The sequence below is a fragment of the Lolium perenne genome, chromosome 4 (assembly GCF_019359855.2).
Source record: "Lolium perenne isolate Kyuss_39 chromosome 4, Kyuss_2.0, whole genome shotgun sequence".
Classification (NCBI taxonomy): Eukaryota; Viridiplantae; Streptophyta; class Magnoliopsida; order Poales; family Poaceae; genus Lolium; species Lolium perenne.
Genome location: NC_067247.2, coordinates 347,301,166 through 347,372,982, shown reverse-complemented (window position 1 = coordinate 347,372,982; position 71,817 = coordinate 347,301,166). Strand labels below are relative to the sequence as shown.

Sequence of the window (71,817 nt, the reverse complement as noted above, 5' to 3'; positions counted from 1 at the left end):
CTGGTCTTGAAGCCATGCTTAAAGAATTTATTAGTACACAAAATGCTTTTAACAAATCTGTTGAAGAAAAGCTTGATAAAATTGATATTCTTGCTTCTAAGGTTGATAGACTTGCCTCTGATGTTGATCTTTTAAAATTGAAAGTTATGCCTAATAAGGATATTGATAATAAAATTCTCACTACAGCAAATGCCATCCAAGTTCGAATTAATGAGAATATTAGATTAATGGCTGAATTGCATGCTAGGTGGGAAAGAGAAGAAAACGAAAAACTAGCTAAAGAGAATAATGTAGCTAAAGTTTGGACTATTACCACCACTAGTAATGATAATGCTTCACATGTTGCTACACCTCCTACTATCAATGGTAAAGGTGTTGGCAATGTTTCTACTCCTAGTGCAAAGCGTGCAAAATTGCCTGAAACTGCTGAAACTGTTTGTGATAAAACTGCTGAATTTTTTTAAAATGTTGGGGACAATGATCCCATTGCTGTAGGTCATAATGATTTATATTTTGATGATTGTCACATCTCTGAAGTTATAAAGTTCTTACAAAAACTTGATAAAAGTCCCAATGCTAGTGCTATAAATTTGGCCTTTACAAAACATATTACAAATGCTCTCATAAAAGCTAGAGAAGAGAAACTAAAACTTGAAACCTCTATTCCTAGGAAGTTAGAAGATGGTTGGGAGCCCATCATTAAGATGAGGGTCAATGATTTTGATTGTAATGCTTTATGTGATCTTGGTGCAAGTATTTCTGTTATGCCTAAGAAAATCTATGATATGCTTGACTTGCCACCATTGAAAAATTGTTATTTGGATGTTAATCTTGTTGATAATGCTATAAATAAACCTTTGGGGAGGATTGATAATGTTCGTATTATGGTTAACAATAACCTTGTCCCCGTTGATTTTGTTGTCTTGGATATTGAATGCAATGCATCTTGTCCCATTATATTGGGAAGACCTTTTCTTCGAACTGTTGGTGCCACCATTGATATGAAGGAAGGTAATATTAAATATCAATTTCCTCTTAAGAAAGGTATTGAACACTTTCCTAGAAAGAGAATGAAGTTACCATATGATTCTATTATTAGAACAAGTTATAATGTTGATGCTTCGTCTCTTGATAATACTTGATACACACTTTCTGCGCCTAGCTGAAAGGCGTTAAAGAAAAGCGCTTATGGGAGACAACCCATTATTTTACTTCTGCACTTTATTTTATATTTGAGTCTTGAAAGTTGCTACTACTTTAGCAACCTCTCCTTATCTTTATTTTATTGTATTATTGTGCCAAGTAAAGTCTTTGATAGTAAAGCCAATACTAGATTTGGATTACTGCGCAGGAACAGATTTCTTGTTGTCACGAATTTGAGCAGTAGTCTCTGTAGAAAATTTATAAAAATCTGCCAATTTACGTGCGTGATCCTCAGATATGTACGCAACTTTCATTCAATTTGGGCATTTTCATCTGAGCAAGTCTGGTGCCTCTTAAAAATTCGTCTTTACGGACTGTTCTGTTTTGACAGATTCTGCATTTTATTTCGCATTGCCTGTTTTGCTATGTTTGATGGATTTCTTTGTTCCATTAACTTTCTGTAGCTTTGTGAAATGTCCAGAAGTGTTAAGAATGATTATGTCACCTCTGAATATATGAATTATGCACTGACCCTCTAATGAGTTTGTTTTGAGTTTGGTGTGGAGGAAGTTTTCAAGGGTCAAGAGAGGAGGATGATACAATATGATCAAGAAGAGTGAAAAGTCAAAGCTTGGGGATGCCCCCGTGGTTCATCCCTGCATATTTTAATAAGACCCAAGCGTCTAAGCTTGGGGATGCCTAAGGCATCCCTTCTTCATCGATAACTTATCAGGTCACTAGTGAAACTATATTTTTATTCCGTCACATCTTATGTGCTTTACTTGGAGCGTCTGTTTGTTTTTTTTTTGTTTTTGTTTGAATAAAATCGGATCCTAGCATTCTTTGTTTGGGAGAGAGACACGCTCCGCTGTTTCGTATGAACACATATGTTCTTAGCTTTATCTTTAATGTTCATTGCGAAAGTTGGACTATTTCATTCATTGTTATATGGTTGGAAACGGAAAATGCCGCATGTGGTAGATGTTATAATGTCTTGAATAATTTGATACTTGGCAATTGTTGTGCTCATATAGATCATGTTTAAGCTCTTGCATCATGTACCTTGTACCCATTAATGAAGAACTACATAGAGCTTGTTAAAATTTGGTTTGCATGATTGATCTCTAGAGTCTTGATATTTTCTGGTTAAGGTGTTTGAACAACAAGGAGACAATGTAAAGTCTTATAATAGTTACAATATGTTCATATGTAAGCCTTGCTGCACCGTTTTATACTAAAGTTTGCTTCAAACAACCTTGCTAGCCTAGCCTTGTATTGAGAGGAATTCTTCTCGTGCATCCAAATCCTTGAGCCAATAACCATGCCATTTGTGTCCACCATACCTACCTACTACATGGTATTTCTCCGCCATTCCAAAGTAAATTACTTGAGTGCTACCTTTAAAATTTCTATTCTTTGCCTTTGCAATATATAGCTCATGGGAAAAATAGCCTTAAAAACTATTGTGGTGAAGAATATGTACTTATGTGTCTTATTTCTTAATAAGTTGCTTGTTGAGCGGTAACCATGTTTCTGGGGACGCCATCAACTTTTACCTTTGTTGAATATCATGTGAGTTGCTATGCATGTTCGTCTTGTCTGAAGTAAGGGCGATTTTCATGATCAAATGGTTTGAGTATGCATACTGTCAGAGAAGAACATTGGGCCGCTAACTAAAGCCATGATTCATGGTGGAAGTTTCAGTTTGGACAATCAATCCTCAATCTCTTATGAGAATATTAATTGTTGTTGAATGCTTATGCATTAAAGAGGAGTCCATTATCTGTTGTCTATGTTGTCCCGGTATGGATGTCTAAGTTGAGAATAATCAAAAGCAAGAAATCCAATGCGAGCTTTCTCCTTAGACCTTTGTACAGGCGGCATAGAGGTACCCCTTTGTGACACTTGGTTGAAACATATGCTATGCAATGATAATCCGTGTTAATCCAAACCAATTAGGACAAGGTGCGAGCACTATTGGTATATTATGCATGAAGCTTGCAACTTATATAATATTTTATACATAACACATATGCTTTATTACTACCGTTGACAAAATTGTTTCTTGTTTTCAAATGAAAATCTCTAGCACAAATATAGTAATCCATGCTTCCCTCTGTGAAGGGCCAATCTTCTACTTTATTGTTGAGTCAGTTTGCCTATTCTTTCTATCTCAGAAGCAAACACTTGTGTCAACTGTGTGCATTGATTCTTACATGTTTACCTATTGCACTTGTTATATTACTTTGTGTTGACAATTATCCATGAGATAAATATGTTGAAGTTGAAAGCAACCGCTGAAACTTATATCTTCCTTTGTGTTGCTTCAATGCCTTTACTTTGAATTTATTGCTTTATGAGTAACTCTTATGCAAGTCTTATTGATGCTTGTCTTGAAAGTATTATTCATGAAAAGTATTTGCTATATGATTCATTTGTTTACTCATTATCTTCATCATTGCTTCGAATCACTGCATTCATCTCATGTGCTTTACAATAGTATGATCAAGATTATGATAGCATGTCACTTCAGAAATTATCTTTGTTATCGTTTACCTACTCGAGGGCGAGTAGGAACTAAGCTTGGGGATGCTTGATACGTCTCAAACGTATCTATAATTTCTTATGTTCCATGCTACTTTTATGATGATACTCACATGTTCTATACACATTATATGTCATATTTATGCATTTTTCGGCACTAACCTATTGACGAGATGCCGAAGAGCCAGTTGCTGTTTTCTGCTGTTTTTGGTTTCAGAAATCCTAGTAAGGAAATATTCTCGAAATTGGACAAAATCAACGCCCAGGGTCCTATTTTTCCACGAAGCTTCCAGAAGTCCGAAGAGGAAACGAAGTGGGGCCACGAGGTGGCGACACACTAGGGCGGCGCGGCCCAAGCCCTGGCCGCGCCGGCCTGTTGTGTGGCCCCCTCGTGACGCCCCTTGACCTGCCCTTCCGCCTACTTAAAGTCTTCGTCGCGAAACCCCCAGTACCGAGAGCCACGATACGGAAAACCTTCCAGAGACGCCGCCGCCGCCAATCCCATCTCGGGGGATTCAGGAGATCGCCTCCGGCACCCTGCCGGAGAGGGGAATCATCTCCCGGAGGTCTCTTCATCGCCATGATCGCCTCCGGATCGATGTGTGAGTAGTCCACCCCTGGACTATGGGTCCATAGCAGTAGCTAGATGGTTGTCTTCTCCTCATTGTGCTATCATGTTAGATCTTGTGAGCTGCCTATCATGATCAAGATCATCTATTTGTAATCCTTCATGTTGTGTTTGTTGGGATCCGATGAATATTGAATACTATGTCAAGTTGATTATCAATCTATCATATATGTTATTTATGTTCTTGCATGCTCTCTGTTGCTAGTAGAGGCTCTGGCCAAGTTGATACTTGTGACTCCAAGAGGGGGTATTTATGCTCGATAGTGGGTTCATGCCTCCATTAAATCTGGGACAGTGACATAAAGTTCTAAGGTTGTGGATGTGCTGTTGCCACTAGGGATAAAACATCGATGCTTTGTCTAAGGTTATTTGTGTTGATTACATTACGCACCATACTTAATGCAATTGTCTGTTGTTTGCAACTTAATACTGGAAGGGGTTCAGATGATAACCTGAAGGTGGACTTTTTAGGCATAGATGCATGCTGGATAGCGGTCTATGTACTTTGTCGTAATGCCCTGATTGAATCTCATAGTACTCATCATGATATATGTATGTGCATTGTTATGCCTTCTTTATTTGTCAATTGCCCAACTGTAATTTGTTCACCCAACATCTGTTTATGTTATGGGAGAGACACCACTAGTGAACTGTGGACCCCGGTCCTATTCTTTACATCTGAAATACAATCTACTGCAATTGTTCTTTACTGTTCTTCGCAAACAATCATCATCTTCCGCACTTTGTTTACAGCAAGCCGGTGAGATTGACAACCTCACTGTTACGTTGGGGCAAAGTACTGTGATTGTGTTGTGCAGGTTCCACGTTGGCGCCGGAATCCCTGGTGTTGCGCCGCACTACACTCCGCCACCAACAACCTTCAACGTGCTTCTTGGCTCCTACTGGTTCGATAAACCTTGGTTTCTTTCTGAGTGAAAACTTGCTACTGTACGCATCACACCTTCCTCTTGGGGTTCCCAACGGACGTGTCGACTGCACGCATCAGCCGCCCCCTCGAGCTTGGTGGGCTGGGCATCCCAGATCTTGCTCGGATGGCGGTCAGCCTCCGCGTGCGGTGGCTCTGGAGGATGCGTACGAACCCCGACATGCCGTGGCATGGGCTAGACATGCAGTTCTCGACAGACGAGCAAAGCGTGTTCGCTGCATCCACCAGGATGGTACTTGGCAGCGGAACGTCCGCTGTCGAGGGTGCTCCTCGGCAATGCCCTCCGATAGGGGCTTAGGGTTGGTGGAATCCTGCAGGCTGACACGAGACATCGGTTCACAGACAAGCGGGGAGAGCGATTTACCCAGGTTCGGGGCCCTCGATGAGGTAAAACCCTTACGTCCTGCCTGTCTGTTCTTGATTATGATGATAATGGGTTACAATGGGGTACCGAATAGTTCGGTTGAGATCTCGTCGAGATGGCTAATCGCTAGGGAGACCTAGCTCTAAGATTTTGTTGGCTAAAGTCGCTAAGATTGATTGTCCCTCGACAGCCCCTCTCCTGGCCTTTATATAGTAGGCCAGGTCTCAAGAGGTCTAATCGAGTACGACTGGGTTTACAGTAGATCTATCTCCAGACTTTCCTTGTTTGGCTTCTTCCGCGTCTTGTACTCCAAGGTATCTTCCGTTGCATCGTCCTAGCGGCCCATCTTGCCACCGAGTGTCTTCATGGGCCTCAAACTAGGAAATAAAGGGTAGGGCAATATTGGTTACCCGTAGGGTAATGCCCACGTCAGTAGCCCCCGAGTGTCTAGCCGAAGGTTGTTCGGGTAGAGACTAAAGCATGCCTCCTCCCAAGGTTCTTCTCCCTGATTGTCCTTGAATCTGCATCATCTTCTTCTGTCGGGTGCACGTCAGCGCTCCCGATGGGAGTAGCCCCCGAGTCTAGGTGCGGATGCTTGCAATCCGTGCGTAGACTCAAGTTGTACCACTCGAAAAAATTTCTCTGTCGTAGTTTGTCTGCAGGTCTTCGCAGGTCATCCGATACGTTTTCCTTATGCAAGGGATGATAAGTAACGTGCCCAACTTTTGTTGGTTAACTGCCGATGGCAAAACAACGTTACCCTACTGATACGTCTCCAACGTATCGATAATTTCTTGTGTTCCATGCCACATTATTGATGTTATCTACATGTTTTATGCACACTTTATATCATATTCGTGCATTTTCTGGAACTAACCTATTAACAAGATGCCGAAGTGCCGATTCTTGTTTTCTGCTGTTTTTGGTTTCAGAAATCCTAGTAAAGAAATATTCTCGGAATTGGACGAAATAAAAGCCCAGAGGCCTATTTTCTCACGAAGCTTCCAGAAGTCCGAAGGAGAGACGAAGAGGGGCCACAGGGGCGCCAAACCCTAGGGCGGCGCGGCCCCACCCTTGGCCGCGCCGGCCTGTGGTTTGGGCCCCCTGTGCCGCCTCTTGACCTGCCCTTCCGCCTACAAATAGCCTCCGTGACGAAACCCCCAGTACCGAGAGCCACGATACGGAAAACATTACTGAGACGCCGTCGCCGCCGATCCCATCTCGGGGGATCCTGGAGATCGCCTCCGGCACCCTGCCGGAGAGGGGAATCATCTCCCGGAGGACTCTACACCGCCATGGTCGCCTCCGGAGTGATGAGTGAGTAGTCTACCCCTGGACTATGGGTCCATAGCAGTAGCTAGATGGTTGTCTTCTCCCCATTGTGCTATCATTGTCGGATCTTGTGAGCTGCCTATCATGATCAAGATCATCTATATGTAATTCTATATGTTGCGTTTGTTGGGATCCGATGAATAGAGAATACTTGTTATGTTGATTATCAAAGTTATGCTTATGTGTTGTTTATGATCTTGCATGCTCTCCGTTATTAGTAGATGCTCTGGCCAAGTAGATGCTTTTAACTCCAAGAGGGAGTACTTATGCTCGATAGTGGGTTCATGCCTGCATTGACACCTGGGGGAGTGACAGAAACCCCTAAGGTTGTGTTGTGCTGTTGCCACTAGGGATAAAACATTGATGCTATGTCTAAGGATGTAGTTGTTGATTACATTACGCACCATACTTAATGCAATTGTCTGTTGTTTGCAACTTAATACTGGAGGGGGTTCGGATGATAACCTGAAGGTGGACTTTTTAGGCATAGATGCAGTTGGATGGCGGTCTATGTACTTTGTCGTAATGCCCAATTAAATCTCACTATACTCATCATGATATGTATGTGCATTGTCATGCTCTCTTTATTTGTCAATTGCCCAACTGTAATTTGTTCACCCAACATGCTGTTCGTCTTATGGGAGAGACACCTCTAGTGAACTGTGGACCCCGGTCCAATTCTCTTTACTGAAATACAATCTACTGCAATACTTGTTTTACTGTTTTCTCTGCAAACAATCATCTTCCACACAATACGGTTAATCCTTTGTTACAGCAAGCCGGTGAGATTGACAACCTCACTGTTTCGTTGGGGCAAAGTAGCTTGGTTGTGTTGTGCAGGTTCCACGTTGGCGCCGGAATCTCTGGTGTTGCGCCGCACTACATCCCGCCGCCATCAACCTTCAACGTGCTTCTTGGCTCCTCCTGGTTCGATAAACCTTGGTTTCTTTCTGAGGGAAAACTTGCTGCTGTGCGCATCATACCTTCCTCTTGGGGTTGCCCAACGAACGTGTGAAATACACGCCATCAAGCTCTTTTTCTGGCGCCGTTGCCGGGGAGATCAAGACACGCTGCAAGGGGAGTCTCCACTTCTCAATCTCTTTACTTTGTTTTTGTCTTGCTTTATTTTATTTACTACTTTGTTTGCTGCACTAAATCAAAATACAAAAAAATTAGTTGCTAGTTCTACTTTATTTGCTATCTTGTTTGCTATATCAAAAACACAAAAAAATTAGTTTACTTGCATTTACTTTATCTAGTTTGCTTTATTTACTATTGCTAAAATGGCCAACGCTGAAAATACTAAGTTGTGTGACTTCACAACCACAAATAATAATGATTTCTTATGCACACCTATTGCTCCACCTGCTACTACAGCAGAATTCTTTGAAATTAAACCTGCTTTACTGAATCTTGTCATGAACCATCAATTTTCTGGAATTAGTTCTGATGATGCTGCTGCCCATCTCAATAATTTTGTTGAACTATGTGAAATGCAAAAATATAAAGATGTAGATGGTGATATTATTAAACTAAAATTGTTCCCTTTCTCATTAAGAGGAAGAGCTAAAGATTGGTTGCTATCTCTGCCTAAGAATAGTATTGATTCATGGACTAAATGCAAGGATGCTTTTATTGGTAGATATTATCCCCCTGCTAAAATTATATCTTTGAGGAGTAGCATAATGAATTTTAAACAATTAGATACTGAACATGTTGCTCAAGCTTGGGAAAGAATGAAATCTCTGGTTAAAAATTGCCCAACCCATGGACTGACTACTTGGATGATCATCCAAACCTTCTATGCAGGACTAAATTTTTCTTCGCGGAATTTATTGGATTCAGCTGCTGGAGGTACCTTTATGTCCATCACATTGGGGGCGGCTACAAAACTTCTTGATGATATGATGATAAATTACTCTGAATGGCACACGGAAAGAGCCCCACAAGGTAAGAAGGTAAATTCTGTCGAAGAATCCTCCTCCTTGAGTGATAAAATTGATGCTATTATGTCTATGCTTGCGAATGATAGGACTAATGTTGATCCTAATAATGTTCCGTTAGCTTCATTAGTTGCTCAAAATTCTAGGCCATACCCTGCTAATGGTAATACTTATGGTAGACATGAGGGAAGGATGCTAGATATTGAAAGATCCACTAAAAATTTTATGCAATCGCAATATGAGCAAAATCAATTGTTTACTAAAACTTTGAATGAACAATCTACCTTGTTGAAAAATATAGGAAATCAACTTGAAAATTTGAATAGGGAAATTTCTGGTCTGCAAACTAAAATTTCGAATGCTGAAACCCGAATCTCATACATGTCTGCCTCACAATCCTCTTTAATTAATAAAATGGCTGCTAAACCTGATGACATTGAAAATAAAATTGTTACTACAGCAAATGCCATCCAAGTTAGAATTAATGAGAATATAAGATTAATGGCTGAACTGCGTGCTAGGTGGGATAGAGAAGAAAATGAAAAACTAGCTAAAGAGAAGAATATAGCTAAAGTTTGGACTATTACCACCACTAGTAATGCTAATGCTACACATGTTGCTGCACCTCCTACTCATACTAATAAAAGAATTGGTGTTAGCAATGTTTCCACTTCTAATGCAAAGCGCGAAAACTGCTGAAAGCTGCTAAAAGCTGAAACTGCCTGCGATAAAGCTGCCTGAATTTTTTCCAACATTGGGGATGATGATCCCATTGCTTTAGATTATAATGGTTTGAATTTTGATGATTGCCACATCTCTGAAGTTATAAAGTTCTTGCAAAAACTTGCTAAAAGTCCTAATGCTAGTGCTATAAATTTGGCTTTCACACATCATATTACAAATGCTCTCATAAAAGCTAGAGAAGAGAAACTAGAGCGCGAAGCCTCTATTCCTAAAAAGCTCGAAGATGGTTGGGAGCCCATCATTAAGATGAAGGTTAAAGATTTTGATTGTAATGCTTTATGTGATCTTGGTGCAAGTATTTCTGTTATGCCGAAGAAAATTTATAATATGCTTGACTTGCCACCGCTGAAAAATTGTTATTTGGATGTTAATCTTGCTGATCATTCTACAAAGAAACCTTTGGGTAAAGTTGATAATGTTCGCATTACCGTTAACAATAATCTTGTTCCCGTTGATTTTGTTGTCTTGGATATTGAATGCAATGCATCTTGTCCAATTATATTGGGAAGACCTTTTCTTCGAACTGTTGGTGCTATTATTGATATGAGGGAAGGTAATATAAAATATCAATTTCCTCTCAAGAAAGGTATGGAACACTTCCCTAGAAAGAGAATGAAGGTACCTTATGATTCTATCATTAGAACAAATTATGATGTTGATGCTTCATCTCTCGATGTTACTTGATACACACTTTCTGCGCCTAGCTGAAAGGCGTTAAAGAAAAGCGCTTATGGGAGACAACCCATGTTTTTACCTACAGTACTTTGTTTTTATTTTGTGTCTTGGAAGTTGTTTACTACTGTAGCAACCTCTCCTTATCTTAGTTTTGAGTTTTGTTGTGCCAAGTTAAGCCGTTGATAGAAAAGTAAGTACTAGATTTGGATTACTGCGCAGTTCCAGATTTCTTTGCTGTCACGAATCTGAGCCCACTGCCCTGCAGGAAGCTCAGAAAATTATGCCAATTTACGTGCATGATCCTCAGATATGTACGCAACTTTCATTCAATTTGAGCATTTTCATTTGAGCAAGTCTGGTGCCATTTTAAAATTCGTCAATACGAACTGTTCTGTTTTGACAGATTCTGCCTTTTATTTCGCATTGCCTCTTTCGCTATGTTGGATGAATTTCTTTGATCCACTAATGTCCAGTAGCATTATGCAATGTCCAGAAGTGTTAAGAATGAGTGTGTCACCTCTGAATATGTCAATTTATATTGTGCACTAACCCTCTAATGAGTTGTTTCGAGTTTGGTGTGGAGGAAGTTTTCAAGGATCAAGAGAGGAGTATGATGCAACATGATCAAGGAGAGTGAAAGCTCTAAGCTTGGGGATGCACCCGGCGGTTCACCCCTGCATATATTAAGAAGACTCAAGCGTCTAAGCTTGGGGATGCCCAAGGCATCCCCTTCTTCATCAACAAATTATCAGGTTCCTCCCCTGAAACTACATTTTTATTCGGCCACATCTTATGTGCTTTTTCTTGGAGCGTCGTTTTGTTTTTGTTTTTGTTTTGTTTGAATAAAATGGATCCTAGCATTCACTTTATGGGAGAGATACACACTCCGCTGTAGCTTATGGACAAATATGTCCTTGGTTTCTACTCATAGTATTCATGGCGAAGTTTCTCCTTCGTTAAATTGTTATATGGTTGGAATTGGAAAATGATACATGTAGTAATTGCTATAAATGTTTTGGGTAATGTGATACTTGGCAATTGTTGTGCTCATGTTTAAGCTCTTGCATCATATGCTTTGCACCCATTAATGAAGAAATACATAGAGCATGCTAAAATTTGGTTTGCATATTTGGTTTCTCTAAGGTCTAGATAATTTCTAGTTTTGAGTTTGAACAACAAGGAAGACGGTATAGAGTATTATAATGCTTTCAATATGTCTTTTATGTGAGTTTTGCTGTACTAGTTCATCCTTGTGTTTGCCTCAAATAACCTTGCTAGCCTAAACCTTGTATCGAGAGGGAATACTTCTCATGCATCCAAAATACTTGAGCCAACCACTATGCCATTTGTGTTCACCATACCTACCTACTACATGGTATTTTCCCGCCATTCCAAAGTAAATTGCTTGAGTGCTACCTTTAAAATTCCATCATTCACTTTTGCAATATATAGCTCATGGGACAAATAGCTTAAAAACTATTGTGGTATTGAATATGTGATTATGCACTTTATCTCTTATTAAGTTGCTTGTTGTGCGATAACCATGTTTACTGGGGAACGCCATCAACTCTTTGTTGAATTTCATGTGAGTTGCTATGCATGTTCGTCTTGTCTGAAGTAAGGGCGATCTACACTGAGTTGAATGGTTTGAGCATGCATATTGTGAGAGAAGAACATTGGGCCGCTAACTAAAGCCATGTTCCATGGTGGAAGTTTCAGTTTTGGACAAACATCCTCAAATCTCTAATGAGAAAAGAATTAATTGTTGTTGAATGCTTAAAGCATTAAAAGAGGAGTCCATTATCTGTTGTCTATGTTGTCCCGGTATGGATGTCTAAGTTGAGAATAATCAAAAGCGAGAAATCCAAATGCGAGCTTTCTCCTTAGACCTTTGTACAGGCGGCATAGAGGTACCCCTTTGTGATACTTGGTTAAAGCATATGTATTGCGGTGATAATCCAGGTAGTCCAAGCTAATTAGGACAAGGTGCGAGCACTATTAGTACACTATGCATGAGGCTTGCAACTTATAAGATATAATTTACATGATGCATATGCTTTATTACTACCGTTGACAAAATTGTTTCATGTTTTCAAAATCAAAGCTCTAGCACAAATATAGCAATCGATGCTTTTTCCTCTATGAGGACCATTCTTTTACTTTCAATGTTGAGTCAGTTCACCTATTTCTCTCCACCTCAAGAAGCAAACACTTGTGTGAACTGTGCATTGATTCTTACATACTTGCTTATTGCACTTATTATATTACTCTATGTTGACAATATCCATGAGATATACATGTTACAAGTTGAAAGCAACCGCTGAAACTTAATCTTCTTTTGTGTTGCTTCAATACCTTTACTTCGAATTATTGCTTTATGAGTTAACTCTTATGCAAGACTTATTGATGCTTGTCTTGAAGTGCTATTCATGAAAAGTCTTTGCTTTATGATTCACTTGTTTACTCATGTCATACACATTGTTTTGATCGCTGCATTCTTTACATATGCTTTACAAATAGTATGATCAAGTTTATGATGGCATGTCACTCCAGAAATTATCTTTGTTATCGTTTTACCTGCTCGGGACGAGCAGAACTAAGCTTGGGGATGCTGATACGTCTCCAACGTATCGATAATTTCTTGTGTTCCATGCCACATTATTGATGTTATCTACATGTTTTATGCACACTTTATATCATATTCGTGCATTTTCTGGAACTAACCTATTAACAAGATGCCGAAGTGCCGATTCTTGTTTTCTGCTGTTTTTGGTTTCAGAAATCCTAGTAAAGAAATATTCTCGGAATTGGACGAAATAAAAGCCCAGAGGCCTATTTTCTCACGAAGCTTCCAGAAGTCCGAAGGAGAGACGAAGAGGGGCCACAGGGGCGCCAAACCCTAGGGCGGCGCGGCCCCACCCTTGGCCGCGCCGGCCTGTGGTTTGGGCCCCCTGTGCCGCCTCTTGACCTGCCCTTCCGCCTACAAATAGCCTCCGTGACGAAACCCCCAGTACCGAGAGCCACGATACGGAAAACATTACTGAGACGCCGTCGCCGCCGATCCCATCTCGGGGGATCCTGGAGATCGCCTCCGGCACCCTGCCGGAGAGGGGAATCATCTCCCGGAGGACTCTACACCGCCATGGTCGCCTCCGGAGTGATGAGTGAGTAGTCTACCCCTGGACTATGGGTCCATAGCAGTAGCTAGATGGTTGTCTTCTCCCCATTGTGCTATCATTGTCGGATCTTGTGAGCTGCCTATCATGATCAAGATCATCTATATGTAATTCTATATGTTGCGTTTGTTGGGATCCGATGAATAGAGAATACTTGTTATGTTGATTATCAAAGTTATGCTTATGTGTTGTTTATGATCTTGCATGCTCTCCGTTATTAGTAGATGCTCTGGCCAAGTAGATGCTTTTAACTCCAAGAGGGAGTACTTATGCTCGATAGTGGGTTCATGCCTGCATTGACACCTGGGGGAGTGACAGAAACCCCTAAGGTTGTGTTGTGCTGTTGCCACTAGGGATAAAACATTGATGCTATGTCTAAGGATGTAGTTGTTGATTACATTACGCACCATACTTAATGCAATTGTCTGTTGTTTGCAACTTAATACTGGAGGGGGTTCGGATGATAACCTGAAGGTGGACTTTTTAGGCATAGATGCAGTTGGATGGCGGTCTATGTACTTTGTCGTAATGCCCAATTAAATCTCACTATACTCATCATGATATGTATGTGCATTGTCATGCTCTCTTTATTTGTCAATTGCCCAACTGTAATTTGTTCACCCAACATGCTGTTCGTCTTATGGGAGAGACACCTCTAGTGAACTGTGGACCCCGGTCCAATTCTCTTTACTGAAATACAATCTACTGCAATACTTGTTTTACTGTTTTCTCTGCAAACAATCATCTTCCACACAATACGGTTAATCCTTTGTTACAGCAAGCCGGTGAGATTGACAACCTCACTGTTTCGTTGGGGCAAAGTAGCTTGGTTGTGTTGTGCAGGTTCCACGTTGGCGCCGGAATCTCTGGTGTTGCGCCGCACTACATCCCGCCGCCATCAACCTTCAACGTGCTTCTTGGCTCCTCCTGGTTCGATAAACCTTGGTTTCTTTCTGAGGGAAAACTTGCTGCTGTGCGCATCATACCTTCCTCTTGGGGTTGCCCAACGAACGTGTGAAATACACGCCATCACCTACTCAGAATCAAGTCCCCGGGCATGATCCTGGAATGCAAAAAAGTTCTATCGGGTGCGCGTCAAGCGCTCCCGATGGGAGTAGCCCCCGAGTCTGGGCTTGGGTGCTTGTAACCGAGCGCAGACTCGAGTCGAACAATTGTCCCTTTCTTCAAGTCTTCATTTTATCGGGTGCGCGTCAGCGCTCCCGATGGGAGTAGCCCCCGAGTCTAAGTGCGGATGCTTCATAGTCTGTGCTTAGACTCAAATTCTGCATCTGATATCCTTTCTATTTTTTGTCGAGTGCTGGCGACAATCTAAGTGACGTCACTGTTGACGTGCGGCTGCCGTGGTTTGATTGACAAGACTTGACCTAACGGGCCCACCCTAGTTCTGCGCAGGCAGTTTGTAGGATTTGACCAGTGCACGCACGGCGACCGAGGCGTCCCCTCGATTTTCGCACAACGTGGGAATAATGGGCCGCCGGTTCCGTTCTCCATTCAAGTGCCACGTGTACAACCAAATCCGCTCCACCTCCCACGACACCTGTGGAGTTATGGCCACGATCTCGCACAAATTGTTACAGCATAAATAGAGGGCCTCCACTTTTTTATCTCTCACGCCTTTTACTGCTCATCTTCCTCACCCAAACCTTCTTGCTTCCTCTGCTTCTTCGTCTCAAGCCTCGCGCACCATGGGCAAGAGAAAGAGCGCCAGCACCTCGGACGCGGCCAATGTCAGCCACGATTGGAGCGCCTCCGCCATCTCCAACCGCGACATCAACAAGCTGCGTACCCTCGGCTTCATCTCCGCATCTGAAGATGATATTCGTCTTCCAGGTGAGGTTTCTCGCCCAAAGCCCCCGAAGGGTTTCACTGTTATGTTCGTTGCCTTTCTCTTCCGTGGCCTTTCTCTTCCGGCCCATGAGTTCTTCGCTCCCTTCTTTTCTTTTACGGGATCCAGCTCTGGCAGCTGACCCCAAACTCCATCCTCCATCTTTCTATCTTCATCACTCTTTGCGAGGCCTTCCTTGGCATTGACCCTCATTGGGGTCTTTGGAGGAAAATCTTCTACGTGAAGCGCCACAACGGCATCAATGGCCCCCCCGTCGTAGGTGGCGTTGGCTTTGTTGTTAGGAAGGAGGTCAATTACTTTGACTATCCAATGAAGGAGTCCGTCCAGGGCTGGCGCAACAAGTGGTTTTATCTGCGCGACCCCATAGTGCCCGGGCGGCGCTCAAATCTTCCTCATTTCGATGATGTCCTGGTGGCTCAGAAGAAAAAGTCCTGGCGAAACGCCCTTTCTCCCGAAGAGAGGGCGACAGCCGACAGGCTGTTTGAGCGGGTCATCGTCCTGAAGAACGCAGGAGGCTTGACGATGTGCGGCACTGAAGTAGTTTCAGTGTTCCTACAACGTCGGGTGCAACCGCTGATGTCTCGACCCCACCAGTTATGGCTATACACCGGCAAGACCGATAACTCGAGGATCAGCTCTGCCGACCTGTCGGCAGATGAGCTTCGAGACGAGGTTCGTCGGCTGACGTGCCTTAGCATGAAGGACAACATCATCCTGACATCGGCTCGTCCTCCTTACGACTTTGACCATCTTCCGACCGAGGTAATCCCCTGTCGTTTTCCACTTGCTGTTATTACTTCTTTTTCCATTGTGTCTCACAAGTTTCTTTTCTTCGACAGGCTCCCACCATTGCTCAATGCTATCCTCCCACACCCGAGAGCGGTGTGGTACTAGAGGATGATGATGATGACTCTGAGGGGACTGAGGATGCTCAACATGCCCTTGAGGACAACGATGTCCAAGAGGAGGAAGCTGCCGAAGATGATGCCTTCCTCAGGAGCAGACGTCGTAAGCAGATACACGACGACTTTATTACAACGGCTGAATCGAGTCCTAGCGGACGAGATAATGATGCCGATGATACTGCTGCGCCTCCTCTTGTTAAGAAGAGTTCAACAAGTTTCTTCGCAGACGAAGATGATCTGGACCTGTGAGCATCCATACTCTTTTCTTGATTTATTTCCTGTCATTTTGCATGCTAACTGTGCACTGTACTTAAGTAGCTCCGATGACGACGATGTTCCTCTCGCGAAGAGGGCCAAGTTAGCCTCTGAGAGAGCAGCGTCGGCTAAGGAGTTGAATCCTCCTCCCGCCAAGTTGACACCTTCCTCGCGAACGGGAGTGGAGAAGATTCCAGTATCGAAGGTCATTCCTCCTGGCGATGCTCCCACTCCGTCGGCTGGCCGCGATCATGTAAGTATTTAATCTATCCCGCTTTGTCGAGTTTCTGTCAACTGATTCCTCTCGATTCCTCTGGCTGCAGCCGATTTACGTTACAGTCGATGCTGTGGCGGACTTCGCCGAGCAATTCACTCGCCTTGAGGCTGAAAACTCCCAACTTCGGAAGGCCGTCAAATCTTTGGCTGACCAGGTACTTGAGGCCAACAGGCTTGCTACCGACGCCAATAATGAGAACGTTTTGCTGAAGGAGGAAGTGAAGAGGTTGAAGCGGCAGATGAAGGATGAACAAGATGCCAGGCGTGCAGCGACGGCTGCAGTCGACAAGAAGGAAGGCGTCCTCCGCGAATCCATCAAGGATTTATTAGGTAAAACCCATGGTACCCCGCTTCTTTCTTGGTGTTTTTCATTGATTACTGATATGTCTTTCTTTCAGAGGCCGCCGACATAACTGTCAGCCGACGTGATCAGCTTCGGGAGGACTCTACAGCTGAAGCCTTGTCGCTTGCCGCTGAGTCTAATGTCCAGGTCCTTGGACTTCTGCAAAAGACCAAAGGGGCATTGTCGAGGCTATACTCGATGATCTTCCCGAAGACGAAGCAGGGCAAGACTCTCGACGAGATGGCGAATGCTTTCCTTGTTGATCCTTCCGAACCCGTGGAGGTATTGAAACGCCGTAGCCGCTTGGTTGGGGCGGTTCTTACTTTTCAGTTGCTTATGGGCCATGGGCTTGGGTCAGAATTGGAGAGGTTTTATAAGGTATTGCCTGTTGATGATGACAACCATCTGGTCGACCTTGAGCCTTTCAAAAGATCGGCAATAACTTGTGCCAACCAACTTCTGAAGCTGGTGGATGAAGCACAAGCCAAGCCTGTTCCTGAGTCTGCCCCTGGTTCATCGTCAGCGAACCCTTGAACTGCTATTTGTCTTGTTGTAATAAGATCATTCGTAACTTGACGTAGTTCAGTTAAAATTTGGCTCTGTTGCCAATTCGAACATCCTTTTGTCTGTACAATGTATGCTAAGTGCTCCCGATGGGAGTTTTTATGCCAATGCTAGTCTGAACTGGGAACTGTACTGCAGATTCTTTCATCTTCTTCCCGTGCCGAGCTTTTTCCAAACCCTTCGAGTGACGACGAATCAGGTCTTATTCGCCGCTTACGTGACCAAGTGTCTTGTCTAAATAAAGACATTACTTCTCTTCGCGCGATGGCAGCCTTGGTGAAGAAAAAGGGGGAGATAGCGACTGCTATCGAACAGTATGCTCTCGATGGTCTTTATATTGCTACCGAAAGTTTGGGCTGTAAGTATTAGCTCGTCTTCTAATTTCTGGCATAGCTTAAATGTTCTTTTAATTGACATTCGCCCCTTTTCCAGTCGTAGCTTCAGATGCAACTGAGGAGAACAGGAAGATCCACGAAGAGGTCGAGGCGATGACCGACGTTGCGCACCCGACGCACGGTTTGTGGCTGCACCGTCCAAAGGCCGTTGTCATGGCGAAGTTTAAGTACCGGGTGGAGAAGGCGCATTACTACTTCGATAAGTACCATGCTCATCTCACGATGGTTTGGAACACCTTGTTCCCTCTGGACCAAGCACCCGAAACCTTATCTGGCCTGTTCACTCGATTCAAGTCTCCCGAGAGGATTCGACAGCTGGTGCGAAAGGAACTTCTGGCTGGTGCTGAGCTTGCCTTTGCTTCGATATTGGCGTGCCATCCATCTTTAGACTTGAAAGCCGTGGCAAACACTGAGAGGAATTTAGGCCAGTACTATGATGTTGCTAGAGGTCCTGCTTACACCATCGTTTCTCGGATGGAGTCGTGCCTCGAAAAGGAGCTGAAGGCCCACTGGGACCGGGGAGCCCGATTATGAATGTAATAACCTTATACCTGCATAAGATTGCTTTGAATGAATTTGTTGCGTGCGTTGCACGCTATGCTATTTTGATTTTATTGTCAAGGGCGGCTGAGTGATCAGTTCAACCTGCTCTCTCGACGACTTCGTTGAATTATGCAATGTTATTGCGAAGCCTATATGTAAGTTTTGTAGGAGCGATACCCATCGGCTTAGCCGAGGGAATTAGACGCTTGGCTTCGTCACGCGGTGCACCGGTTTGAGCCTTGTTTTGTGATAATGTAACCATCGACTGCAGCACTCGTGTATTTTTCCGAGGCTTGGATTGGTTGTTTTCTTTTGTGTATCATTAACCTTAGCTCCCATTGAGAGTATTTAATTAATGACACTATGTAAGTGTTTTTTAGGCCAACGCTCCCGATGGGAGTAAGAGCCAATGGTAGGGCCCCATACGGTATGTTCGGATGATAAGGCCTGGGGCAAGAAAAAAGGTAGAAAACCTGATTAGAACTTTTATTCATAATGCAAAAGCGACCTTAAGGGTTGTAGAATAATTAAAGACAATCGTATCCTATGTATAAAACCGTCGCAGGTGTGCGATGTTCCATGGATTTTCAACATCTTTTCCTGAGGCTGGGTTCTTGAGTCGATAGGCTCCTCCTGGTATCACTTCAGTGACGATGTATGGTCCTTCCCATGGAGATTCAAGTTTCAAGGATCTCTCCTGCTTCAGCCGAAGTACCATATCCCCAACGCTAAAGCTTCACCTGCGTATTCGTCGGCTGTGATAATTTCTCAGTGCCTGCTGGTATACCGTCGTTCTTGCCAAGGAAATGTCTCGTGCTTCGTCGAGGAGGTCTACAGCGTCCTGTAGTGCAATATTGGAAGAGGATTCCGTGTATGTTGTCACTCGAGGTGCTTCAAACCGAACGTCGGCTGGCAGGACCGCCTCGGCTCCATGCACCAAGAAGAACGGGGTGTACTGTGTCGACCTGTTAGGTGTAGTACGCAAACTCCAGAGTACGGATGGTAACTCTTCGACCCAGGCTCCAACTGCACCTGTAAGGAGTTTCTTGAGGCCATCCACTACGAGACCGTTGATTCTTTCCACCTGGCCATTAGTCTGTGGATGGGCCACTGATGCAAACTTCAGTTTGATTCCTCCGTCGTTGCAAAATTTCCGAAACTCTTTGGAGTCAAAGTTGGTTCCGTTGTCTGTTACGATACTGTGAGGCATTCCGAATCGACAGGTTATTCCTTTGAAGAATTGAACCGCTGTTTTAGCTTTTTGATTCCGTACAGGTACTGCCTCGACCCACTTGGTGAACTTATCGACTGCGACCAGTAAGTACGTGTGTCCTCCAGGTGATGACCTTGGCAATGGTCCAACTTGGTCGAGTCCCCATTGAGTGAAGGGCCATGCTAGTGGTATCGTCATCAAATCTGTCGCCGGGGCATGTGGTTTTGGCGAGAACCGTTGGCAGGGGTCGCATTTCATGACCAGGTCTCGAGCATCCGACGCCGATGTTGGCCAGTAAAATCCTGCCCTGAAGGCCTTCGCCACGAGGGCCCTACTTCCTGCGTGATGTCCGCAGGTTCCTTCATGTATCTCTCGCAACAGTGCTTTTCCATCGTCAATGGCGATGCATCTTTGGAAAATACCGGAAATGCTGCGCTTGTAGAGTTCACTGTTTACTATGGTTAAGGCTTTCGACCGCCTAACGATTCGTCTTGCTTCTACTGGGTCCTCTGGTAACTCCTGTCTCGCTAGATACGCTAAGAACGGCTTGGTCCATAGTGGCTCGAGGAGGTGGACTTGTTCGGCAGAAGGAGTTAGAGATTCTTCGGCAGCTTGCTGCGAACTCGCCTCCAATTCAACAGCCGATGGTTTTGGAGGTGCCGACGTCTTTTCTTTTATTGATCGCTGAGTGATCACCTCGTAAAACACTCCGTCCGGGATAGGGGAGCACATGGACCCGATGTTTGCCAAAGTGTCGGCTTCCTCATTGCTAGCTCTGTCGATGTGTTTGAGCTCACATCCTTCGAATTTAGCTTCCATATTTTGATACAGCTACCGATAGGCGATCATGTTGTCGCTGACTATGTCGCACAGGTTCATCGACTGCTGTACCACCAAGTTTGAATCGCCATAGATCTCTAGACGAGTTGCCCCGCACGCCTTGGCTATCTTCATCCCATGCAGTAGCGCTTCGTATTCTGCTTCGTTGTTCGTCGGCAGAGAGAAGTTCATACGTAGTATATATTTCATCTTATCTCCCTGTGGTGATATCAGCACCACTCCTGCTCCTGCACCTGTGCTCCGTTTTGACCCATCGAAGTACATTACCCACGACCCCGACATGTCGGGTGCTGCTGGCGTCTGTGATTGGATCCAATCTGCCACGAAATCTGGGAGAATTTGGGATTTTACTGCTGTTCGATTGACGTAGGGTATGTCGTGTGGTGCTAACTCGATGGCCCATTGATGAGGCACGAACTAGAGAACGGTAGAATTCGTGCGAAAAGGCGGCCCGATCTTTCACGGTACTCAAAGAAATAGCAAGAACTCGATGAACAATCGCCGTAATAGCAGCAGTATACGTAGTAGTAGTAAATCGGATCTTCGGATCAAGAAAATTACAAGAAGGCCGAAGAACAGAACTCGAGCAAGAGATCGATAAGATCAATCCCACGCACAGCAGCAACAATTCCTTCAAGGATAAGCAGAAAACACATGTATTTTGATGCCTCCCGACATGAGGCTTTTCTCTGTATATTTCTTAATCTCACAAAATATTCGACCCCCTATTACATTGCCGTATGGCCTTTATTTAAAGGGCACGCGGACCCCAAACCGACCTAAAACACTTCAATATTTCCTACCAGATCCTGACTCTTAGTTTTAAGGAATAACAAACTACGTAAGGAAAGTTTAACTAACAAAGACAAAACGTGTAGATGCAGGAAAGCTATTTCTGCATGGACACATTGACTCTGACGCAAATAAAATATCTCACGATGCATGCTTGAAACATAACAAGCTTTAGATTGTACTAGGTATCATTTTTTATGCAATGCATATAGGAAGCGAGCCAATATTAATCCATCTTGGAGGCGTCCTGAAGTTTGGCTTGATCTCCATCGGCTTGGGATCAGACGACGGAATACGAAGCTGTATTTTACCGATCATAAGATACTCCTCTAGCTTAGATTTGACTGTTGGTTCTGTCACCAGTATTTTCTCATGAACTGATTTTACACGAGTAATTTCCTGATGCGAACAAATGACGTTGATGGCCACATCACCCATTGGGACACTCGACCTGTGGCCTCCGGATTAGTCATTATGCTTTTCAGTGGTGCTTCGCTCACGACGATAATCGGGTGCTCTGTGAAGTAATACCGTAACTTGCGAGCTGACCTCCATACTGCGTATGCCAGCTTCTGATGATGGGGGTATCTTTGTCTTGCGGGTGTGAGTACTTCACTGAGGTAATAAACAGGCATCTGTACGCCGTGAACACTCCCCGTTTCTTCTCTTTCGACGACCAGGACGCTGCTAAAGACTTGAGCCGTTGCGGCTATGTACATGAGCAATGTTTCCTTCTCGCGGGGGGTTACAAGGACTGGAGATGTCGACAAGATTTCCTTCAGCTTGTCGAAGGATTCCTGCGCCTCCTTTGTCCACTCGAACTTTTCTGATTTTTTCATCAAATTGTAGAAGGGCAAAGCTTTTTCCCCCAGCTTGGCGATGAATCTGCTGAGCGCTGCTAGTCGTCCTGCCAGTTGCTGCACTTGGTGCAGATTCTTTGGCGGCTCCATATCGAGTATAGCTTTGATCTTCGTGGGGTTAGCTTCGATCCCCCTGGCAGAGATGAAGTACCCGAGTACTTGTCCTCCTAGTACTCCAAAGAAGCATTTTTGGGGTTTAACTTGATTTTATACTTGTCTAAGTTGTCGAAAGTTTCCCGCAAATCATCGACGAGAGTAGCAGCGTGCTTCGTTTTTACCACGATATCGTCGATGTAGACTTCGATGTTCCTTCCGATCTGCTCTCCAAGGCAAGCCTGCATGCAACGTTGATAAGTCGCTCCTGCGTTCTTCAACCCGAAGGTCATGACGTTGTAACAAAAAACGCCGTGTGGGGTGATGAACGCGGTTAGCTCCTGGTCTTCTTTCTTCAGCTTGATCTTATTGTATCCGGAGTACGCATCAAGGAAGGATAGGCGATCACATCCGGCTGTGGAGTCGACTATCTGATCGATGCGGGGCAGCGGGAAGTGGTCCTTTGGACAGTGTTTGTTGAGGCCGGTGTAATCGATGCACATACGCAGAGCGGTGGTGTCCTTTTTGGGCACCATGACAGGGTTGGCCACCCACTCAGATTCTTTGAGCTCTCGAATGAATCCTGCTTTACGGAGTCGATTGACTTCCTCGCCTATCGCTCTTCTCTTGGGTTCGGAAAATCGGCGCATTGACTGCTGCACTGGTTTGGCCGTCGGATCAACATTGAGGGCGTGCTCAGCGAGTTCCCTGGGGATACCTGGCATGTCGGATGGTTCCCATGCAAATATCTCCCAGCGCTCACGGAGGAACTCGATGAGCGCGCCTTCCTATGCGACCGTAAGGTCAGCCGACGTATTGACCGTTTTCTTCAGATCAGTGGGATGCACCTGCAGCTTCTTGGCTTCCTTTGTAGCATTGAATTCATTGGATCTTACGTTTCGGTTGTCGGCTGGTGGTTGCGTATGATCTATGGCAGCGTCAATGGCGTTGAGTTCTTCCTTGGCACCGAATTTCGAAGCGATCTTCTGGAACTCCCTATCGCAGGTGTCTGATCGAGCAAAGCTCCCATGAACTGTTATTGGGGTCCCGTTGTTGCCTGGCATCTTCAGCTTTAGGTATGCATAGTGAGGCATGGCCATGAATTTGGCAAACGCGGGCCTGGCGAGGATGGCGTGGTATTGAGACTCCCAGTCGACTACTTCGAACTCGATCTTCTCCTTCCTGAAATTGCTGGGCGTACCAAAGACTACATCCAATGACGTTTTACCAAGAGAGTAAGCGGGTCGAGTTGGTATGATGCCGTGGAACCCTGTGTCAGACTCTCTTAGCATGTCGACTGTTAGACCCATTGCTCTCATGGTGTTGGTGAATAATAGGTTCAAGCCACTTCCTCCATCCATGAACACTTTGCTCATATTGTACCCCCCAATCTGCGCCTCGAGGACAAGCGCTGCATGACCTGGTCTAGGGACGGCTTTCGGGTGGTCTGTCCTGCTAAAGGAGATGCTTTGCTCCGACCAGCCGATGAATTCGGGTGTGTCAACCATAGCTACTTCTGCATACTTCACTTCTCGCGAGAACTTCTTGATTTCCCTTTTTGAAAAGCTGGTTTTATGGATCATGTTGACCTGTCCTCGTGGCTCTGGGAATACTTCGGCTGGAGCATACTCGTCTTTTCCATTGGTTCGTACGGTTCTGGTACATATGGTTCTGGCGGATGGCCGTAGGACCTTGCCCTCTTCTCCATCATGTGAACTCTTGATATAGCTTCGGCTCTAAGATCATCACAGAACTGCCGAATCTCTAGGAAGTGTCGACAGTTCCTCAACAAATGACTGGACTTCTCCCGACCATCCTTTGGATCAATGTAGGAGTGGAGGTAACATGGTGCCTCGAGTTGCTCTGTAGCCGAAAGGTACGGAGAACGAGTGCGGCCCCTGATTGATGATGTGTCGTGGCCTTCCTGCTCGAACTGTCGAAGATGAACTGCTGTTCTGCCTTCCTCCTCACGGTGTGAGCCCTTTCGTCTTTTCCTCTGTCCTGTTATGATGTCGAAACCTCCTCGATTGCTCTCTTGTATGCCCCTGGGCAGAACTTTTAGGGCTTCTGTTTGAGGAACGTCTTCCGAAGCCGCGACCTTCGGGTCAGATGCGCTGTCCGTAGGGAGGCGAAGAAAACCTCCAGAGTCGACGATGAAGCGGACACCGCCGAAAGTGGCGTCCATATTGCGGGACGATCTCGCATGGGTCGGGTGAAGTATTTCGCAGTGCGGCGCGAACTCGAAGGTCCCGCAGCGGGTCGAGCCTCTTGGCTCTGCTGGTGTCGGTAATTCGAGCAAGAACGCCGCGGACGTGACTGGTACTGCCGATGACCTGCCTTGTGCCGACAGGGTTCCCACAGACGGCGCCCTCGATGAGGTAAAACCCTTACGTCCTGCCTGTCTGTTCTTGATTATGATGATAATGGGTTACAATGGGGTGCCGAATAGTTCGGCTGAGATCTCGTCGAGATGGCTAATCGCTAGGGAGACCTAGCTCTAAGCTTTTGTTGGCTAAAGTCGCTAAGATTGATTGTCCCTCGACAGCCCCTCTCCTGGCCTTTATATAGTAGGCCAGGTCTCAAGAGGTCTAATCGAGTACGACTGGGTTTACAGTAGATCTATCTCCAGACTTTCCTTGTTTGGCTTCTTCCGCGTCTTGTACTCCAAGGTATCTTCCGTTGCATCGTCCTAGCGGCCCATGTTGCCACCGAGTGTCTTCATGGGCCTCCAACTAGGAAATATAGGGTAGGGCAATATTGGTTACCCGTAGGGTAATGCCCACGTCATCCGCTCTCTTCTGGGAGGACAAATGGTTGGATGGTAAATCCATCGCCGAGATTGCGCCTGTGCTACTTAAGTTGGTTTCGGGACGCATTCGGAAACGAAGGATGGTCCGGGAGGCCCTTACCGATAGACAGTGGATTGCTGACATGCGTGGAGCTTTCAGCAACCTGGCGCTGTGGCAATACATCCAGGTGTGGCGTTTGACGCGGGGCATTCGATTTGTTGACACTCCTGACAGGCTGTTGTGGCGGTGGACGGCAGATGGTGTTTACACGACTGCCTCCTGCTACAGAGTAATGTTACAGGGATCGATCTGGTCTTCGTCTTGGAAACTAACTTGGAAGTCTTGGCCCCCCAAGGGTCAAATTCTTTCTATGGTTGGCCTGTTAGCACCGCTGTTGGACAGCAGATCGACTTGCCTGTCGCGGATTGCAACATCCTCCCAGATGCGTCCTCTACGATCATGAGATGGAGACTATGGAGCACATCCTAGTTTTTATTTTTATTTTGGGAAGACTCAAGAAACTTCTGGTTCTGCTTTTTATCAGTTTTTTCTTTTCCTTTTCCTTTCGTTTCTTTGCTGGTTTCGCCTGTTTTCTTTTGGCCTTGTGTTTTTCTAACTTTTATCTATTTCAAATTATAATTTAAAATTTTATAATACAACCAATATATATGAATATTTTTAAATATAAACATTTTTAAAAATCACATTTTAAAATCCAAACATTTTAATAATCTGAATATTTTTCGAGTTTAAACATTTTTTTACATAAGCAAGCGGCGGTGCTAGCGAGCACACGTGGTGTGGGCCTGAACGTGGGGTGCTCGAAGTTGCCGCAAGTGGCTGGGAGAGTCGATGCGTGCTCACAGCCCCGTTTTTCCTCTTCCGCTCCTGAGAGGCGGCGGCGGAGGCGATCCCAATCTTCCCAATCTCCGGCCAGGGCGTTGGGCCTGGTTTCCTCTCCCTCCGCTTGCCGCTCTGGCGGCGGCATGAGGGAGGGGGAACCTCGTTCCTCCGTTCTGGCCTAGTAGTTAGGGTTAGTTTTTGTCTCCTATGGTGCGTCGTTGGGGTGGTGGGAGCGGCGCCCGGGGAAATAAATCTGCCACAACTCCACTCCCACACCGGCGGCGACCTTCACGGTGACGTCTCGGAGTTGTTGGCAACGTGTGCTTGTCGATCTTTCAGGTCGGCGGCTTGGTCTTCTCGCCGTTCTTCAGATCTGGCGAGATCTGTTTCTCAACGTGTCACTGGCGTTTGTCGTTGTCCACGACGGCGCTGGCGGCCGGGGCGAGGTGGTTCTTCTGGAGCGAAGATGTTGGTCCGGAGGTGGTGGTTATGTCGTTCTTCTCCGACTTCGTCGATGGGAGGCGGCGTATCTTGGTCCAACACAGCACGGGGGCGTCCCCCGGTCGACGTGCCACAGCGACATGTGCCTCGTTGCTTGCAGCAGGCCTGTTCATCGACTCACAAAGCCTCGATGGCGATGGTGCTTTTTTGGATCTTGCAAAGGTGGAGGCTCGACGTCTCTTCTTGCGTTCGTCTCGGCGGCGTTGGAATTGGACGGCGGCCGCTGGCTACGGTGGTTGCAGCAAACCCTAGAGATCGTTTTGTATTTCTCGATCTTTTAGGTTTTTATCTGCAAATTCCGGATAATCATTTTATCCCGGTTTGTCTTTTAGTTTCCACATGTGTTGCTTCATGTAACTTGGTGTTCAATTAATGAAATATGTGGTTGCTCTCAAAAAAAAGTGGCTGGGAGAGTCCAACCAAAAGTCGAAAGGCAAATTAACGTGTTGCTACATACGGGCAGCGCTTGGATTAGACTGGATCTCACCCGAAACAATAGAACAGGCACGTTAACATGTTGCACGTCTACACATTAATTAACACGCTAACTATTTCGGGTACTAAAAACAATTCACTCATCCACGCTAAGGTAGCAGGCTAGAACGCGGACCTTCGTGCCTAAGCAAATTCGATTTACTGAAAGTCAAAGTTCGAGATCTGCCAAGCCGTGACATCACCGTAGAGACAGACGGCGATTTGCACAAAAATAACCCAAAACTGAAAGAAAAGCACAGACTGACCCTCCGGCGAAACTATTTCACCGATCTAATCCTTTTGTGTGGCGCCCCTCACACCGGCGCCACACATGCCCATGTGGCTCCCCTGTCGCTGGCGCCACAAACCCGTCCGACGTGGCCCGTCGACGCTGAGCTGGTGATCCCGATCCGACGTGGCAGCATGTGTGGCGCCGCTCTCGCCGGCGCCACACGTTGAAAGTGTGGCGCCCCTGGCAAGGGCGCCACACATCCACTTAAGTTTGGCTGCGCGCGCCCAGCCCAGCCCGACCATCTTCTTTCTCCTCTCTGCTTCCCGTGAAGAACAGGAGGTGGCCGGCGGTTCCTCTCTCTCCCCCCTTTCCCCCCACCAAATTCACCACCAAATCACCAGATCTGTCCGTGGAGATCGTTCCCCATCCATTTCTCAAGGTAATCTCCTTCGAATCTTCTCCATTCATCCACTAATTTCATAGATCGGGCTAGATTTGGACATGAACCCTAGACATGGTTTTTTTTGTGCACTCTATATTGTATTGTTTGTGTTGGAGATGGTAGCCTCATGTATGCATGTGTTTGAACCATAGATTTGTTGAAACCTACTTATGAAATTTCACATGTATGTGTATGAACCCTATGTATGTATGTGTATGAACCCACATGTATGTCTAGTATTTGTGATGGAGTAACTCATATTTGTTATTGGAATGGATCGTAATATGGTTCAATAATGTAAACATGTAGGATGGCCGGTCCCGGTGGCCGGCGAGGCGGTCGAGGCCGCGGTCCTGGGCGCCCCCGGGGCCGGGGAAGGGGCCGCCGCGGTGGAGCAGCAAGGGCCCCACGGTCACCGTCACCTGCATCCTCCTCGTCTTCGCATGAGGAACGCTGCTTCGAGTTCCTCCTCCGCATCGACGACGACCCACTCGGTATCAAGAGGCTACCGGACAAGTTCGCCGAGTTCGTCGACGGCGTCGAGCCGGCGCACTTGCAGCTACGGGAGGCTAGCTGCAACTTCTGCCGCTGGCCCGTGGAGGTCCTGTTCGACGGGCAGGGCAAGATGTACCTGCACACGGGGTGGGACAAGTTCGCCCGTGACCTCCACCTCGAGCCCGGCTGCCAGCTCACCTTCCTGTACGAGGGGGACGGCGAGATGATCGTCAAGGTGTTCGACGACACCGCCTGCCGTGTGCACTACCCCCACACCGGCGAATCCGGCTCGGACACCGATAGTTAGAACTTAGAGTGTTGTCAACTCTATCTTCGTTGCTTCGTGTTGTTTGAATTCTATCTTAAATTGTATGAAACTATGTGCTACGATGTTAGGTATGATGATGTTATGTCCATGATGTGTGTACGAAATGGCTGTTGATATGATGTGTGTATGACATAGCTTTTGACATGATGGCAGTTTTGTTGGAATATGGTAGGATTTTTCATGGTTTTAACACAAGTCAATGTGTGGCGCCCTTCACACTGGCGCCACACTGCACTGTGTGGCGCCCCTCCCATCGGCGCCACATATCCATGTGTAATTGCCCAAAACATACTGTAAGACAAATCGTATGGGACTTAGCCGTTTTGGCGAGGCTCTTTGTGTGGCGCCGATGCCATGGGCGCCACACTAGCATGTGCGGCGCCGCTGCCACGGGCGCCACACAAAGAGCCTCGCCAAAACGGCTAAGGACTTATCGTCCGGAGCCCCTGGATGTTTTGGACCCAATAGTTCATATAAGTTGGCATGTGTGGGCACCTTTTATCCACACATTTTAGCGTGTACCGCGTCTTCAAGTCCGAGTGAACAACAATGTAAGGGCGATGATGCTTAATGGAGAACTCCTTCAACCATATCTTCAATTCCAAGAAGGTATCAAACGTGAGCCCTTTAGAGATCATAGACGTCCTAGCTTCCACATCTCTCTTGGATATTGGCCTAGCTCCAAGAAGTAAACTTTTGCCACCATCAACCACGGCTCCATCCGCAAGACTAACATCACGGAACAATGGTACCCGGATATCCCGTCCGGTTACCTTCTTGAAGATCTCGGCTCTTTCGGCTTCCTTAGCCGTGAAGCCATCCTCGTCAACCTCCTCTTCGGGTCCATCATCATCCGAGTCCGACGCATAGCATCGGGAATAAGGAATGGAGTGGTCCATCTCCTCTTGCGTCCAATATTTATCCAAATCACCGAGATTGTTGCTATTCATCTCGAAACAATCATCACCATCGTCATGCTCGTCATACTCATTATCCAACGGAGGTTGTTGGGCAATGGGAGATTGAACAATGGGAGATTGGGTGGCTTCTTCTTGGCTCATGGGTGGTGGACTCCTCTCTCGAACGGGGGAGGAGGGCCGGTTAAGGTCAAGCTCGATACGAGCATCAACCGTCTTGGTTGCAAACAACTTTGGAAGGAAAGACAATTCCGAATCTGCTTTGTCTACGAATAAGGAAGCTATAAGTAATGCAACTATGAATCTCATGGAGAGTTTGATCCTGGCTCAGGATGAACGCTGGCGGCATGCTTAACACATGCAAGTCGAACGGGAAGTGGTGTTTTCAGTGGCGGACGGGTGAGTAACGCGTAAGAACCTGCCCTTGGGAGGGGAACAACAACTGGAAACGGTTGCTAATACCCCGTAGGCTGAGGAGCAAAAGGAGAAATCTGCCCAAGGAGGGGCTCGCGTCTGATTAGCTAGTTGGTGAGGCAATAGCTTACCAAGGCGATGATCAGTAGCTGGTCCGAGAGCCTTATCTTGTGACCGGCCACCGTCTCCTTGTAAACGGACCAACGTTGCTCGGAGTTGATACGCATTGTCTTCCAACGGGTGTGCATTCCAAACCCCAAATTATGTCTTTCCTCTAGCTCAACACCATCATTTGGCTCATTCCAATTCAACTCAACCCTAACTTGTGCTGCCACCTCCGCAAAGCTAGGGCTAAGGTCAAACACCAAGTCAACCTCTTTCGGGTCCGGCTCTATGTTTCCCTTCAAGTAAGCATCCTTGTCCACATGATGAACATGAACAATTCTTTCCATCCCCCTAGCATAATGGGAACAACACATACACACATGTGTTCATTAGTTACCATAATCAACATAATCTACCCATACAAACTAGCACACTACCATTTCTCCTACTTCAACAACCCTAACATCCAACCAAATCCATCTTCACCCTCAAATCAACCAAATCCACATCTAGGATTTCACATATAGATTGGAGCAAATACACAAAATCAATGGATGAAAAGAGGGGGAACGGAGGAGATTACCTCAAGCAACGACTTGGGAACGATCTCCACGGACAGATCTGACGATTTGGTGGTGGATTTGGTGGGGGGGAGAGGGAGGGAGAGAGAGAGCCGGCCGCCTCCTGTTCTTGACCCCGCGAAGAAGAGAAAGGAAGAGATGGTCGGGCTGGGCTGGGCGCGCGCGACCAAACTTAAGTGGATGTGTGGCGCCCTTGCCAGGGGCGCCACACTTTCAACGTGTGGCGCCGGCGAGAGCGGCGCCACACATGCTGCCACGTCGGATCGGGATCACCAGCTCAGCGTCGACGGGCCACGTCGGACGGGTTTGTGGCGCCAGCGACAGGGGAGCCACATGGACATGTGTGGCGCCGGTGTGAGGGGCGCCACACAAAAGGGTTAGATTGTTGAAATAGTTTCGCCGGAGGGTCAGTCTGTGCTTTTCTTTCAGTTTTGGGTTATTTTTGTGCAAATCGCCGAGACAGACGAGCACCAACGTTCCGGAAGATCGTACAGACCGCTCGCCTCATTAAAACCCTCGAAAAAGGAAAGGAAAAAAGAGAAAAGCCAAAGCAAAGCAACCCGACGCGACCCGGCAGACCACGCGGCACCCAGGTCCACGAATCCTGCAACGGGCGCCAGCCTGTACCCTCCTCCGACGAGCAGGCCACGCCTCCCCGCCGGCGACATGCATCCTCCGCCTCCCGCGACCGCCGCCTCCACCGGAGGGGGCTACGTCGCGGCGCCCGCGCCCTCGCCGGGGTACGCGCCCTACCCGACGCTCTCGCCTGAGGACGTCGCCCCGCCCCCGCCTCCGCCTTACCACGCCGCCGCCTCCTACTCCGCGCCGCCCCCCTCCGGCAACCCCTACGTCTCCGGCCCCTCCGCCGGCTCCGTGCCGCCTCCCAAGAGTGCGTCCCAAATCTGGGCCCGTTCGCTTCCGATTCGACGACGGGTGTTCGCGTTTTTTTTTTTCTGACAGAATTTCGTGGCCCTGGTGCAGATACCATGGACTCGGTGAAGGACGTCCTGGGGAAGATGGGCAAGAGGTTCGGCGAGGCCGCCCGCAAGGCGGAGAACACCACCGGCAACTTCTGGCAGCACCGTAAGGATCCCGTTTCTGCTGCGTCTTCTTCTGCATCGAAATTGCTAAATGCTTAGGGTTCCTGCAAGTTGAATTTTGGGAAGCCTGCTAGTAGTATGGGATTTAGCAGGGTGACTTCTTGTGAATTGTGATGGTGGGGTTGTTGGACCTCGGCTCGTTTAGTTTATTCATGTTCCACTGGATTTCATTGGTGCTTCAGCGGGGATTCGGTGGGCATTGCATATATTATGCACTGCTGAATTAAGGTGCTCTTGTCCAATAGCGTATTGGATGTACTGTCCAAGTCTGCATGCTGGAAGCAGGATGATGGTGATGGATTCATGAGGTGTGCTGTACTGCTGTGGCTTTTTGGCTTATGCGATTGGGTTAATGTGGAGTTGGTGCGGATGAGCACATAGACTATAGAGAGGGAGGTTTGGTATACCAGTATTTGGTTGCATTAAGCGTTCTGATTATTAGGTAAATTGTGTCAATATTTTCCCCAGTTCTAAATGGTATTAAATCTCTGTGATGTACAATGTGGATTTATTAAGATAGCTATTTGCGTTGGAAGTGCCACCTCGGCTCTCCCTTATTTTTCGTTCGCATTAATTGTTTGTCATATTCTTGCGGTGTGCTTGCTTTCTTGAGTAGACTCTCATAGTCTAGAGCTTACAGTATGAGATGATAGAACATGGAAGCAACATTAATTGTCTTTTCGACAGTATGAGCTGATAAAATCAATCTGATATGTTTTGTAACAGTGAAAACTGGACCAAGCATTGCTGATGCAGCAATGGGCAGGGTCTCCCAGATCACCAAAGTCATAGCAGAAGGTGGATATGAGAAAATCTTCCATCAAACCTTTGATGTCCTCCCTGAAGAAAAACTCAAGAAGCCATTTGCATGTTATCTGTCGACCTCTGCTGGCCCTGTCATGGGTGTGCTCTACCTCTCCACTGTGAAGTTGGCATTCTGTAGCGATAACCCACTTGCTTACAAGGTTGGGGACAAAAATGAGTGGAGCTATTACAAGGTAGTTCATTTTGTTTGCTTTACGATGTGTTTTCCCACATATAATGAAATTCTATTGCTGTCTAGGAGAGAATGAAATCTGCTTAACGAACTGCAAGTGATGCTTAAGCTTATGTTGGTATGGCAATCAGGCTTAACTAATTGCTCTTGAAACAAGATAACTTACTGTTATAATATGTATTCAATGTAAAGTAATGAATAGTTTAACCTGGTTCTGTTTCGAGCTTTCATGGAATCAATCATAGTAGATATTTTCCTTTTTGTTCTGAGCATGTATTCACCACTGCACAAAGGAACACATTTAGCAATACATTTGCTGGTTATGTTAGAAATTACTGCCTCCGTTTCAAAATAAGTGTCGAAACTTTATATAGATACGGCTGTATCTAGACGAATTTAGTGTGTAGATACATCTATATCTAGAAAAGGTTGCGACACTTATTTTACAACGGAGGGAGTACATTCCTAGTTGTAGAAGCCATAGTGTAATTTGTATTATTATTGTGTAACTTAACATTGTTCTTTGTCCAATAACAGGTCGTCATCCCCCTAGCCCAACTGAGGTCAGTCAATCCTTCAACAAGCAGAACAAATTCGGCTGAGAAGTACATCCAGGTGGTCTCTGTTGATAATCATGAGTTTTGGTTCATGGGCTTCGTGTACTATGACAGTGCTGTAAAGAACCTGCAGGAAGCACTCCAGGAGGCCCGTATTTTGCAAGCTTAGTCATGTCTATAGATCGGGACTAGCATGCCTTATTCGTTGCAGTTGTGGTATACTTCATGTGTCGAGAAACTGGGAGTTGCCAGTATGTGTAGTTGGATAGGTGTTGACATCCATTACGATTCATATCAACTTGAACCAGCTTTCGGATTTGTGGCATCCTGTCATGTTTCCTCTCCACCTTCTGTTGTCTATAATTGATTGCCATTTGCTTCCTGCACTCACAGTGATGCTCTGTTCTGAGTTTCATTGATCATACAAATTTGGCTGGTTCCAACAAAATGCACTCAGAAATTACCAATTTTAACTGCTCTTTTAAGAATAACCTGGTTAATTTCAACGTGATTGTCTCTGAAGAGTAGATCGATGAACAGGTTATCCATGTTCAGGAAAAAATAGAAGGTGATCATCCATGTTTTCTGGTCATGCATCTTCGCCCTTTTAGTGATGGTATTGGTACTCTGCCTTCTACAGTTTGTGTCCTGATGAATATACTGGTCGTGCTCCACGATTCAGATATCACTGTCAGTCATGATCGTGTTGCACTGATGACTGATCATATATTTGTTCATGAAGGATGATAAATTGTAAAAAGGAATTGGTTTGGTTAAAAAGGAATCTACTGTACCCATCCTGACAGGTAATGGAGCGGAAAGATTTTGGCTTTCTTCAAAAAGACGCAAACGGAGAGAGAAAATACAGGGGCCGAAGTTTGCGGAATGAAATCATTTGTAGAAAAAGAACTACTCTGGCAAATACGAATCTATCTGTTTTAATGTCGCTGTCATGGCTATGTTGGGCCTGCATTTGCCAATCTCGGCAATCTGGCTTGGCCTAGTCCAGCAATTTCAGCGAAAATGGCCCAATCCGACCAATTCCTATTCGGCAGGAGAATCTCCAAGGGTGGCCCTAGACGTGTCGACGGACAGCCATTTGCTCTCATTTTGCCTTCAAACTGGTGGCGGTTTAGGAGGCGGACACTGTCCATCTTGTGTCCGAGCGGAGCCCTCCGGTCAGCCACTCCTACCAAATCCTCATCCCGACACATCCACGCTCCACAAACATAGCTAGCATGAACCTTGTCCCGCCTCCCTTCTTGCCCTCCATTCCACTGTCGCCGCTGACGTCATTCTATTCATGCCGCCAAAGAAAGCACCCTTGTCCCAAAGCATCCATCATCAGACCAGCGCAAGAAGGAGAAGGCGGTCACCTTGTCCTTAGCTAGTCCTCCCCTCTGACCTTCATGAAATTCTCTTCTTCCGACTTTCATCATGGATCCATAGTCACTTGATGTCAATCAAAGAAAAAGAGCTTCGCGCCGCTCCCTCCAGAACCAATCGGTCGGAATAAAAACATGGGTGCGCACGACCGAATACCTCCGATCCAACAAACTCCAGGCAAAAGCACTGTTACATTCATCGGCAGAGCCTTCCGAAACTCAACACTCCGGCCAGATCACGAGTCCAGGCCTCCGGTAGGTCCTCCTCTTCACGCAAGAGAGGCCCTAGGACCGCCGCCTATTTTGATTACACATGGCATCATTTTGCTGGATTTCCTAAATGAAATGATGGCCCAGTTCTGTGGCAACCAAACAGCCCACCTATGGAATTTTAAAATGAATTTCAGGATTCCAGGCTCAAATGATGGATACCAAACGACCTCTTATAGTAGATTTTGTTTTAGCCTTTTGCTCCCTAGATCATGGTTTTTTCTGGTTTACCCCATCCAACCCCCTCCCAAATATCCTGACAAGCTCACTGGTCGCGCAGACGCATAACGACATTGTTACGGAACAACATAAGTCTTTCTCACACACAACCTCCATATTTTTATCCTATTTAATCTTTATTTCTTTTTGATAATATTTGGTTCATTATTTTGCTTGCGTTGCGTGCCTTTTGGCTTTAAAAATGATAACTAATATAGCGGACTGGGGGCACTTAGCTTAGTTTTTGCTTAGCAACCCGCTTGTAAGAGAGTTTCTTCGTCACTTCGAGCATCTCCACTGGCCAGCCCAATAGCGCTTCCGATAGCCATTTGGAAATCGGCGGCAAAATAGGGCTCACACCGGCGCGCCCGATGAAGCGCCGGCTTAGTTTCGAACCCAATAGAATCACCGGCAACTCCGTGCCGGCTGCTTCGCGCGGGGTGCAAATCGGGGGCGCCGGTAGCCTCATCCACGTAGGAAAATACCCACGGTCTGCCAGCTAAACGCGTGTGTTTTCCCCACGTCCTACCCCGCTTGATCTGCCTCCGACCCTTCTAGATCACCATCGCCTCCCCCGTGCTCGCCTTCCACCCCACCTGTCCACAAGCCACCGGTCATCAAAACCTCCGGTGTCCGATCTCAGCGCCTGACCGACTCACCGGCAGTAGGAGGCTGCCGTCACGATCGTCCATCCCTCCCGCCCGCAAGGTGTTCGGTGGATTTCCGCGATGGACAACGACGATGAGATGTTGACACATGTGTTCATGGAGGAGGAGGAGAGCACTGCCGCCGTCCGGTGGCACCAGTAGCAGCTGATGCTGGCGAGCCTCCTCCGCCTCTGCCAACTCATTGTGATCTTGTCCACGCCTCGGCGCGGCGGTTCAAGGGTTGGAAAGACGAGGGACAAGGAACGACATCGTCAAACTGACCCCTTGTTTCTTGACTCCGACTACTTTGCCGACGATGCAACTCACACGCCGAAGGATTTTTGGTGCCGGTTTCGAATGAACAAGGACCTGTTCAGGAAGATTATCCTTGGCGTCAACAAGTATGACGATTACTTCATGTGAAAGCAAGATTACGCCTTTTTGTGGGGTTTCTTCTTAATCCAGAAATGCACTGCTGCATTGCACTGTCTTGCATATGGAACTCTCCTAGATGCAGCCGATGACTACCTACGCATGGCGAAGTCGATATGCTTCAAGACTCTCTACAGATTTTGTTGAGCCGTCATAGCGGTGTTTGCTGGAGATTATTTGAGAGCACCAACGGTAGATGATATAGCTCGGATCCTGACACACACAAAAAAATATTGGAGAACACTGGTATGAGGGATGCTGGTGTGGAACGGCCGTTCCTATAGTTTAGCACGATGAGCCGGCGTCTCCGATACATTCGTGTCGGCCAGGGAACAACGCCTATTTAGGAGCGTCTAGGTGTCGGTGGAGATAAAGCGCCCCTTATCGGAAAAGGTGTCGGTGGAGATGCTCTTAGCCGACGGACATAAAGGCTGTTTGCCTGTTTGGAAAAAAAATCTGTTACCGCCCAACAACACGCTTTCTAGTCGAGCGACGTCACCGGTGGATCCTCAGCCGTTCGATGTGCCACGATTAAAGTGATAACCACAGGCTCGAGCCTGGATCGCGCGAGGAATCTCCCTTCTTCCACACCACGGCTGTAATCTGATTCGGTTCCTCTTCGCTTCTTCCACGCCACCGCTGCGGAGTCGCGGCGAAGCCCGGAACAAGGAAGCGATAGTGCGTCGCATCTTGATACCTACAGCCAGGCAGCAAGGCGTAGTCCGATCTGTAGCTTTGGGGGCTCCAATCTTTCGAGATCTCCCCTCCCCCGCTTCCGAGATGGCGAGCAGCTCCTACGGCTCAAGGTTCGCCCCTCCTGCTGCTCAAATTAAGCTGTACCATCATCATGCTGTATTGCTGTCGGCAAAGATCCTGGCGTGCGAATTCCCCATTAGGTCTAGCGCGATTGTTACTGATCGAGCCGTGATTTCTCATGTGAACGCGTGATTCTTGCGGTCTCTCATAGTTAACCAGTTGTATTAGGTAATATCCTGATGTGTGTCCTGCGTTGTTCACATTATGGTGTTATGGTTGGATGCTGTCCCCATGTTTTTAGCACATATATTAGATTTTGATTGTGCTTTATAGATGACCAACATATATTGATGCAGTCCAGAGTTTTACGTTCTCTGAATCCGAAATCCCGCCTGAAGTATTACCATCTTTTAAATTCTGTTTCGGTTCTGCAGGGAAGGGCTGACGTCCAGGCCAGCTGCATCATCGAGTTCCCGAGAGATATCGCTCCAGATCGACCCAGAAAATGCTGATTTGGATGATCATATTCTTGGACTTCGTGGGAAACTCAGCAAGCTAAAAGGAGTAAGTGAGTTGATGAATTTCTGTAATTCATATGAACAAACTATTACTGGAGAAAATTTCCATGTCATAATATTTAGATTTAAATGTATAGTGTGGTGACTAGAGCTGTAGGCTTGCAGTGCCATTGTGTAATGGTGGATGCTGCCTATTTTAACAATGCATTGCTTTTTTTTTTTTGCGAATAACAATGCATTGATTTGGTACTCCAGGTTGCTAAAGAGATCAATTCAGAGGCGAAGTCCCAAAATGATTTCATATCTCAGCTGGTAAGTGACTAATAAAGCTAAAATATTCTGGAACAATTCTGAAGGAAAGCTCAAAATGGTATTTGAAGAGCCTATGAACAGTTCAACTTAAGTATCAGGGAAAATGTTTATGATAAATATATCCTACCTTTGCGTGGTCGTATTGTCAAACACTCAAACGTGATCAGTGATCCTTTCAACTTGGCTAGTACAGTTACCTAATAGCGCTGTGTCTATAGGTGGCCATTAACTGATTTGGGCCTTATGCTATCTAATTGGATATAATTTGTGTTGTTCACTCTCTGATTCATGTCCTGGCGAAGCCAAAAGCCATATGCCTAGAGCACTATGCTGTTTGCTAAGAACATGTGATGAATCAAGAATGTGATGATGCCATGTGTATATACTTGTTTTGGAAACTTATAATGTTCCCCTGTACCATTATTTCTAATGCACACATTGTGCTTGTTTGCAGCAAATGACTCTGACAGAGGCTCAGGCAGGGGTCAAGAACAACATGAGGAGAATAAACAAGAAAATCATACAGAATGGTTCGAGCCATCTTGTTCTTGTCGTTCTCTTTGCTCTTGGCTGCTTCTTTCTAGTGTATCTCGTCTCCAAATTCTCCAGGAGATGAAGTATGAAAAATATGTTGAGTTACTGGGTTGTGGCAAGGAAAAAGTGGAAGGATACAAATATTTGTACGCGCTAGTAGTTGTGGTGAACTGGGAAGTGCATCAGACTTTGTCAGTATATGTTACAGTTCTATGGCATCACTTGTGAATATGTCAATCTGAGTTTTTGTGAATATGTCAATTTTGTTGTAGGATGATAGTTGACGGTGAAGGGATTTGCTCTAATATATACTGTTTAGGAATTTGAGTTTTTGTGAATATATCAATTTTGTTTGTGTACTGCGCTTGCTTGGGTCAATTTCTTAATTCCAGTGACCTGGTACTACTGTTTCATTCTTTCACTGAGATATATGGACGTTAGCAGAACGGTACAGTTAACTCTTCATGATGATGATAATTTCTGAAAGTATTTCCTTTTTGAGGGAATTAAGACACACATCAGAGTTCAAGTTCGTTGTTTGATGTCATATTCTTCGCTGTAATGGAATCACCAGAATTTGTGCCATCTTTATCAGAGAGATAACAAAACTTCCGCATTTGAAGCAAGAGTGTACTGTACTAGTCATGGGAAACGACTGAACATTTCTGAATAGTAGTCCGTACATTTGTGCTACTTAAAATCAAACAATGTAGTACAAACCGTATGTTACTCTGTACTTCTGAAAGAAAGAAAAAACTGTATATATCAGCCACACTACACGCACACAAAACTTGTCAGTCTTCAAGGGGCAGCCAGCTCCAGGTCTCCGGTTTTCCTTGCTACCTGCTGCTCGCTCTTCTGCGCCTCCAGCTTCTTCTGGGCCTTCTCGCCGTAGAGGTAGGATGCGAAACCCCAGAGGGAGAGCACGAGCGCAATGCCCTTTGGCCCGTCGAACTTCTCGTGGAGGAACATGACGGCGAGGATCTCCGAGAGCGGCAGGAGCACGGCGATCATGATGCCGGCGAGGAGCGAGGAGGCGCAGGTTATGAGCCCCATGATGCCCAGGTTCAGCAGCTGCCACGACACGGCGTCCCGCACCAGCACCAGGTAGTAGTTGGTCTCGCCGAGCCCGAACGCCGCCGCCTCGCCCCGCAGCGCGCTGAAATCGCTCTTGATGGCCATGCCGAGCAGGCACACCATCGTGCCGGCGGCGCCCATCACGGCCTGCATCTGCATCACCGTGGAGTAGGGAGGCGGCACCCTCGCGGCGGGTCCCGACCGGCGGCCGTACCGCTCCATGGAGACCTCGACGAGGGGCAGCACGAGCCCGGCGAGCGCGGCCGCCGCGATGGCCTCGCAGAACCCAACCCAGTAAGTCTTGGAGGGCTCGCCCGCCGGCTTGCCTGAGCCCGGCCCGACGCCGAGCACCGCCGGGCCGATGGTGAGGAGGAGGACGGCGTTGGCGGAGAATGGCGTGAAGCGGAGGCCCACGAAGAGGAAAGCGAAAATGGCGGTGAACGCTAGCTGCGTCGCGAGGAGCAGAGACGACGTTGAGAGCGGCAGCGCCTGGGAACCCATCGCGTACACGTAGCAGGAGATGGCGTAGAACGCGCCGAGCACGGCGGCGGCGCCGACGAGGCGGAGCGGGAGGAGCAGGTTGGCGATGCCGTGGCGGCGGCCGCGGAAGAGGGAGACGCACAAGGGCGGGAGGAGCAGCGGCCAGCCGGAAATCTGCAGCAGCGCGGACAGCCACAGGCGCTGCCCACCGTGGACGAAGTAGACGCGCAGCAGGAGCGGCCCGCCGGCGCCGAGCAGGACGAGGCAGGCGCTGAATATGACCAGCGGCGATGGTCTGTAACGAGCCGGCGATGCGGCCGTGGCGACGGTGGCGCGGAGCGGCGAGGCGCTTGGCGTCTTTGCCGCTTCTTGCATGGCTGGACTGGCACTAGCCGATATGGTTGCCATGGCGTGCACACGGATTTAGCTCGATCAGCTGCAAGTATGGCTGGACTGCACTTTGCCTTGCAGGTTTGGAGTGCCTCCTGTTCGCTGGATGCTCCAGTTGGTGAATGAGCTTGCCTGTGCTTTGCATGACAGCTCGTGTAGGGTTTATATAGAAGCGTGAAGATGTGAGGGGATCAAGTTAACAGGGTATTATTAAGTAGGTGAGTCAACATGGAGGAAGGTGAAGAGAAGTACACGCGTAACGGTTAGCAATGTGCCACTAGGCCAAAGAGTACTGTTTGCTCTCTGAACTTAAAATATTTGGCTCGGAGTGCTAAGTACTAGAAATGAAGGTAATGTACTGCTCCGGCCACTTGTAATCGAATTGGTGCATAAACATAAGTCTGGCCGGAAATCTAATTAGGCTCGCGGGTGCATATGAAGTGTGAAAGAAAATCCAACTCGGTTCACGCGCTATTTTTGCACACAAGTTTTTGCAAAAAAAAAAAGACATTTTATGTCCCGTGTAAAAAAGAAAAAATTGATGCTCCAACATGACTATCCGCTTCACTTTTTTAAAATCAAATTTTGATGTTCTAACATGATTATTCACTTCTTTTTGTTTTCAAATCTTTTTTGCACAAGCCACATAAAATATATTTCCCCCCACAAACTTATGTGCGAGCATACTTCCTCCGTTTACAATTTGTTCACGTTGTGGGAATAGTCATAGTCAAACTTTATAAAGTTTGACTAAATATTTAGAAAAAAATATCAATATTCACAATATAAAAGCTATAGTATTTGAATCACCATAAGCTACATTTTCATACTATGTGAGTTTGGTATTATGGTTATTGATATTTTTCACTATACTTTTGGTCAAACTTAGTAGAGATTGACTTCAAAAAATGCTACAACACAATCTAATAAAAAAATAGAGGGAGTAGTATGTTCGATATACATAGGAAATGTTATTTCCGAATTTTCGACATCCTTAAATTTTGTTTTTATGTATTTTTCATAATTATTTCATATGCAAGCCAAAGCCCCACCTCCGTGTGTGATGACTACATTCCTGGTTTCAGTCAAGCACAATATACTTCAGTTAGTTTCAATTCCATGCCTGCTTAGCACATACTATATGAATTTGACCTCAAATGTTCCATTAATTTTACCATGCATGCATGGCTCTGAACAGATTTATTTAAAATCATGCGTCACAAACAAAATGTAATATATCGAGTCCTTTCTATGTCATGACCGGGTAAAGGGACGACGCTTGTTCATTGACCAGGGCAGCAATGCAACCGGTGGTCATACCTGGACTTGTGCGAACGCGGATTCCTACGGGACCGTATGGCGCCAGGACCTAATCGCGGACTGTTCGTTCAGCTGGAGATTAGCTTACCGCGTTGACTGCATGCAGTGTATTTGTACTAAGCCTAGCAACATGTCAGGTATTTGCACTGTTCTCTGTACCAGTACGCAGAGTCAGGTACTTATCTGCCCCCACCACAAGTACTTATCTGTCCTTCACAGTACGATGGTCACAGCAAGAAGTACAGCCCCAAGCCCACATGTACCTATCTAATCCTACTTTGAACGTTAACTTATTTTGCATTTTCAGCTTGACTCGTTTTAAATTTGGCTATTTCGTCTGAACAAAAATTGTTCGTCTCCTTTTTTTGAACATAATAACACTAAAGATTGCCGAAATCATATAAAGTTCTTTGAAAATATCCGTATAGTAACCAACAATCCAAGTATTAAGTACAGTACATCTGCACACCTGCAAGGCTGCAACACATTGTATGAACTTTGTTTCTTTTTCTTTGGTGTCGCAACAAAAATAAAATAGGAGTGTGATCTATTGCAGAGAGCATTCAGTCCCGGCCACTACGTCACGTCTCCATATTGCCGGTACTTTGTTGCAGGCATTTTTTATAATTTGCCGTTAATGGTAGGTTCAGCTGGCAGTTTAAGATTAGTGCCGCTAATGGTGACATAATTACGGGTGATTAGGAAAAGTGCCCCTAATTTTGGATGAATACATGCACAATTAAGAGCGCCGCTAGTCATTTGCGGCAGTTTTAAAAGATGCCGCCAAAGTTTACCCGATTAGCGGCATAGAAAGTGCCGCAAATTCTTGAGATCGATGACACCCGCCAGAAGGGTACCTTAGTAATTTTAGAAAGAGCCAGACGAAAAAGAAGAAAAAACCCCGCGTCACAAAAATAACCCGCTTCGCTCTCGTAGTCTCTCGTCCAGGGCCACACGGGGGCGACTTCATCTCCTAACCCTAGCGGCCGGGAGAAGCCCGCGCGGCCGACGGCGTCCACGGGGGCATCTTTTTGCGGCGTCCACGGGGTGCTGGGTGGCGGATCCCGGTGTGAGTATCCACCGTTGTCGTGTCCCGCACGGTGTGATCCGCAAGGGTGTGTACCCCATATTTCACTAGTAAAGTTCTGTAGTCGCAGGATAAGCTATCCATATATATTCTCGTTAGGAACCTATCCTAGGAGTGGGTTTGGTATTGAACCGACCCTTGGATACATAGTTGATAAACAATCTCGGTCATAGTTATAGTAGATTTCATCCATAAGGTCCTCTAGAAGATAACAAAAGGATCCGTGCGCTTTGGTGTGAGTATCCACCGTTTTCGTGTACCACGTGATGTGATCCGCAAGATTGTGTATCCCACATTTGACTAGTAAAGTTCTATGGTCGCATGACAAGCTATCCGTACCCGTTCTCGTTAGGAATCAATCCTAGAAGTGTGTGCATCGACTCATAACTAACCACGTGATAGACGAACCCAATGCATTGATATCGAGCTAATATCTGAGTCAAAGTTATCCTAAATTTAATATAGGTATCCACCTCGACATGGAACACATAGGTATCCTAATCTTGGGCCGGAGAAATTCCTTTTCATGCTAATAAGATATCCATGCATGCATCTCATAGGATCCATGCGCTTTGCTGTGAGTATCCACAGTTGTCGTGTCCCGCATGATGTGACCCACAAGAGTGTATATCCCATATTTGACTAGTATGGTTATGTTGTCGCAGGACAAGGTATCAGTACCCGTTATCGTTAGGAACCAATCCCAGGCGTAAGTTTTTTTTTTTTACCGACCCTTGGATATATAGTTGATAAACAATCCTGGTCATAGTTATAGTAGATTTCCTCCATGAGGTTCTCTATAAGCCAACTAAAGGATCCGTGCGCTTTGGTGTCAGTATCCACCGTTGTCGTGGCCCGCGTGATGTGATCCGCAAGAGTGTGTATCCCACATTTGACTAGTAAAGTTCTGTAGTCGCAGGACAAGGTATCAGTACCTGTTATCGTTCGAAACAAATCCCAGGCGTAGGTTTTTGTTTGAACCGACCCTTGGATACATAGTTGATAACCAATCTCGGTCATAGTTATAGTATATTGCCTCCATGAGGTCCTCTAGAAGCCAACTAAAGGTTCCCTGCGCTATGGTGTGAGTATCCACTGTTGACGTCTCCCGCGTGATGTGATCCGCAAGAGTGTGTATCCCACATTTATCTAATAAAGTTCTGTAGTCGTAGGACAAGGAATCCGTACACATTCTCGTTAGGAACCTATCTCAGGAGTGGGATTAGTATTGAACCGACCCTTGTGTACATAGTTGATAAACAATCCCGGTCATAGTTATAGTAGATTTCATCCATAAGGTCCCACAGAAGACAACTAAAGGATCCATGCGCTTTGGTGTGAGTATCGACTATTGTCGTGTACCACGTGATGTGATCCACAAGACTGTGTATCCCACATCTGAATAGTAAAGTTCTGTAGTCGTAGTACAAGGTATCCGTACTCGTTATTGTTGGAAACCAATCCCATGCGTAGGTTTTTTGTTGAACCGACCCTTGGATACATAGTTTATAAACAATCCCAGTCATAGTTATAGTAGATTTCATGCATAAGGTCCTCTAGAAGCTAACTAAACGATCGGTGCGCTTTGGTGTGAGTATCCACCGTTGTCGTGTCCCGCATGGTGTGATCCACAAGGGTATGTACCCCACATTTGACTAGTAAAGTTCTGTAGTCGTAGGACAAGCTATCCATACAAATTCCCATTAGGAACCTATCCCAGGAGTGGGTTTGGTATGGAACCGACCCTTCGATACATAGTTGATAAACAATCCCGGTCATAGATATAGTAGATTTCATCCATAAGGTCCTCTAGAAGACAACAAAAGGATCCGTGCGCTTTGGTGTGAGTATCCACCGTTTTCGTGTATCGTGTGATGTGATGCGCAAGACTGTGTATCCCACATTTGACTAGTAAAGTTTTGTAGTCGCATGACAAGCTATCCATACCCGTTCTCGTTAGGAATCAAACCTAGAAGTGTCCGCATCGACTCATAATTAACCGCGTGATAGACAAACCCAATGCATTGATATTGAGCTAATATCTTAGTCAAAGTTATCCTAAATTTTTAATATAGGTATCCACCTCGACATGGAACACATAGATATCCTAATCTTGGGCCCGAGAAGTTCCTTTTCAAGCTAATAAGATATCCATGCATGCATCTCATAGGATCCATGCGCTTTGCTGTGAGTATCCATAGTTGTCGTGTCTCGCATGATGTCACCCACAAGAGTGTATATCCCACATTTGACTAGTATGGTTATGTTGTCGCAGGACAAGGTATCCGTACCCGTTATCGTTGGGAACCAATCCCAGGCATAGTTTTTTTTTTTGAACCGATCCTTGTATATATAGCTGATAAACAATCCCGGTCATAGTTATAGTAGATTTCCTCCATGAGGTTCTCTACAAGCCAACTAAAGGATACGTGCGCTTTGGTGTCAGTATCCACCATTGTCGTGCCCGCGTGATGTAATCCGCAAGAGTGTGTATCCCACATTTGACTAGTAAAGTTTTGTAGTCGCAGGACAAGGTATCCATACCTGTTATCGTTGGGAACGGATCCCAGGCGTAGGTTTTTGTTTGAACCGAACCTTGGATACATAGTTGATAACCAATCTCGGTCATAGTTATAGTATATTGCCTCCATGAGGTCCTCTGGAAGCCAACTAAAGGTTCCCTGCGATTTGGTGTGAGTATCCACCGTTGACGTGTCCCGCATGATGTGATCCGCAAGAGTGTGTATCCCACATTTAACTAATATAGTTCTGTAGTCGTAGGACAAGATATCCGTACACATTCTCGTTAGGAACCTATCCCATGAGTGGGTTTAGTATTGAACCGACCCTTGGGTACATAGTTGATAAAAAATCCCGGTCATAGTTATAGTAGATTTCATCCATGAGGTCCCCCAGAAGACAACTAAAAGATCTGTGCGCTTTGGTGTGAGTATCCACTGTTGTCGTGTACCCCGTGATGTGATCCACAAGACTGTGTATCCCACATTTGAATAGTAAAGTTCTGTAGTCGCATGACAAGGTATCCGTACTCGTTATTGTTGGGAACCAATCCTATGCGTAGGTTTTTTGTCGAACCGACCCTTGAATACATAGTTTATAAACAATCCCAGTCATAGTTATAGTATATTTCCTCCATGAGGTCCTCTAGAATCCAAGTAAAGGATCCTTGCCCTTTGATGTGAGTATCCACCGTTTGTTGTGTATCGCGTGATGTGATCCGCAAGAGTGTGTATCCCACATTTGACTAGTAAACTTCTGTAGTCGCAGGACAAGCTATCGATACCCATTCTCGTTAGGAACCAATTCCAGGAGTGGGTTTATTATTGAACCGACCCATGGATACATAGTTGATAAACAATCTCGGTCATAGTTATAGTAGATTTCATCCATAAGGTCCTCTATAAGCCAATTAAAAGATCTGTGCTCTGGTGTGAGTATCACCGCTGTCTTCTCCCGCACGGTGTGATCCGCTAGAGTGTGTATCCCACGTTTAACTAGTAAGGTTTTGTAGTCGCGTGACAAGCTATCCGTACCCTATGTCGTTAGGAACCAATCCTAGGAGTCGGATTATTTTTGAACCGACCCTTGGATACATAGTTGATAAACAATCCCGGTCATAGTTATAGTAGATTTCATCCATAAGGTCCTCTAGAAGCTAACTAAAAGATCCGTGCTCTTTGGTGTGAGTATCCACCGACCCTTTGGTGTGAGTATCCACCGTTGTCGTGTCCCGCATGGTGTGATCCGCAAGGGTGTGTACCCAACATTTGACTAGTAAAGTTCTGCAGTCACAGGACAAGCTATCCATACACATTCTCGTTAGGAACCTATCCCAGAAGTGGGTTTAGTATTCAACCTACACTTGGATACATAGTTGATAAACAATCCCGGTCATAGTTATTGTTGGGAACCAATCCTATGCGTAGGTTTTTTGTTGAACCGACCCTTGAATACATAGTTTGTAAACAATCCCCGTCATAGTTATAGTATATTTCCTCCATGAGGTCCTCTAGAATCCAACTAAAGGATCCTTGCGCTTTGATGTGAGTATCCGCCGTTTGTTGTGTATCGCGTGATGTGATCCGCAAGAGTGTGTATCCCACATTTGACTAGTAAACTTCTGTAGTCGCAGGACAAGCTATCGATACCCATTCTCATTAGGAACCAATCCCATGAGTGGGTTTATTATTGAACCGACCCATGGATACATAGTTGATAAACAATCTCGGTCATAGTTATAGTAGATTTCATCCATAAGGTCCTCTATAAGCCAATTAAAAGATCCGTGCGCTGGTGTGAGTATCCACCGCTGTCGTCTCCCGCACGGTGTGATCCGCTAGAGTGTGTATCCCACGTTTAACTAGTAAGGTTCTGTAGTTGCGTGACAAGCTATCTGTACCCTATGTCGTTAGGAACCAATCCTAGGAGTCGGATTATTTTTCAACCGACCCTTGGATACATAGTTGATAAACAATCCCGGTCATAGTTATAGTAGATTTCATCCATAAGGTCCTTTAGAAGCTAACTAAAAGATCCGTGCTCTTTGGTGTGAGTATCCACCGACCCTTTGGTGTGAGTATCCACCGTTGTCGTGTCCCGCATGGTGTGATCCGCAAGGGTGTGTACCCCACATTTGACTAGTAAAGTTCTGCAGTCGCAGGACAAGCTATCCATACACATTCTCGTTTGGAACCTATCCTAGGAGTGGGTTTAGTATTCAACCTACACTTGAATACATAGTTGATAAACAATCCCGGTCATAGTTATTGTTGGGAACCAATCCTATGCGTAGGTTTTTTGTTGAACCGACCCTTGAATACATAGTTTATAAACAATCCCCGTCATAGTTATAGTATATTTCCTCCATGAGGTCCTCTAGAATCCAACTAAAGGATCCTTGCGCTTTGATGTGAGTATCCACCGTTTGTTGTGTATCGCGTGATGTGATCCGCAAGAGTGTGTATCCCACATTTGACTAGTAAACTTCTGTAGTCGCAGGACAAGCTATCGTTACCCATTCTCGCTAGGAACCAATCCCAGGAGTGGGTTTATTATTGAACCGACCCATGGATACATAGTTGATAAACAATCTCGGTCATAGTTATAGTAGATTTCATCCATAAGGCCCTCTATAAGCCAATTAAAAGATCCGTGCGCTGGTGTGAGTATCCACCGCTGTCGTCTCCCGCACGGTGTGATCCGCTAGAGTGTGTATCCCACGTTTAACTAGTAAGGTTCTGTAGTCGCGTGACAAGCTATCCGTACCCTATGTCGTTAGGAACCAATCCTAGGAGTCGGTTTATTTTTGAACCGACCCTTGGATACATAGTTGATAAACAATCCCGGTCATAGTTATGGTAGATTTCATCCATAAGGTTCTCTAGAAGCTAACTAAAAGATCCGTGCTCTTTGGTGTGAGTATCCACCGACCCTTTGGTGTGAGTATCCACCGTTGTCGTGTCCCGCATGGTGTGATCCGCAAGGGTGTGTACCCCACATTTGACTAGTAAAGTTCTACAGTCGCAGGACAAGCTATCCATACACATTCTCGTTAGGAACCTATCCCAGGAGTGGGTTTAGTATTCAACCGACACTTGGATACATAGTTGATAAATAATCCCGATCATAGTTATAGTAGATTTCATCCATAAGGTCATGTAGAAGACAACTAAAGAATCTGTGCGCTTTGGTGTGAGTATCCACCGTTGTCGTGTACCGCCTGATGTGATCCGCAAGATTGTGTATCCAACATTTGACTAGTAAAGTTCTGTAGTCGCATGACAAGCTATCCGTACCCGTTCTCGTTAGGAGTCAATCCTAGGAGTGTGTGCATCGACTTATAACTAAGCACGTGATAGACGAACCCAATGCATTGATATCGAGCTAATATCTTAGTCAAAGTTATCTTAAATTTGTAATATAGGTATCCACCTCGACGTGGAACATATAGGTATCCTAATCTTGGGCCCGAGAAGTTCCTTTTCAAGCTAATAATATATTCATGCATGCATCTCAGAGGATCCATGCGCTTTGATGTGAGTATCCACAGTTGTCGTGTCCGCGTGATGTGATCCGCAACAGTGTATATGCCACATTTGACTAGTATGGTTATCAATAGGATATGACAAGGTATCCGTACCCGTTATTGTTGGGAACTAGTCCCATGAGTCAATTTGTTTTGAACCGGCCCTTGGATATATAGTTGATAAACAATTCCGGTCATAGTTATAGTAGATTTCCTCCATGAGGTTCTCTAGAAGCCAGCTAAAGGATCCGTGCACTTTGATGTCAATATCCATCGTTGTTCTCGTTAGGAACCAATCCCAGGAGTGGGTTTATTTTTGAACCGGCCCTTAGATACATAGTTGATAAACAATTCCGGTCATAGTTATGGCAGATTTCATCCATAAAGGTTCTTTAGAAGCCAACCAAAAAGATCCATGCATTTCGGATGTGATCCGCAATATTTGATCTAGTCAAAGTAAATATCCATCAAATGCTTGATCTAGTATTTACGGTTATAGGTATCCTATATTTAGCCGATAAAGTCCTTTAGCCGCCGAATAAGGTATTGTTAACATATATATGTTCCGCCGCCGGATAAGGTATCATTAATATATATATGTTCCATTTAATCATTTAGCCGTAGGTATCCTATATTTACCCCATAAGATCCTTTAGCCACCGAACAAGGTATCATATATTTTCCCCGTAGTTTCCTTAACCTATATTCCTCTCATACTATCATTCAACCGTCCACCAAGGTATCGATGAGTGTTGTCTTAAGTGACCATTCTATATATTAATTGAGAAGTTCTTTGTTTCAAAAAAAAAAAACTAAACACCGGGATCTCCTGGCCGCCGACGCTGGCATCGGCGGTGGCAGCCTCAGCATCCAAACGTCCAAACATAAATATTTGCATTCAATCTCAATATCAGTACACTAGGATATTGACAGTCAAGCCAATATAATGCCAAACCTCTGAATGCAAACATCCAAACGGACACTCATTGAATCAGCAAAATATCAAATGAAGTCTCAAATTCAACGCAAACATCCATATTACACATAAAAAGAGAGCGTTGTAGACGCCCTATTTTGAATAGGGGTCACCAAAATCATGTCATAACTGCTAAGTATTTGAGAAACCACAACTTATCACACGTCATATCCTATTGTTCACCATTTTCAAAATTCAGACTAAGTTCCCTGCCATATCCTTCTCACTCGAATCACCAAAAATGTCTCATATCTTCTATGCTTCCTTCCATATGGTCCATGCTGAAAGAAACACGGAGATATATGAAGCTTCTACATGAGGATATCACGAACAAACAACTGTATTGATGATCAAAATAATTCGAGGAGGAATAAAGTCCACAGAGGTAAGAGTAGTAGGCTGTAATAAAGCGCTAAACACAAGACCAAGATTTTTTTCAGAGGCCATGGACATGATACAAACCACTAGATGTCTGCAACCTACACAATGACTACCAATCATCAAGCTAGCAGCCAAGCTACAAAGTAAAAAAAAAAATGGAGAAGAGAAGGCAGAGAGAGAGGCCCCTTACCATGAGCCGTCCAAGTGGAGGGAAGGAAGTCGCCACCTGAAACGCCGCTGGCCATCACCACGGCTTCAGGGCTGTACAACCACACCACCTCCGGAGCACTTGCTGGCAGCAGCAGCTCAGGGAAAATGCCGGCTGCATCTCCATGTTGTGTAATTGACCTGGAAAACACAATCATGGCTGGAATTAATTTTGTAAGAAGAACTAGAGAATGCCTGTACAATTAACAATGAGAGGATCACTGGTTTCGAAAGAGCAAGCATGATTGTATCCACAAGGATGCACTGTGGTACCGGAAATGTCATTATCAACACAAAACATGTGTGGAAATTCATTTCAAGCACAATCAGTTTTTAGCTTTGCAACCTTGGTGAAAATTGAAAACTAAAATTACTAGTAAGTAGTAGCTTCAAAGAAAATAGAAGTTTCATAACTGCCTATGCATGATAAACATAAAACAATCAAAAGAATGAGTCATATACATCTACTAACTACACACAAGTATGTGTGCAACCAGCACACACTTCAACCCTCAGGAATCAAACACCTTCACATCATACTTGAAGCTATCTACTAGTAAAAATACGTACACGAAAAAAGGCAGCAACCATAATGCATGACACAAAAATACAAGTAATTGTCTGGACATACTAGCATCAAGACCAAACCTTAACGCCATGGCATGACTGAACATCAGTTTTATGCATGATTCCGACTGCTAACACATTCAGCGTGATAAAAGAAGAAACACAATTTAGAAGGATATCAAATAGGAGGAGATGGATCTCACTGTCAAGAGCAGGTTGGAAGTTAATCGGCAGCAGCGGCACATAGTGGTGGACGGCATTAGGAGCAGCAGCTCCGGCAGGGAGGCAAGCACCAGCAACAGCTTGGGAGGCTGGCGCTTGAGGGCATGGCAAGCACCACCACCAGCCATCCTCCATGCCTCGGTGAGAGAAACGTTCGCGTCACCATCAGAAAACTTTGCTCAGACCTGATGGAGTGCCTACAAGGAAAATAAATAAATGTTCAGAAGATACATGAAAGGATCGCAGCAGGCACATATAAAAAAAATACATGTGTGAGCAGCTTGGTTTAATTCTAACTCGTGACCAGCAATAATGCATTCCATAATCAGTTTTCCTCTTGCTGATTTCACATGGAACCTAGCCCACCAGCACTACATTGGAGATACCATTGCAGCCCACAAATCTAATATGATGCACACATATCTCAAGAATAATTTTTTTACGGCAACCAAATTATATGGAGTGGTAAAACTGCCACATTTCAACATCAGAAAAAGAGCTCAACATATAAATGCATAATTAATAACAGATGAGGGACTTATTGTTGTCTTGGGTATATGTTAAACCTGAAGCATAATTGGTGATATTATTGGCTTCATTTTAACAGAATGGGCTTGGGTTAATGACCTTCTTATATAAACAAAAACAACGGAATGACTCACTTGTGAACGAGAAAACTCACCTTCCTGTTTCACATGCAAAAAATATGTTAAGGTAGTATCAGGTCTGTACTACCAACGCGGAAGGGCTACGATTGTTTCCAAATTAAAAGATGTCAAAGTGTTGAGTTGATTGCTGAAAATAAGCACAATTTAGTATAGGAAACTATGCATTTGATGTTAGGCAAGCAGTTGGTTAAACATGACACCCACATAAAATTAATATGCAGGACGCCCAACATATGGATGATTGTACAAACAGTTCATGAACCACATCTTTACAAAGTTCAATATGGATGACTGTACTAACATTTTGGGACAGTACCCAGTATACGGCAATTGACGCGGAAGGCATGTGGTAGTTTTCCAAAATTAAAGATATCAAAGGTTTGGGGTTGACGGCTCTGTATGAATCATTTCGTATATGCAACTACTTGTAAGAATCACTCCATGGAAATAACCTATCATGTCAGCTGCACTGGATACACGTTCACACATAAAAAGCTTCAAAGCGAGCTATACCTCTCTAGGTCCTCACGAGAAATGTGATTGTTAATTGGCTGCTTCATTCTATTTGCATCTACTCAAGCCCCAGGCTAATTCTCCAAAAATGCTAACATAATTTTCATGCATAAATTTATGAGCTACAGATCTATATGCTTCAGCAGGGGTTAAAAGTTATAAATTCAGCGACCCTTTGGCTTTATCCTTGGGAATCTCTGCATCCAATTTATTTGGGGGCGGAAAGACTTTTGACCAGATTGAAGATACAGAATAAAACAGCAGCATCGGGGAAGGTACTTTGATAAATCTGTTTAGCAGATCGAACTAAGGCAATCCAATTTATAGAAGAATAAGTGAGACCCTAGGCAGCTACTTAACGGAATCGAGCGAGGGTGAGGCAGGCAGACGCACGGGAGACGGCGGAGACTCGTACCTTGTAGTTGAGCAGCAGTGAGCAGCAACCAGAAGTCCACGGTGTCACCGGCGAGCTGCAGTAGCCGGATCCGAACCCAAGGCGACGGACATGGCGAGGGCGCCTCTGGTACCCCCTCGTTCGGAGGCTGGAGGAAGGAGGAAGGGGAAAGGTAGCGCTGGAGATTCAAATCTGAACCGGGAGTGTGGGGGCAGTGGATGGGGGGCCGGGGCAGCGCCATGGCCTCGCCGTACTTGCGCCGCAGCCACCAAGGACGGCGGGTACGCCATGTATCCGCCGACTCCCCGTCCTCTCTCCCCGAGCGTATCGCTAGAATCTGTAGGCGTATCCGCTGGATGTAGGGGTCAACCGCCCGCGAGTGTGGGCCCATATGCGCGAATCTCCAGCGGCTCGGTCGGTGTGGATAGGGTCACGGCGCCGTAAGGTCCGCTCGATTGAAATATCGGACTTGTGCTGCGTTTAGTCTGACCATTTTGAGTAAGCATTCCGCGTCCACAAGACCACAACCAACCACCAGCTCCCGAAGAACGCTGACATGAGACATCGGTCAAGTCCTCGTCGGCACCACCAGTAAAATACTCTTCTACTACGCTTAGCTGCTACTCCTACAACACCAAAAGCTTCTCTAATGATTCAGACACCATAATGGGCGATTGGGCGCGATGATTGTTGTTTAGCGTTAACAAAACAAGGCGAAGCGCCTACGGAGAAAGTGCGTCTTTCTGATTGGTGTGCATGCATGGCTTATTGGCACGGCCGCCGTGAGCCCGTGACCGAGTAATCAGGACCCATGTGTGCCCCAACTTGGCAACTTTGGATTGTTTTTCCTGTCCAAGTTGAGAGCAAAATGTACTTCTAATTGTTGCCGCTCTTTGTCCTGCCAATAAATTGTAGCTGACTTTCAGGTTTTCAGTGTGCACTGATGGATAAATTGTCAGCCGACCCAAGTGCAGAAAAACGCAGTCACCTACTGGGCAGAAGATCGACCCGGTCAGTTACTTTTCAATTTTCATAACCGGCCAGGCCACAACTGCATATACTCGACTTCGTCTGAACATTCTCTTTTAGGGTCGTCGATGGTGCAGGTGGTTAGGACCCGAGATGTTGTCATCCGTGGGAGTTGGGACGGTTGGTAACTTGGTATGTGGGTAATAAGGACACGATCTTAGTTTTTCCTAGATTGTTTTCTTAGCAGCATCGTGTGAAATGCGGTAGTAGCAGATAGAGATAATCATGATTGATCCGATGGACGATGTTCAAACTTCAAAGATCAACGAGGAAGCGAATTAAAAGACCGAGAGGCTGCGGCAAACGGCAAACCGTCCTTACATTTTGTCATATGTGTGAGTTCACACGAATATTGCTAGCTAGTAGCCCAGTGTATTGAATTATTTGGAGCAGCAAATTCATAGCATTGACCGAGTCACCATTGTGCTCGATCACCATGCCTGTCAGCCATGCTCGTGCATAAATCACCCACCAGGAGTACATTATTCGTTTGTTAATCATGAAATGTACGATCACGCACGTACACAGAGGTCTATAACAGCTTGGTCTAAAACCCAGCAGTCAAATTAAGGTGATCTAAAACGAGATTGGTCTGTGGCCATCCCTCTGATGGCCATGCATGTAGCCGCGACCGCGAGGAACCTTCACGTTGAACAATTCTTCGCATGTTTGTTAGGATTTACCTCCGAATGGCAACAATCAATTAATCAAGCGCTCCCACCTAACACGATCGGCAACAGAATCTGGCCCTACTGATAAAAGAAAATGAGGTGAAAAATAATGTGACAGCTTATAAAGCAAAACCAGAGATGATCATGACTGATATGGCTAGCTTACCTTGCACACTTAATGTTTACAAAAATCGTGCTTAGTTTCCTCTTTTAGATGAGACCACACAATTAGGCTCCACTATCATCAGATGACAACATTTCTTATCAAGGTGCAAAAATGATCAGGTGGCCGAAATAAATGGCGCCATAATGTCGGTCTGCTAGGTTTCACGTTCCTGGCTTGCGGTTGACTCCCTTGTTCATGACGGTGGATTTTCATCTTCCTAACAAAAAATATACGTCCATGAACATAGAGTGTGGTTGTAACTTTAACCCCATAGATATTCTACGGGCTGTCAGGATTGTACTACCATTCACGTCGGCTCACCATACTCCTACATTCCTAAAGGAAGCCTTAGGATCGTCATGGATTATGCTATCTGTCCAACATTTGTTTGTTTCGGGAAGTGAAGGAAAATATGGCCTCCTCAGAGCAATTTGGCGATCTCGACTGTTAGATCTGATCTTTGAACACTCTAGATTCCTCGATTTTTCACCACACGTGCCTATCGTCCTTCACCTCATCACCCGCTTGTCCTGGCCAGCCCAACATCTTCGGGCACCTACTCTGAAGACCGTCCCAGGCTACCTGTGATGAATCAAGCCATTAAGTAAAAAAAATAGCAAAACTCAACTACCTAGACCCTCTCATAGCAATTGGGTGACTTAGACCGTCAGATTTTTTTTTCTTTGAACACTCCGGATTGCTAGATTTTCCACCACGCGGGTCTCGTCTTTTACCACATCCACCCCAATTTGGCAACGGGAAAATTAGCCAGCAATTTATTGCTCAACCATAACCATGCTCGTACAATAAAATTCTCCCTATCCCCATCCCCATTCATCGTGTGCAGTGTGCGAGAGGTAGATTGTGGATGAGATGTCCACGAGGAGTTTTAGGGTTTGAAGTATATTACATTGGCTCCCTACTGCTTTATAGTACTCTAATCTCACATGTCATGTGCCTAACGGAGAATTCATGGCTACCGGATAAATATGGATAGTTGTACCCCAAAACCAGCTCCGCCTTACTTTTGGAACATGAGAAGCTTTTATTGACTTAATTTCATAGGGATATAGAGGTGATTTAGAGGATCAATGAGCCAAATATGGCGACCTAGCTCTAGAGTGACAACCATTCTAGCAACATGATGGGCTTCCCCATTTGCTTGTATTTGCTCATGACCATAGATGACCCCGCCTTAGCTGATGATGAGGAGAGTTTTACCTCTAGTAAAAGCCCACAGGATCAAATACTAACCAAAACCATCCTTGGATAGGTTTTTTTGTTTTTGATAATTGACCATGCACGAATAGGTGAATTAATCACCGCGGTCGGGGAGTGGGCTCTGTTGCCAAATTGACGTCCACCCGCTTGTCCCAGCCGGCCCAACATCTCTGGCCCGCTACTCTGAACCGTATGGCCCATACTGCGGTTCGTCTATCTCATTTGTTCCCAATTTTATCTCAAACTAGTACAAATGCCCGTGCGTTGCCACGGGTACTCAAATTTCATTTCTTAATGCATATATATAATTCACAACTCACTATGAAAATTTAAAACAAATCACAGATATCATAATGTACATCATGATAATAGTGAATGCAATAACAAGACATCATTGTTGTGTATCTGCGTGGTTCCAAGTTCTAGGCCACGAGACATTTTTAGAAATCTTGGCGGCAGCCCCCGAGATGATGCAAACTCAGCGCCCTATGATGTCTTTGCTGATGTTGTTTGTGTTGCGCTGCCGCGTGCTACTGCTTGTCGTGCTGCAGCTGATGGTAGTGCTCATGTCCTGGCCACCGTTCCTGCACATGCATTTTATATAGCCAAAAATTCAAAGAGAAGATACCAGAAGGAAGAGAAAAGAAGCGAGAGGGTTGCCAATGGAGAGAAATCGGGAGACGTGGGATGGCCCCCCTCCTACTCGTCGATCCGACGAGCTGCCATCTTCCTAGCTTCCTTTCGCACCGCGTGCCTCAGTGGATGACCTCAAGCGACTGGCCCCTCGAGTCCAAAGTGTTGGTGGCGACAACCTCATCGTTCCCCCAACCATGCCCTAGTCCTCCGTGATCGTCGCCTTTCCTGGGAGAAAGGGACGACATCGTCGATACGACAGGGGAAGTCCGGTCTCCTTCAATACGACAGAGAAAGGGACTGATTTGTGGTGCTCAACATTGCAGACCACATGGTCCAGAGGGGTGGGGCTGCAACGTTGTGAATCTGGGAGGGGCAGCAATGTGGACGAGAATTATTTACGGGTGTTGCGAGACAAATGGACGATGGACAAGAAGATAGAAAGGATAGAGGAGAGACAAGTGATTCCATACGCTGCAAGGGAATGTACATGCACGGTAAGAAAATATTCTATATTTAATACATACAGAATTAAAAGCAGATTTGGTTGTATTCTTTCATGTTACTAAGAAAGCGCAAAAATTGAAAAACTGAAGCAACCAAAATTTTCCCTCATAATCAACCAACCCATATAATCTGCATAATCTGTTTTACTTATTTGGTTGATCCATCTCCAATCTTGCCACCACCACCAAATGACCTTCACTTTGCCAAGACTACCATCCACCTAGATTGCTCTGATAACATGGTGCATTCTCACAGTTAACTCACCAAATCAAATGAAAACATGAGATTGGAGTCAAAACACATACAACAAGGTTTTTTTCTTCAGGTGGTGACTCACATGCATGTCTATCTGCCTCTCAATAACCATCATCTGCATTGCTCAAAGATCATTGCATTCTAAAAATGAAAATATCAGTTAGTGACTCACATGCATGTCTATCTACCTCTCAATAATCATCATCTGCATTGCTCAAAGATCATTGCATTCTAAAAATGAAAATATCAGTTTTCAAAGGCGATAGATGAACAGTCCAAATACAAATGCCATGCTCTAAAAAGTCATCAGCAGTCCACCTCTTAATCCATATATCCAGTCACCAAAATTGTACTTAAAGAAAAATGAAAGCATCTATTTCACATCAAAATACTTATTAAACTGAACAACTACATGCTACAGTTGCAGGTTAATTAGCCTATGCATTTTGATCACACAACATAACTTAATTTCATCACACTTCATATAGCTTCAGTAATTCAATTGCAAGTAAACCAACTAAGAAGACATGTGAGAGAACAAAGAATAGCAGCCCACACCTTGCTAGCTGTGTAGAATCCAATGCCTGAGCATCACTGAATGACACAACCATGAAGCTAGCCGCACGGACGTCGACATTCAGCTAAATGGAGTAAAGGTGCCCACTCTTTCCGTATATCCTCTCCTCCCTCTTACTCCCCAATGCAGCTGTGTCATTTCGGCATGTAGCTGGCAATGTTTTGCTTTGTAAGGCTCGCTAGATAAACCCAAACACTGCACTAAAGTGAACACTGCCCAAGTGCAAACATGGTAGATGCAAAGCTCGTAAAGAAAATATCGAATAGCTCATCACCAACCAGGTTCAGTATTTTAGCTCTCAACTCAATCAACTTTTCGTGAAGGAATTTTGCCTCATATGTACTTCATGCAGCAAAGTACATTTGTAGGCAGGGGCAAGAGAAGTATGCTTAAACATGAATTCTGTTGTTCTTTGTCTCGCCAAAAAGGACACCAGCAACTACCAATACCACTGTGGATATTTTCCCTTGCCCACAACTACTCCTGTATCGCCTCACTTTGATTACGAAAGAACATATGCGTTATTATTAGTAAGTAATTCATTGGTTCAAAGTAAAAATAAAAAATGAAAACATCCATTCATCCATATACCCTTTTGGCCTTTCCCTTGAGATGAAACGTGCAAAATAAAACAGATGTAAAATTCCAAAATGTATAACAGAGTTGAATCTAGTCTGACCTGATAACTACAGTGATGCCGTGAAGCTCCAGATGTAGCATTAGAAGACCCGGATGCATTTTCATTCAATATTTCAGATTTTTCATCCTTGCTGAAAAAAGCACCCTATAGCATTAGAGATTTTCATTTGGTAAACACTCGCATGCCAGCTTGATAGGGTGTTAGAAGTAGGTAAATAGATGTGATGAGAATTGTTCGTGCTATCTGGAGAGAAGTGCTTTATGTGACTTGTTTATTTGAAGAACATAAGATTGATAATTGCATACCTCTTTTCTAACACCGCATTTCTCAGCTTCTGAAGTGAACACTGACCAAGTGCAAACATGGTAGATGCATAGCTTTTAAAGAAAAGATGGAATAGCTCATCACCAACCAGGTTCAGTATTTTAGCTCTCAACTCAGTCAACTTTTCGTGAAGGAATTTCTAACACTCAAGCCAGGTTCAATATTTTAGCTCTTTTTTATCTAGGGATCCCTGGCTGGTGAGGACACTTCAACAGCCAAAGGGAGGGGAGAGGATGGAATCACATATCGAGCTCACCAGTGGAGCACGGATCCTGAAACACAAAAAGATGAAGAAAGATCAGGACCCATTCTCATCAATCAACCGACATCAGAAACCTCACTCCCTATCCATGAACGTATTTATGAAGGATACCACAAATTTAGTACAGGAACAAGTATAGAAGATTAACTTTTGAGTTTTCACGTTCCTAGAATCATATAAAGATTGAAGAAGAAACAATCTTGTAGTTGCGCACTAATACAGCAAGCAAAAAATTTGAGGTGCATGCAGTTTGTGATTATATTACAAACCCTGCCATATTTTTCTTCATTTGCCATCTCTAGATGCAACTTGCAACTCTGATATCATGTCCTCCACCGGTATCTGGCTAGGATAAAGGCAACTATTGCCTTTCTCTAACTCGACATGCCACATGACCCACACCCTTCATTCACTGGCAGTCAGCTCTACTTACATAAGCATTATACCTTCTTGAATTTGGTTCCCCTCTTCTCCAAGAGGTGCTCCGTTATTCATCTAGTTGACCATAATTTCTCCTGGTACATCATCAAACAACACAAATTAATATTTCTTTTAAAAAATCACTCCTTCATAAAGCATGTCTTTTAAATTTCCAGAAACATATAAAACCGATCCTAATAGTACGTGCACAAGAAGCAATGCACATAAAATAATACATTTTGGTTTATATAATCTGGATAGTCAAAAGTCAATATCTCACGGACGTATTATTTAAGACAAGGTCAATCAAGATGGCACAAGATCATTGCTACGCCAATTACTCTTGTTTACCTATTGACAACAATATTAATAATATTCATTAGACATACTCCTAGTTACCAGCACAAATTCAACTTCTAAACATCATCTAAGTTTATCTTTGTGTTACCACAGTACAATCCGATAACTTGTAATGAGAGCCACTTGATCGCACAACGGATCTGATGAAATGTGAGATGCTCCTAGGCCACTTAATCAAAATGGTTCAGTATCTTTCATACACACCAAAAACTTGCTCATTCTAAAGAGTTCATATACACCTGCAAGTTCTTCTCTTTTGAGTCAAGATGACTACCTTGGTGCCCGCGTTAAATAATTGTAGAGGTCAAACATCCCCCAAAAAATAATATGGACATAAACATACATGAGAAAACAGAAAGTCGCAGAATTTACATGCGGAAAAAGAATAGGAGATCACCACAAAAGAAGCATTGCCGATTTGGCAAGGAATGAATTACCTGCAGGGTATAATCTATAAACTGATATTAACTTTGTTCCAATATATAAGACACTTTAATAAGCTAAACAACCTACCAATACGTTTTATATTTTGAAATGGAGGTAGTATTTCACATATTCGTCGCATATCCAAAGCAAACGTTATGCATCCACTTATAATCAGGACATGGTATATCCAACAGATGTGAGGAAGTTCTCATGTTCTAATTAATGAGAATACTATTTGAATCCATGCCACCAAGCTTAATTAACTTCAAAGTAAATTTACATGCATGCTTCATGCTGATGTGAAAATGTCAGTTGGAGAAAAAAAAGGCATGTATGAAAAACATCCGAGTCAAGATATATGATAACTGGCTTTGTCATGAAAAAATCCGAGTACAACTTCCGTCAGTAATAGCTTCTATCAGCTGATAGTTGTTCTAGTGTCAGGTAAAATATCCTCAATCCAAATAGCAATTGCATTGTTTATTCGTAAGGTAAATTTGAACTGATAAGCTAAAAAAACATTCACTAAACTATCAGCATGTGACTCACATTGCATAAAGTAGAGATGAGAAATTTCACCTTGATCTTGCACTTGGTGGCAAGTGCAGACTGTACACAATACCTATAGGGTATGCATCTCCCTGTTTTGGTATGGGGAAGATTCAATCATGCTTCCATGTACAAAGAGCTGCCATGTTCCAATCCGTTTAATATCCTCATCTAATGTAATATTGCAAAAACAAACCAGGAAAGCACGAGCTCAGATGGGATATTAGCAGGAAGTCAGGAGCTCAGCTGGGATATTAGCAGTCCATGCTGACGATCAAAACTGCCCGATTGTTGTGCAACCTTGGGGTCAGGCCATCCTTAGCCATCAGAATAAACCACCGTCACATTGCCCAAATGACACATCAAACGATAATTAAACTTTTAGACTGCATGAAGAAATACTACCCTATTTAACTGCATCTGTTGTAAAATACTTTGAGGATACTCTCTCCGTCCCAAAATGTAAGGCGTATAAGGATTAGTCAAAGTCAACATTTTTTAAGTTTGACCAAGTTTATACGCAAAATATAAACATTTACAGTACTGAATCAACATGAATAGATTCATCATAAAATATATTTTCTTAATATGTCCATTCGATATTGTAGATGTAAATATTTTTTTCTAAATATTTGGTTAAAGTTAGTAAAGTTTGACTTTTGACCAATTCTTAGACGCCTTACATTTTGGGACGGAGGGAGTACTTTCAATAACTCTATCAAAGAAAAAACATCAGGCAGAAAGATTCGTGTGCAGGTTGAACACTGTAGTACTATCCAAGCAGATGGTCAAAAATAATCTGCACGTGAAACGCACTATAAAGGTAAAATCAAAGAACTGAACCTACATAACAGGAGGTAAATTGCAGGGTCTACCTATTCCGCCATGCATTTCAGGAGACTAATCTATATTCTCCAATCTGAATAAGAAGTGGTCAAACCAAACCACGACTGATCTTTTAGCTTACAACTTCGCTCCTCATCAAACAGACCTCCTGATGCGTGCACATGACATGAGGTTCAGAAAATCACACACATATTAGAGAAATCTGTCAGGATGGGTTTTATACCATACCTCTACTTGTTCTCCCATCGATCTTCATCTCATCTACCACCAGGTGCGTTTTTTGACAAATTCATTCCTGACAGAAACAAAATTCATGGTACCGCCACTGGCACCAGCTACATTCCTCGTGCTCAGATCATCAACCGATGCACACCAGCGGATGGTGCACCAAACCAGTCCACGATGTCCTCGACGCTAGGCGGCACATGACTCCACGCTCGTCCTGACGTATTTGGCGCACAATCAGGCCCAAGAAACCTGCAGACCTGTTGTTGAAGGGAACTCTTATTAGTCAGATTCCATCTCAAGATTAGAGAAACTAATTTGCAGCATAAAATGTAAACAAATTATTGTCAATGCGGTTTGATTCGCCCTGTGGTATATTTTTGTGCTTCCACTGGCTCAGTCGAACTTGCCTTGATATTTGGCTACTCCGTTGATTGACCATTAGATCTTTGACGGTGTGCCATAGCAAGAACTCAACTACGTCTCTACATAGAGATAAAAGGTTCTATAAAAGTACCTCAAGTAGCATAGATTAAAGAACCTCCATGGCACCCCTTTCACGGCAACTGAATGTCATAATAAATGTCTTTATGGGAAGAACAAGAGCATATGCGGATTTAGAACAAGAGAACTATGGAGGATCCCTCCTAAGATATTGTTTGAAGAGTCTCTGATTCACACGACAATAGAACATCAATTCTGCCAATGAATAGTACTAATACTTCACTGTTCTGATTTCACCAATAGGCATTTTGTAGGTAATAACAACTGTTTTTGGTACAAGTAATTCAACAAAACAAGAAAATGTGCATTATTAGAAACAATCACATTTACTCATAAAATAAATCTGGACTACAGTACTGACACCAGCAGCTTCAGATTCAACACAAAATCAAGGTTCAGTATGTGATGGAACTGAAACCTCCGTGGAGGGCACGAAACCAAAGTATCACTTGAAGAACTCAACGAGTAAGTCAAGAATTAGACACGAAAGTGATAGCAAATGTATGGATAAATGAGGATCTCAAAAGCGTGCTCAATGAAATCAGATACAGACCTGTGTATGCGTGTCCATGGTGAGGTGCGCCCTGGGCGGAGATCAGGCAGAGACCTGGGGCTGAGGTCGACCGTGGGGGATTCGTCAAGGCCGATGAAAAAGCCGGCGTCGACCTGGAGGTTGAGGTCGATGGTGAGGGATGCCATGGATCTGCCCACGTCGGCTGCTGGACTTAGGTAGGCCACAGCAGGACCTCAGGGAGGGCGGCTCTTCAGATCGGGGCCGGAAACGCGGAAGGGCTGTGGCGCCGCCGAGATCCATGGAGGCGCTGGTGATCTCGGTGGGAGCATCCCTCAGCCGTGCTGAAATTCCGCTCATGTGCGTGCGGAGCGTGGAAGCAGCCAACATGCACGAGTTTGGGTTGGCCCATTTGGAGGCGTGCAGAGGCGATGCGGCCCAGCCGGGCCCGTGCGGGACGATGACGACGAAACGATTGTTGTAGTGGCAGAATAGGGAACATGTTCCTCCTTTTTAAGTAGTGTAGAAAAAAAAAAATGTTCCCAATCCGGCAATCCCCCACAAACGCCGCAACCCCCACGATCGCGAACGCCTCCAGCGCCTCGCTGCTCCCGAGCGAGCGCGGCGGCGCCTCCAAAGTCTCTCCACCTCCACTCCCGACATTTCCTCTCCCGCGACCGGCGAATTCCCCGCCGCTGTGCGCCGGTGGGAACCCCCTGTACCCTACGAGCTAGCCCCTCCGTTTCCCTTCCATTTGCGCCTTCGCGGGCATCGCCTCCAGATCGCCCCTGCTTCCGCTGCCCAGTTCTGAGTTCCCTCGAGGCTCCTTGGCTACTGTCGCTGGCCCAGACCAGTTCGTCGGCGCCTTCCTGCCCTCCACGTCGCCGGCAGCTCACATGGAAAGACGAAATCGTCCTAGTCCTGTATATGTCCGACTTTAGCTACATGGACGGGTCTTTCGTTTATTCAGGCCAGACATTGCACGACTGAAAACATGCGTTTTTACAAGTGATTATTTTATAGATGTCAGTGCATATTTCATATTTTGAATGCCTCTAGAAAACTAGGAACATTTTCTGCCCTGATTTATCATCTACCTAACTGTTTCATAGCGGTTTAGTGGTGCCCGCCTCAACTCTGAAATTGCATGCAACATTATACCGGGCAGGATTCTAGACTCTAGACAACTATTTGATGGAGCTGTTGAATTCAGACTTGAAATGTCATGTATATATAATTTCCTGTTAAGAAAATCTCTTGCTAATTCAGATTCGTTTATTATCCAATTTCCAATAGTAGAAATAGCAGAAATATACGATCATGCGGTTCACTTCTAATGTAACATAGAATTCTCTTTTGTAATCCTGATTCTTGGTGTCTAATTGTCCACACATACTCTTCCATTTAATAAACTATGATTAAATGCTCTTTGAGCTAATTCATAGAAGTTCATAAACATATTAATCTGAAGTATGGATCATTACCATTTCCATCTGTTTTTACAGGTTCTAAAAACGGACTGAACATGGTGGCTGCCATTTTTAGTGGATATGTCTGGTAAGAGTTTGTTTGCTCAAATATGACCTGTAACCAGCCTCTTAGGAGGATTGTAACTCAAACTCAATGAAATGAAACAGAGAAGTCTTGCATTTTAACGAAAAAATATTTTAACATTCTTTGGTTAATCTGGTGCAGGATCTATCGATACCAGCCAACGAACACACGTGGAAAAAATGATTTAGAATGGCATATCTACAACAGATATCTCTCACAAAATGAAATTTGGGTCAGATTTGCTTTCAGGATGGGCTGTTAAACCATCAAAGAAGGCAAATAATATTCTTCAGGTATACAGAAATCAAAATAATTAATTATCTACCATGGTACTTAATTATCAAAATATTTTTCATAACTCTAGAAAGTGCTAAATTGTAGCTAGAAATAATTATAATGAACATATAGCGAGATAAACAGATGATTATTTGCTCCATCAACAAGGCAGATGCTATATGTACCTGAAGCAGTGGCGGAGCTAGCTGATTGACAAAGCCTGGGAAAAATATAACTGCTGTCAGGTAGAGTAGCTTTTTGCCCATTAAATCAGCTAATTACACCTTTAAGTTTCCAATAACTTCAATGGAGTCTTGTCTAGGGAGCCCGGGCAGCCGCCCAGACTAGCCGGGCTGAAGCTCCGCCACTGACCTGAAGTCTAAAACCCAAGTATATGTATTTAAAAGTAATCAAATTGGCTACATATCAATTGGAAGCACCATTTTTACAAGAATGGGACTCTCACTGTTCTTTGTTGCTTGATCATGCACAGTTGCAAGATGCACCATTCTGCAATTAGACTTTGTCTAGATAATGTTTTCCTGTAGTGCACAAATGGATAAAAGAAAGAACTCTTCAAGATTCACACTAGAAGATATAAATATATACTACTATCTATATGGAATGGAGCTTTATTGTTGCGCTGAAGCTGGGAGATAAATCTTTTTTTAGATAACAGGCCAAAGGCCAGACGTTAAATAATAACGCCAAATGGAAAAAATCTCCATATGCACTTGTGCAATTAAGGTTGCCGCTGTAATTATATTTACTATGCTGTGTTTGTGGTCTTCAGTTTTAGGAGTTTCTAGTCTTTGTGAGGATTTATTATTTTCGAAAATAAATATGTCTCGCCACTGTCGAGGCAGTATAATGTACAAAGATTTTCTTGAAGCATTTCATGCTTTTCACATGGGTATTCCCCGTTCTTAATATACAAGAAGTTCCTGCACAAGAAGTCAAGCACTTCTACAAAAATGTTTTTGTACGTAAGTTCCTGCACAATAAGTTAAATACACTTCGAGCACATTGCATCTGTAGATATAGTACAAGCCAAGTTCTTGCAGGATAATATGAAACACTCGTTCCGGTTCTTTTCCTTATGCTTATACAATTTTGCACATATAATTGTTTCCGCTGCTAGATGGAAGGAACATACTATGCACTATGAAAACAGGTGAATAATCTGATAGATGAGTAAGGTGCTTATTCCGTATTATTAGGTGTCATGGACATGTGCTATGGATTTCATACATTTTCATGGCTACCCGTACATATTGTAAGTTCTTTCTTTCTTCATCCTGGCAATACCAGTAGCACTTGATTATGTTTTCATGCACATTTACCTTTCATGTTCCATTTCTCAATTTACTTGCCAAAATTTCTATCATTCTATCATAAAAATGGACGGATGTGGCAACGCCTGCTATCATACTCTTATCATGTTCTAGTAATGAGATGAAAATGCACAAAGTAGCTCGATGCAAGTATATGTAGTACCATGTTCTATCTTTATCTCCTTTTCTACTTGTTTAGAGGATAAGTGCTAGTAATAATGTCCACAGTTTATTTTAAAAGCAAGATGATCGACCATATCCATTGTTGTAAATGATTTATAACGCCCACTAACTTTATCCAGTTGTTTGTAATCCATTCAATTTTACCTTGAGTGATATACACAACACCAATTCAGAATAAAGTAAAAATGTTCCCTATTGTCCCCAACTAAACACCAAGATACAAATTTACTTTTGATTCTGCTCAAAGTTCCATGGATTGAATGGTGACTGATAGCCCTTGCCACAACAATCATTTACCTTTAGTCATGATGATTTGTCAACCCATGACACTCGGTCTGTCTCCATGCCTGATGCTCTCGTCTCGTCTCGAGGGTCACCGGAAACGTTTCTTAATTGGTCATATTTGGCACAGCCTATTCATAATGTATTTTTTGCATTTAAAAAATTCATATTCACCTTTTTAATTATTTACAAATTAGTTTAAAATGATAAAAATTGCGTGATGCAAAAAAATAAAGTTCAGCTGCAGCAAAATATTTGTTCTCGCAGGTGTTAAGCAAATTTGTGTATTGTGAATATGTTCCTATATTTTTATAAAATATGTTCTTGGTATGAAAATAAAATATTCATATACTTAAACAAAGGCTTATGTACCATAGAAATAATATTCATCTGACATAGATCAAGACCCAGTGGTTGAGATTTAGCAGCGATAGTTAGGCTCACTAAACAATGGCATATTTGTCTTTTTTCATCTGACATAGATCAAGACCCAGTATTTGTCTTTTTTCTGACATAGATCAAGACCCAGTATTTGTCTTTTTTCTGGGATTTTCTAGCAGCTTTTCTCTTTTTCGTGGTCAACTGTCATCTACTCTTAATATATAACACATGGTGATCTATTCTTGTCCTCTGATGTTGTTTTAGATGTACTGTAGAAGAAGGAATGCCACTTTTTCACGTGGTTGTCTGATTATGGAGAGAATCTGATGTACAATGACATTAATGCCCCCATAATGTTCATCGCAGGATTTGAGAACTTCATAAAAAGAAAGGAGAGATCAAGTACTAGAGAGCTAGGTGATCAGTTCGAGGAATCTGATTAACCAACAGTTGGGCAAGGCGGCAAGGGTGAACATTACCACTGGCTCTGAAGTGAGTAAACTTAAGGAGCAAATGGGTATGCTGGTGATAACCAGTGGCTCCCAAGTGATGGAACTTAATGAGAAAATCGGTAAGCTGATGATACACCGGCTCTGAAGAACAAATGAGTAAGTTGGTGATACATCAAGCGAGGGATCTTAAGGAGAAAATTGGTAATCTTGGTTCTGAAGTGAGGGAACTTAAGGAGCAACTGGGTAAAGCTGGCGAGACAACTTCAAATCTTCATGATTACAGTTGTCCCTAGCGGCTCTTGCTTCAATCGCTAATAAGTTATAACTAGGAGAACAAGTATGCTGGATGTAATTGTAATACTAGACTCTTGGGTGACACTGCTAGATGTTATAACTAGGATGGCAAGTCCTACACTTTGTATCGGGTGTTGCCTAGTTCTGAGATTAACTGCCGGTCTGTTATGTGCTTTATATATATGGCTAATCTTTGTCTGCCAAGAAGTCAAAGTTTATCCCTAGTAAATATACTACTATTAGGAAGTTATCTTGGCTGGCAAGAATTAGCGTATTACAGACCAGCACTTGTCACAGAACTAGGTAACATCCAATATAAAGTTCATGACTTAGACATCCTTGTTATGACATCTAGCAGTGGTGCTTTCTTGCTACGATTATTTCAAAGATGAACCTGCCATCACTCTCCTGCCATGTTTCTGAAAAGTAAGGTATGTATGCCATGATTCACACTCACAATTTATCTTAACCTTACATTGTGTTCAAATATGCAAATTCATTTCTTTTCGTTTATGGCATGATTTGCTAAGTTTCAATGTTTTTTTCAGTGTATATATGTGGCTGCATCGTTAAGCGCAGTGCAAATATTTCCAATTTTTCTATAGAATGTATATATCAAAAAACTTTAGCTACTATCCAACAACAACTTAATTTCTTCATGGATCAGCTCAAAGGGTCCCATTCCGAAGTGTATGGATGATTTGGTACCATTAGTTTGACCAAGAAAAGCATGTTTTAGAAACTATACTATCAAATTTATATTTCAAAAATCAGCGTTGTGATTTTTATGATACAAAACTCATTTACTTTTGGCCAGGCCGTTAAAGTTTACTCAGGAAACATGAACGAGCCGTGCAAATAGAGGAGAAGAGAGTGTGGTGAAAATCTGAAGTTTTACACATGTCATCACTTGTATGCCTATTAGACACTCCTTTGTTACGGTACTTAAAAGTTAGTTAAAATACTGTAAAAATGATGTCCTTTCAGCTATATCATATTGTGTTATTAAACACGTTAGAAAATCCTTTTGCAAGGGCTCCTTTAATTCAAAGTAATTACCTAACCAAATGTTCAATGGCATAGGATTTCTTGATGATGGGCTTACGTTTTCTACTGGCGTTGTGAAGACGGAGGTTCGTACAAAAATATAATTTGGTATTTTTTGTTCACCTTAAGTTTAGTGGGCAAAGATGTATTAGTGATTTCAGGATGTATTACCTTATTATTCATCTCCATGCCGACTGGCAAATAAATGTACATTAAAAATTGACATTGTTGCTCTACACTTGGGTGGTTGATCCTACACTTGGGTTATTGGCTGTAAGTTTAGGGCATCTCCAGCGGGGCGACGTGAGCGACCGTTTGCGTCTGCCGGGCCAAAAAATTTGTATGGTACCATCTCCAGTGGGGCAACGCAAAAGTGACCGGGCCGTCCGCGGCGACGATAACCTGGCACAAATATGCATCTCGGATGCGTCTCTGCGGACGCTGCGCGGACGCACAAAGTGTCCGCTCGCGTCTGGCGGACGTTTCGTCGGGCCCGTCTGGCAGCGACCCAGCTTCGATGCGTCTTCTCAGGCGCACCAGCGACTGGCGCCGTTGCGTCGCTTCGGCAGTCTGCGCCACGTGAATGGCGATGCCTCGGCTACCGAGCGGCCGCCGCCCACCTCCGCCAACGCAGTAATGGCGACGCCACGCGTCCCGCGGCCGTCGCCTGCCTCCGGCCTATATAAAGAGGGCGCGCATTCTTCTTCCTCATCCACTCCTCCAAACAAACCGTAGTCACCACAAGCTCCACCGTAGCGCCGCCTAGCTCTTCCTGCGACGCAGCCAAGCCCGCGAGGAAATCCATGGTGGGTCCTGGTGGCCAGCAAGGTAGTCGAGGCCACGGGCCTGGGCGCCCCCAGGGCCGGGGCAGGGGCCGGCGTGGTGGAGCAGCTACGGCCCCACGCTCGCCGTCTCCTGTGCCCTCCTCGTCTTCGCAGGAGGATTGCTTCTTCGAGTTCCTCCTCCGCATCGACGACGACCCACTCGCAATCAAGCGGCTCCCGAACAAGTTCGCCGAGTTCGTCGATGCCGTCGAGCCAGCGCACTTGCAGCTACGGGAGGCCAGCTGCAACTTCTGCCGGTGGACTGTCGAGGTCTTGTTCGACGGGCAGGGCAAGATGTACCTGCACACGGGGTGAGACAAGTTCGCTCGCGACCTCGCGCTCGAGCCCGGCTGCCAGCTCACCTTCCTCTACGAGGGGTACGGCGAGATGATCGTCAATGTGTTCGACGACACAGCGTGCCACAGGCATTACCACACCAGCGAATCCGGCTCGGACACCGATAGTTAGAACTTAGTGTTCTTTCTTTGCAGCGAATATGGCTACGGGCCAGTTGAAGCCACTAGTGAAGGTTTTTGGTTGTTCTTCCTTGGAAGAACCAACAGCTGCACCGTCACCAGCTGGATTTTTTTAGTTTGGGTGACTGGGTGTACCCTCGAGTGTTCTTTCTTGGCAGCGAATATACGGAAATCAACATAACTGATTTTCTTTTTTAAAAATGTTTTTATTTCTATCAACCATGGTTCAAACTAAACTATGTATTAGTTTGTGCTATGTATTAGTTTGTGTAAAACCATGTTCCAATATGTAATGTTTGGAACTATGTTTAAATGAAGAAGATGAAAAAAAACAAGTAAAATGCGTCGTCCCGTTGGAGCCACCTCAGACGCAAACGGACGCGCGGACAAAAATGGTTATTTTCACGTCCGCGGTGCGACGCAAACAGACGTTCGCGGACAATAAAATGCGTCACGGCTGGAGATGCCCTTAGGGTGAGTTACCGTAGACGTGCCATGTATTTCAAAGTGGCAGTGAAGAATAGTGATGTATTTGGAAAGTAGCCATATCTGGACAATTATGCATGACATAACATTTTTCAAGGAGAGTAAGATTTCCTTGCAGAGTTTATGTTCCTTTTTTTGGGGTACAATTTTGGCACCTGTGGTGGTGACTATGGAGGCAGCGGGGACCGGCGCAGAGACGGAGGAGGCAATGGGCGTAACAGAAACAAGGGTGGTGGTTGGTGTTCCTAGCCATACTGCTAACACATATAACTAGATTTTGATGTGCGCCTTGGCGCACGATCCCGTGAGATTCATGTATAGGTGAGAAAGTGGTTCTACTTTTATTAGGACTTACAAAATGTCAAAATGTAGTGAATCAAAGGAAATTGCAAATGCAGGTGATAGAGGGAATACTCAACGTGATTGTTCTCATTTTCAGCCCAAGATCATAGATAAGGCACAATTATCTATACCATACATTAATTCATCATCGAGCAGGCACAACCATTTATAACATACATTAATTCATCATCGAGCACACTTCCCAAATTTTTGAGGGATCGGCCAGATTCTAAAAAGTAAATTCTTAACAGGTACATTGAGCGGAAGAACATGATCGACGATAACTATTGTGACATGATGGGGAAAGTGGGCGACATCGGTCCTCAGTGTAGTGGAAGTCGCCAATGCAATGATAGTAGATAAATTAGCACTGGCTTTATCGCTCGGCTGCAGTGCCATCCAACCCAGGTGCTTGTCGGTCCTGAATAGACATCGATAACATGTATATGATAAATTAGCGTATATCACTAATTGAAGAATAATTTAAATAAAATTACAGTTTAGATAGACATCCAACACCTAAATTATCATAGCTAAGTTGGGGAATTAGAAAATAGAGAAAATATGGCAGTGTTAACGTATGTAGTCCAATGAATAATTATACTTTATATAACTACATCTCTGTATAAGATAAAATGTCTATAAAATAACTAAAGTGGTAATTTGAATAACCTTTAGAGGCTCTAAATGATGAACATACTGAAATGTGATGTGCTGAACATGAGAACCTACTCTTGGGACATATTGGAAGGAGATCAAACAACATCTATGGTAGAGATATTCAGAAATTAATGACGAGGAGAAATTTCTAATATAGTGGTATGCAAAATCTTCAAACCATGTTTATCATAAAAAAGTCTACAAAAATTGGGAAATGAACTACAACCAAAAAGAAAACATTAAGCACCTAGAGAGCAATGAGCACAAAGAACCACTAAAAAGGAAAGTAGGTTGTTTAATCAGTAAGGGATGACTACTCAAAAAGGAAAGAAGAAACAAAAATATTGTATTCATCTGCACTTCCCTAGTTTTGTTCTTAAGAAAATGAAAGAACAAAGAGAACAACTTCTTTAGCTAGAGCTATGAATGTCCTCCAGTATAAAGCAACACTGGTGAGGAAACAAAGTGAGTGAAAAGAATAGA

At 44.6% G+C, this 71,817-nt stretch overlaps 3 protein-coding genes and 2 long non-coding RNA genes across 7 annotated transcripts in view; 2 read left to right on the top strand and 3 right to left on the bottom strand.

Moving 5' to 3' along the window:
• Positions 1 to 31,135: 31,135 nt before the first annotated feature.
• LOC127297024 (GEM-like protein 1) lies at positions 31,136 to 33,541 on the top strand. The gene is made up of 4 exons (XM_051327278.2): positions 31,136 to 31,451; positions 31,544 to 31,645; positions 32,389 to 32,660; positions 33,197 to 33,541. The coding sequence occupies exons 1-4, from the start codon at positions 31,229 to 31,231 to the stop codon at positions 33,383 to 33,385; spliced, it is 786 nt and encodes a 261-aa protein (XP_051183238.1). The 5' UTR covers positions 31,136 to 31,228; the 3' UTR covers positions 33,386 to 33,541.
• A 3,183-nt stretch (positions 33,542 to 36,724) lies between these two features.
• On the top strand, positions 36,725 to 38,644 carry LOC127297026 (bet1-like protein At1g29060). The gene is made up of 4 exons (XM_051327281.2): positions 36,725 to 36,975; positions 37,360 to 37,489; positions 37,699 to 37,755; positions 38,210 to 38,644. Exons 1-4 carry the CDS (start codon positions 36,950 to 36,952, stop codon positions 38,369 to 38,371), a joined length of 375 nt encoding a protein of 124 aa, XP_051183241.1. The 5' UTR covers positions 36,725 to 36,949; the 3' UTR covers positions 38,372 to 38,644.
• Positions 38,645 to 38,855: 211 nt separating this feature from the next.
• Positions 38,856 to 40,370, bottom strand: LOC127297025 (purine permease 3-like). The gene has a single exon (XM_051327279.2). The coding sequence runs from the start codon at positions 40,252 to 40,254 to the stop codon at positions 39,091 to 39,093; it is 1,164 nt and encodes a 387-aa protein (XP_051183239.1). The 5' UTR covers positions 40,255 to 40,370; the 3' UTR covers positions 38,856 to 39,090.
• Positions 40,371 to 49,689: 9,319 nt separating this feature from the next.
• LOC127297027 (uncharacterized) lies at positions 49,690 to 52,957 on the bottom strand. The gene is made up of 4 exons (XR_007848845.2): positions 52,639 to 52,957; positions 51,024 to 51,239; positions 50,237 to 50,394; positions 49,690 to 49,946 (listed from the first exon to the last, which is right to left on the bottom strand). It is a non-coding gene; the product is annotated as an uncharacterized lncRNA (long non-coding RNA).
• Positions 52,958 to 70,766: 17,809 nt separating this feature from the next.
• The window catches only part of LOC127297028 (uncharacterized), a 4,378-nt gene continuing 3,327 nt past the window's right edge, over positions 70,767 to 71,817 (bottom strand). For 2 of the 3 annotated variants that reach the window (XR_007848846.2, XR_011743955.1), the window contains one exon: positions 71,662 to 71,817. This exon is cut by the window's right edge and continues 95 nt beyond it. This is a non-coding gene — a long non-coding RNA (uncharacterized lncRNA). Of the gene's footprint in view, positions 71,096 to 71,661 lie in introns of those variants that run through there. The other variant, XR_011743956.1, reaches the window with a different exon arrangement.

What these genes read in the sequence shown, in the direction of transcription:
- LOC127297024 (XM_051327278.2), top strand. Translation starts at nt 31,229, where the DNA reads ATGCATCCTCCGCCTCCCGCGACCGCCGCCTCCACCGGAGGGGGCTAC. An exon ending in CTCCGTGCCGCCTCCCAAGA is followed by an intron (nt 31,452 to 31,543) that starts GTGCGTCCCAAA and finishes GCCCTGGTGCAG; the next exon opens with ATACCATGGACTCGGTGAAG. An exon ending in CGGCAACTTCTGGCAGCACC is followed by an intron (nt 31,646 to 32,388) that starts GTAAGGATCCCG and finishes GTTTTGTAACAG; the next exon opens with TGAAAACTGGACCAAGCATT.
- LOC127297026 (XM_051327281.2), top strand. Translation starts at nt 36,950, where the DNA reads ATGGCGAGCAGCTCCTACGGCTCAAG. An exon ending in AACTCAGCAAGCTAAAAGGA is followed by an intron (nt 37,490 to 37,698) that starts GTAAGTGAGTTG and finishes TTGGTACTCCAG; the next exon opens with GTTGCTAAAGAGATCAATTC. An exon ending in ATGATTTCATATCTCAGCTG is followed by an intron (nt 37,756 to 38,209) that starts GTAAGTGACTAA and finishes GCTTGTTTGCAG; the next exon opens with CAAATGACTCTGACAGAGGC.
- LOC127297025 (XM_051327279.2), bottom strand. Translation starts at nt 40,254, where the DNA reads ATGGCAACCATATCGGCTAGTGCCAGTCCAGCCATGCAAGAAGCGGCA.